We start from the raw sequence: 69,297 nt of genomic DNA, 5'->3' as shown, positions 1-69,297 counted from the left end.
CGCAGACAGCTGCAGCGAGTTACTGGCGGCCGGGCGATCGGGCCGGCTGGGGGGGGGGGGGGGGGGGGGGGGGAGACACAGATGGTTCAATTCTCATGTCACCCTGTCTGCTTGGCAGAGACGTCGGGGAGCAAGTGGAGAAGGCTTTATACACACACACAGACACACACACAGACACACACAGAGAACATACTGTATATATACATACACACACAAATAGAATCCAGTACATACACAGTCACGCATGTATGTGTGGAGAGCTTTCACACATGTTTTTTCCATTTACATTGTGGATGTTGACATGACACTCTTGTCCACAGACACTTGAGCAGAGGCGGCTTCGGTTCTAGGAGGAAAACACAAAGCCCCCCCCCCCACATGACAACAGGCACAACAACATACCGAGGGGATCATGTCGGATATCACACACACAAACAAACGCATAAACATTTTGCAGAGCGCACACGAGTGTTTCCACTAACAAATCTGCTGCTGTCAAGGTGAAGACGCCACAGAAACAACTTTTAGAGGGTTCAGGAAACGACGAGGGGGAAATATCTCATCACAGGTTTTCTGATCAATGTCGTGAAAGAGATTTAACCTCAAATCTTTTACCAATAATCACAAATCTGTGTTGGTACATGAAGGGAATCGGATGAAGATGAAGATTCTGGAAAAGCCCTGAAATCACTTTTGGAGACATGAATAGATTTGGGTCGTGTTTTGGTTTTGTTGCCGCTCTTCAGTTCCTGTGCAGCTCAGTTTCAATAATTGTTTGCTGGATGTTTTCAGGTTTCAGGACGGGCAGGCTGCACATTCCTGTGGTGCACGACTTGGTCATTGAAGCCCCCCCCCCCCCCCCCCCCCCTGCTGTTCGTGAGTGTGTGTGTGTCTGTGTGTGTGTGTCTGTGTGTGTTAACAGTGCATGCGCAGTAGGTGGGAGGTATCTGTAGCAGGACGACCCTGCTGACAGCTGCAGACAGGTGGGAAACCTTACAATAATATCACACTGCAGTTAAGTGAATGTGTGTGTGTGTGTGTGTGATTGAGTGAGTGCTTACATGCACATGCTCTACATGTATGTGTCCACGTCGGCCTGCAAGCATGAAGTCATATATCAAAAAGTGTGTTTTTCTTCCTCTGCACTACATGAACATGAACATGGTGGGAGCTGTGGAGTTTCTCTTTAATATCACGAGGCCTCAACCGTACTTTGTAAAGCTGATTTGGATCATGTAGGTAAACAAGTCAAGTTGAAAAATATTGATCTTCAAACACATAGTTACCAAATATTCAGAGCACGAACTAATCAGTTGTTCTACTGTTAGCTTGTGTGTTTAAAGCTCACACGTGTCTCTGCCAGTACAAGGACGGAGGAGGGGACCATGCAAATGAATATAAAATCTAAAAAGTAAAGGCCCATCAGAGCGAAATCACTGGTGGTTGGTTTGTCAACATCCACAGGGTTCAATGACCTCTGCATGAGAAGAGAAAAACGTCTCTGTGACCACGAGGCGACCGGAGAATGTTCTCCTGGATGAAGGCGGACGTGTTTACTCCTCAACGATAAAGAGGAGACTTCAAGAGCAGAACCTCAAAGGAATCAAACCTCCGGTAAACCTCAAAAACAGAAAGGCCAGAAAAACATGCACGGAGAAAAAACTGGTGGAGGTCTGGAGCAACGTTTTTATGGAGCGATGAAACAGAAATCCACCTCTGTCAAAATGATGTGGAGGAGATAAAAAAATAAAAAGCAAGCCACCACCTCATCGGTCACACATGGCGGCGGCTCTGCTTCCTCGGCCAGTGGAGCCGGTGCACTGTGGCTTACTGAGGATTCTTCTGCTCGCTGATTCCACAGGATGAAAGCAGAGGTTCCACAGGAGCTCAGATTCTCTTCACTGCATCAAAACTCACCGGGCGACTTCTCAACATTCAGTCCAGTTACTTTTGAATCCTGGATATTTGGGCCTGATGTGATTAAAGGGCAATTTCTCCCACAAGGATCCGTTTATATTGAAGGAAACACTGAAATTAATATGAGATTTTAATGTAGTTTTATCATTAGTATAGATTCTTGTTTTATTTTTAATGTAGTGTCTTTAAAGTCGTACTTTGATGTTCTCCAGGAGCTTTTAATACTCAATGCTGTTAATCTGAGATGTGCAAAGCTGTGTGGTACTTTTACTTGAAGGGAACAGGGGAAGTAGTAAACACACTTCTGCACATAAGTATCCGCTCCAGATACTCACAAATGACTAAGTGTAAATAAATTATCTTTGCAAATTAAGATGAGATGTTTGTGTGTCCTTCAATCTTAGTTTTAGAGTTAGCCTAGCCGGTTAGCTTCCACAATGCTGCTAGAGACTTTGATTATTGATGATGTTCTCCTGCACGTGGCATCTATTGAACTTCTGTCCGTCCTGGGAGAGGGATCCCTCACATGTGGCTCTCTCTGAGGTTTCTACGTATTTTTACCCTGTTAAAAGGGTTTTTTGTAGTTTTTCCTTACTCTTGCTGAGGGTTAAGGACAGAGGATGTCACACCCTGTTAAAGCCCTATGAGATGAATTGTAATTTGTGAATATGGGCTATACAAATAAAATTTGATTGATTGATTGATTGACTTTCTGAGTGGAATACAAAATGAAAGGTGCAGCGTGCAGGACTTAGTGGCCTCTAGTGGTGAGTCTTTTAAATAGCATCTAACTGAATCCCCCTCTCTCTCCTCTCAAGTGTGCATAAGAGAATCTACGGTGGCCTCCAGGTGACATTTAAAGAGCCGGTGTTTGGTTTTGTCCGTTTCTGGTTCAACGTAGGAAATAAAAGCCTCATTCTAACGCAACACAAACGCAATGATGCTGAGTTATTCACGAGTAACCACTAAACAATCCTTGACCCTGGACCTTTAACAGAGTGACGCATGATGAGTTGAGTTGCTCAACAATCTCCATGTGGGCTTGTTGGATACGAGGTCTTTGTCAGTGTGTGTAGGCTGCACAGTGAGATTCGCTCACGTCCGTATTTCACCTCAGACATTTACAGAACCGCACTGGAAACCTCCTGCAGAGACTCTTCAGGTTTATATGTCGTTTCCACAAGTATGTCCAGAAATAGTTTTGTTCTTCTGTGGAAAAAAATAAGTTGTAAAAAGTTATTGTAATTTGCACAATAGCTGCAGAAAGATGTTTACTGAGAGGGAGACTAATAAAAATGTGAAAAATTAGTTTTAATAAGAAGCATGTCCTTGAATAAGTTCAGTCATGACTCTCAGTCCCTTCCACTACCACCACTACTCAATTAAAACCACTGAGTGTAAGATAATGTCATTAGTCTGGATTCCAGTGAGTCTCGGTGTCTCGTGATGATCCTGAAGCTGCTGGAGCTTCTCCCACAGCGAGGTGAATTACCCCCCCGCCCAGAAACATCCACTTCCAGACATTTCTCTGCATTTGTCAAATCTGTGGATATTGAATATCGGGACGAAACATCCGTGACGACTTTCAAAGGAGCCGTTGCACCCCCCCCATCCCCCGCTGCTGAAGAATCTTCACCTGTGCACCGAGTTCAGCTTCTCGTCTTACCCCTTCGTTGACCGGGGACACGGCCACCGCAGCACTCGCCAGCCTGCACGCTGAAAAGAAAACTTCACACGCAGGAGGAGAAGCCTGTAGCTGCTGCCAACATGAGTCACAGATCGGAGCTGGAGTGAACAGGATCCCTCAGAAGTGGCTTCTTTTGTTATCTGCAGCCCTGAGTCTGCTCCACAAATGTGTGCAGGACGTCCACAACAGAGCGAACCCTCGCTGAGGTTTTTATGGCGAGATAAAAGCAAACCAGGGAGGTTATCTCCGACTCAGCTGACATTCCAAGTCGGAGCATGGTGTTGACTGCAGCGTCTAATTGAAGACACATTGGAGTCGTCTGCTGCTGCCAAGTGGGCTTTGAGTGACCCGGCAATCCTGGTGCAAGAGGGACCTCCGGTGGACGCTTCGGTCCCGGCACAAACACTCACCGTGTAAAGTACGTGTCAGATATGATGAAGAACATTCACGTCTGAGTGAGAGGGAGTTCTCTGGAAGTCAAAGTCAGACGTGCACCTACATCGGTTTCATTGATTGTTGTTAAGGGTGTAAATCAGGGAGGTCAAAGGTCACCGGCGGTTTGTTAGAGTTTCACATCTGGACGCTGAAGTGCAGCTCGAGTTCTGAATGAATTCATGGCTCCAGCACTGAGATGAAAACACTCTGTTGGAGCTGGTGTGAACATATTCCTGTTTCCATTAGAAGAATCACATCTGATCTTCTTGACATTAAATATATATGTGTATCCTTTTTCGCATTATCTTTACTGGGTTTCTTTATGGATATCCTTTAAAACTAAGCTTGTATGATGATGAAATGTGATTAAAACGTTTGTAAAATATGATGTCCAACTCAGTTATATTGACCGTTCGTCATTCAGCCTAAAACAACAACTGAAAACTGTCAGAACAAATAAGAAAATTATTCAAAAATAAGAAAAATTGCCTAAATCAAACATAAAAGGGTGAAAATAAATTGAAAAATTGACCAATTAACCGAAAGCTGTCATGTTAAAAGCCATAACTGATCAATTATAAGTGAAAAGAAAGCATTAGACCCAATAAAGAGATGATTGTTGATTAAATGTGATGGTTTATTGTTTTAAATTTCCAGTAACAGTCCACTCCCAGTAGACGTCTGCTCTCGGGTTTCACACATGTGGCTCCTGGACGATCTGCGGCTGAATCCCGGCCATGTTGCGTTTAATAAAATCAAGGTGAAGCTGGTCAACCTGTCTCGTCTCATGAGAACAAATGTGCGGCAGCTGATTCTTCGGTTTCTGAACAAATTTGTTCTTCTGGTTCACGTCACATTCGAGGTGGAGAGACTGGGAGTGAACGCACAGAGTTTTTTAATGTCTGGCTCCACTGCAGCTCTCATCGTGGGCCGAGGAGGATCCGTCCTGATTTAAAGACGACTGAAAATATTTCTTCTCCACACAACGTGAGATACACCCAACAGGAAGCAGGAAGCAGCAGCAGCAGCTCGACTGTTCGGCTCTAATGGCCAAACAGAGGAAAAGGCAAAGAAAGACATCGCTGCTTCTCCGCTGATGTCTGACGAACCCTCGACTCTCCTCCCAGAATCCTTTGCTGGCCTCTCGGTGCTTGTTTTTTAAGGTGCCAAAAGGAATCGCTGGATGTAGAAGAGCTGAAAATAAGAAAAGCCCCAGAACAATCCTGCCCTGGCACACGAGAGGCAGTTCAGGTCTGAGAGAAAATAGGTTGCAGATGTTTCTGCCAAAACCTGAAGAGGAACTGTTTACAACCAGCTGCACCTTGTATACCAGACTGGTGCCAGCAGCACGGCCTCGATTCGTCTCGGTTTCTACAGCGGAGGAGGAATTCGACGGTTTAGAAAGTGGCATTGTGCGACAAACAGTGAGTTTTCTATTAGAGACAAAGTGTGCAGGCAGGTCTGGCATCAGTTTGTCAGAGAGAAACGAGGAGAGCTCGGCTCCGTCCGTGCTGGTTTCAATCGTTTCTTCCCCCACAGGCCTGGGAACCATTCATATTTGAATTCTTTCTATTTCCCTGGAAAAATGCAGAAGTTTAAATGAGGATTGAAATGTCACATTTGTCAGGATTTCATCTGCAAGACGGTCGAGCGAAATGCAGAAAGAGTCCAAAGAACCAAATCGAATTCATTTTTATTCTATTTCTGGTTATGGGTTCGTGAATTGGGTAGAGAACTATTCCAGCCCATGTAAACTCATTTTTACTATTCTTATTTTTACAAATCTCTGCTTTAAAGCGACACCTGTGGTGAAGCTAATCAAGGCCGTGCACAAAGTAAGCCCAGCAGGCAGAAAGAGCTATAGTGCACAAGCAGCTGTGGCTCGGGAGGCAGAACGGGTCACCCTTTAACCAGAAGGTCGGCGGTTTGATCCCGGTTTCCCCCATTCCACATGCCGAAGTGTGGGCGAGACACTAAACCTGACGCCTGTGCAGCGACTGTGAGATTTTATGTGCGATCGATTGTGCTGCACATAAATGCTGTTATATTAATATATCTATGATATTAGTCTGTAAACGAATCTGTTCCTGCTGTTTCTTTCATTTACACCAAAAAAACTAAATGTAAACACATCACATAGCAGTTTCGTGGTGGAAGCTAAACCTGGTTATTAGTTAGTTAAGTTTTAAAGCCGCTGGTTGGTTGAAACAAGCCGTTCCCAGTCTGTAAATGCTGAGCTCAGTGAATCACCTGTTGGCTCCAGTGTTGTATTTAAGCACATGTCCCCAAACAGACGAGCTCTTCTTTCAAAGAGGGTTGTTCTGAGCATGGATTAGTAAATATCAAATATCTGAATATGAACCACCATGTTCCGACCTGTCGATCTCGCTCCCTCCCTTTCTCCATGTTCACGTGTGGTTGTGCTTCATCATCGTTTCACAGATGAGATCACGAAACATTTAAAAGCTGAAAATCAAATGAAGGTTTTCAGCTTCCACCTCGATCCACGTGGTCAGTGGGTCGTCCTGGAAATCTCCTCACGAGCCGCTCCTCGGCGTTCAGCGAGGGCTCTGGAGATATCCACAGTAACAATGAAATACAGCCGCCATAATACCGGTCACAGCGCCGTGCCAGTGTAAACACCCACGTGGAGTGGAAAGTATATTTCTTGGACATAAAACACATCTGTCCTCCAGATCGTTGATATGAGGCGTCACAGCACAGGGAGGCTGTTCCTCTCCGAGCCGGCCAAACGCTGGAACGACCTGGTCGCGTTGCTTCACCTGTGCACTCACTGGTCCGCACGACTTCAGCAGCCGTCTGGTCCCCCCCCCCCCCCCCCCACACACACACACACATGCAGAGTCACCCTTCAGTCACCCCTTGGGCTGTAAAACAAGCTGCCGCCATATGCCAACCAGGGGTCAGCGGCGTGTCAACATCTTGCCTCTGTCACGCAAGAGGACACACACACAGGCTCACACGTGCACACACACACACACACACACACATTTGCATGGCTGCAGTGTTGTCTGCATTCATTCCCAGACCTCAAGCCCATTTTCCCTCCTGCTCCTCACGCTGAACCACAACGTTTTACCTTAAAAACCGAACCCAGGTCCAAACCCATAAACGCCGCTCGAAGGAGGGAAGAGCGGCCAAGAGCAGCCGGCGCTCACACGTGGTCCCCCCCCCGACCGGCGAGACAAAGACACAGGCTCTCACGTGGCGTCGCTCCTGACATCCATCATGTTGTGAGTCTGCAGAGGGCCTGTTACAAAGGGAGGCGGCGAGCCAGGAAGCAAGGCATCGCTCAGCACATTCGTTACCGGCGTCTTCTGGAGAGGAGACTTAGAAAAGCTCAAGGTTGTCAAAACGTCTCTAACGTCTGAGGAGACACAGAGGCTGCAGTGTTCTGCTCTCAGCTGGGTGCCACCAGGAATATGAAGATGGACGACATGACGGCGAAACCAAAGCGTCTCGATCGCCCCCCCCTGGTGGCTGGCTGCAGCATGGGCCATTACTCCAGCCCGCTCCATGTAAGTGGATGGGACGTGGACCAGACGGAAACAATGGAAGAACATGTTAGATGGATTTATCCTCAGAGATTTAAAGTTCTTATTATGTTCAAGTATTTGTAATAAGTTTGGTTTTAATGAAGTCGTTTTCAGACTTGAACTTCGGGAAGAAACTTTCTTTGGCGTTCGCGTTCAGGTGAGGGGGGGAGCAGAATGTAGGAGGTGTGTGTGCGTGTGTGTGTCTGTGTGTGTGTAGGGGATTGTTAGGCCTTGTATCTAACGAGTGCCTCATATAATTTGTCATCTTTTTACTTATTTTCATGAAAACCAAACCCTTTGTTTTTGTTGGTGTGTGGGGCCTGAACTCGGCTACGAGATCAAACATCCAATCCCAGTAAAAATAAAGCTCACGCATCTCGAATACCGAGTTCATGCTGTGTTTGCTTTATTGCCGCCGCCAGAAAGGTTTGACGTAACGCACCAGAACTCCCCCTGCAGCCCGTCGCCAGCCTCGCACGTCCACTCGCTCCCTCGCTTTGTTTATGGCGAGGATTCCTCCCCACGTGATGTCAGTGTTTCCTCGGAGGTGAGAGCAGCGGCGTGTTTACATCGCTCGGCGTACACAGCGCGTGGGCGTTAACAAACAAGGGCCCACTCTGAAAACCCAGACACCTCACCCTCCTGTGTGTTTACTCACGCCACTGTCAAACATCCACATCCCCATCCAAACAGTGTCGGAGGGAAAAACCGCATCATCCCGGCTCTGTTTCAGATTTAGCATGCAGCCTCGTCCTCGGAGCAGGGAGCGGAGAAGAGCCCAAAACATCCAGAGTCATCAATCTGATGAGCAGCGGTATACACGGAGGCCACGGGAGTAAACATCTTTTAAACTCGGCTGGATTCCGGTCTCATCTCCACAAGGGGGGGGGGGATCAGACGTGACCGTGTGTTTCACTCACTTTATTTCTCGAGATCCGAACCACAAACAACGAAGCGCCGAACATGTCAGGGTTTGTTTTGCGAGTCCAGACAGAGGAATATTTCTCCCAAGTGGCGCCCGGCTCTCGTAAATGTTTAACAAACGCTCCCTCTGTTGAGTCCGAGTTCCCGAACCCATGCCGTGCTATTTATAATCCGTTCACGCTATATGTCCAGTTTATGCTTTTACCAGATAATCTGTGTTTGTAAAGAGCGAGTACACAGAAAAGTCACACATGGAAATACGAGTCTCCTGGTCTCCATTTTAACAAGACTCCCTGTTTTTAATGGGCATATCCTGGTGTTAAATATCTGTAATGTGCTTTGCCTGGCTGTGACCACGCTCGGACATAAACATGCTATTCTTGCTCTGCCTATAATTGTTCTATTAATAACACCCATAATGTCTGAGTCTGGTTCTGCGTGGCAGCGTGCGGCAGCATTTATTGTGTGCAAACGCGACCTGTTTCCAGCTGCCACACGTAGTTAACATCTGGTTCCACCTCTGCCGGTCACGAGTCTGTTGGCGCTCGGCGGCCGAGGGGGGGGGGGGGGGGGGGCAGACGGCTGCTGGTGCCACCGGTGTCCCTCGGTGCTGCTGCAGATCTGGCGCCCGAATCTTTACGATGAGACGACGTAGCACCGGGTCGAGCCGGGTCACCTCCAGACCATCAAGTCCAGTTTGAGACCTTTAAGTATCACACAGGCCTCAGATACAGACACACGTCTTCTGTTCCTGTGGCGTTGATGCTCAGACCATAACTCAGATATAGTGTCCGAGTTTTATAGATGCAACATTTATTAAAACTACACCTGAGAGCTGAAGCTGTATTATTGCTTCATTTGATCTTATCCCTGCAACACATCTCTCTAGGTCACTGGTTCTCAGGCGTTTGCTCTTCAAGACCCTTTAACTCACACAAATTAGACCACAACCCCGTGTTTGGAAAGATTTTCGGTTTTAAATGTTTTATTACAGGACATAAGTATGAAACTCAACTCACTTCCAGACGCATACCTCACTGCAGAAAGGGAAGGAAAAAAAAACGCTCCTTAGTTCATGTTCTAGCCCTCCACAAACTTTCATGGAAAAGGTTGAGAGGATTTTGTGGCACTTTGGAGAGCCGGTCGTCCACTAACCAGAAGGTCTGCGGCTCGATCCCTGACTCCACCAGTCACACACATATTCATACAGTGCATGAAGGCTGTGCCTACATGCACTGTATGAATATGTGTGTGACTGGGTGAAGTGGTCATCAAGACTAGAAAACTAGTGATTTTCATTTAATCTCATTTTTCTCAATGGGTTTATTGTCATTTTGAAATATAATCTAATCTAATGCATCCCTGGCTGAGGATTGAATCCCACATACCTCATGTTATTGGGTTCAGGCAACTGAAACTCAAAAAATCAACTTGACTCAACCTCTGATTTGACTTCACGACATTTAACAAAACCTACAACCTTGTCTTAACCTTGATAAAGACGTGAGACTCATTTATTACACATTTATTATGTTATTGTTGCCAAAAGTGAAGGAAAATGAAAGGGTTTTTATACCTTTCTGGAGAGAGAATCCACAAACTGATGCGAAACATACTCGTAACTATGAAATAATTTAATATTTGTTAATAATAAAAACAGAAAAACAGAACGTGCTGCCAAACTGGCTTCAACCAAGACCTGGATTATGAGTTCTGAATGTTTGCTAATATGAGATTTCAGTTTTCGGACTTAATTCATTTATAAGAGTTTCTAAAAACATGTTTTCACTTTGTCAAAAGCCACAGTTTGAATCTGTTCATCATTACATGTGCACTGCAGTGACGAAGACGAGGGAACATGGGAAAATTAACCTACGACAATAATACAAAGGTGATGAGGCAAATGGGTCTATTTATTATTTTGCATTACATAAGTAATATAGAAAAAATATCCTGGATACGAACGCTGCCATCTTGTGCCGATGACGTCATTTGGAGCCAGAGTCTGAGGGGGAGGAGCCACAGTATCAAGGTCCTGCTGATGCACGCTCTCGACCAATCACAACCAAGTCTCAGCTGTCTGTTATGATGTTTGACTCAGTTTATATATCATCAAATAACCAATTAAAACCAGAAATGAATACTTAAGTCTTACAACATACATTAGTGTATCTGCTAACATTGAGTAATAACTGCAGCCAACCACCAGAGGGCGATCAAGACACTTTGGCTTCACTTGTGATAATAATATCTTTATTTAAAACGTGTGAACATGCACAAAGACGAGTTTATAATGTGACAAAATGCTTCCTGTCCCATTAGCTGTGTCTGTAAACCCCTGTTTCCTTTGCAACACGTGTTCATCACATGTTTCACACGTGACGAAGCCTGCGCCTCGTCATCATCAGCGTTAATCACCTCGCGTTGTCTCAGCGAGGAAACGCCGGTGGATAAAAGTGAAAGGTTGTGAAGCTCAGAGCTGAGATGTAACAAACAGTGGAGCTTCATGTTGGTCAAAACAACATGTGTGCTGTTCCCTCTGTGCAGCAGCTGCCCCCCCCCCCCTCGCTGGCAAAACAACAAAACAACAACACAAAGCAACATTCTCAGGTGTTTTCACTCTCGTTAGCGCTGGTGATTACAAGGTTCTGAATAAAGCACAATTACTGGAACATGTGCCCGCACAGCGCACGTGATGTGCACGTGTCACAGCAGAGGGAAGGACGCTGGTTGGTTCACACGTAAATCAAGACGCCGAGGCTTTTCAAGACAGGTGAACAATCGTGGAAGACAAAGTGAATGTTTTTCTTTATTCTCACACAATGATGGGAAGTGTTGTACATCGCAAAACCACACACGCAAACATCCAGTGGTTATCTCCTGAGGAGTTGGGAAGAGGAAACCCAGAAGGTTCCAGGCTCGAGTCCTCACGGAGGTTTCTGGTGTCCGTTGATCGGACTTCCTTCCTGAGGACAGACACAGAAAGAGAGAGGGAAGTTGACCAAAGACGATAAATATAAAGTGAGAGAAAACAGCTGATGTTCATGCATTTTAATACACAGATGATAAGTTATAGAGTAGAATGTGTATTAGTTATATTATTCAATATCTTGGTGATACGCTTGCTCAACCAATCACGGGCCCTCGATGATGATGTTTTACCTTTCGTTAGCTCTATCAGCTGTTTAATGTTTTCATATGAAGATATTTGTTAATAGAGATGAGCCAAAAATGTGTCTAGACGTAAAACACCTGCGGACATTATCACAGATTGTGTTTTGTGTAGAGAAACGTTCTGTAAACAGTGTCCATGAACTGGAGACTCGAGTCTCGGCCCAGATATCCACCGATGGGCTCAGAGTTTGATATTTAGATAAATAAATCATTGCTATTCATGCACCAGGTCCAGTTCTTCCTCCCTAATATGTGTGAGCACGTAGCACCAGACCAACATGTAGCTGAAACAAGTTCAAGTTATAAAATCATCCAACTTTCCAACCAGATTCAACCCAGTTGTGATGGAAGCTGCACAAACGTGATTCGATCTGCGAATCACCGAATGGTTTCAGTACGATTCGGTTGTGTGTGGTTTTTATTTCTCTCGTCTCAGAACCAATCTTCTATCTACACGCTGTGAGTTTGCCGTTTGTGTAAATCCTGTCGGAGCCACTAATGTGTTTCATCACGGCTGTTTCCTTCATGTCTCCGGCAGGCCCTGCTCCTCCAGCTGAATGTCCTCCCTCTCTCAGCTCAAAAGAAAAAACAGAGAGAGAGAGAAAACTCTGCATCATCTGCACTCAATCAGAATAATTATCCCAAGAAAAATGCAGAGCAGATTCTGTGAGAGGTGAGGGGAACGAAACACAGGGGCTATTGGCAGCCACCTCCCTCCAGTCGGGGTTAGTCCTCTCTCTGCTGCCCTGGAGGAGTCGGAGGAAGGGTTGGGACGAAGCCATCAGACAGACAGACAGAGAGACAGAGACAGACAGACAGACAGACAGACAGAGGAGGGGCCTGATGGGACTCTGGTGCAGAAAGCATCAAGTCTCTGGAAGCACAACAGCTCCCCTGGGGACTGGCAGGCGCTCACTCACACACCACTGTTAGCCCTGTGTTCCGTCTGTCAGGCTTCCTCTTGAACAGAAACACTGAGCGTGTCACTCTGACGACGTGGGAGCTCTCACACCTTTCCTCCAGGAGGATGAAGCCTTTGGGATCCTGTCAGGGTCTTCGAAAGGCTTCCTAAAGGAGGTTTCTGTGGGGGGGGGGCAAACAAATATGGAGCCATAACAAATCCTATTTTGTGGCTCTGCAATGTGGCTCTGCAATCCAAAGTTCCTCAGAGCCCTCTAACTCTTTACAGCAGATGGACAGAAGAAAATATAAAACCCTGATTAGACCCCAGTGCCCGTGAAGTTTCATTTGTATAAATGTTCTGGCAGCTCTATGAGTCCACAGGGGGCTGGCAGTCCTCCTCAGATCATTCTCTCTGGGTTATGAATTTGAGTTGCACTTGTCTCTGGTCCAAAAGTTTAACAGACTGAACCGGGTTAAACCATCTCCCCTAAAAAACCAAGAGGTTGGTTTAATATAGATCTCTGCTGGGGTTCCACAGGGCACGTGTTTAGGTTTTCCAGTGTATTCGTCTTTAAAGTTCCTGTTCATTTAAGATGAGAGGTTCTTCCTCGGTGGATTAAAGCTCCCGGGCTGAACAAGACTTTTGGACCCTCCTGGATCTTCATCACACAAATTGGCAACATGACAAAGATCAGGTTAGAAAACTGAGCTCTTCGTGAACCCGGAAAATACATCATGTTTATCCATTTATCATGTTTAGTTATTTAATGTTTTAACGGATGAATAACTTGATTTTCTGATTATGTAAGGACCAGGTTGAATTAAACCAATTTTCACTTGAGTGTAAAAGTTCATATGTTTGTTTCTAATGTCCCTGTGAACCTAAAAGTTGCTTCCTGCAGCAAGAACAGAGGTTTTCTTCTGGATTTACTTTCAGTCTCTCTTCTGAACCTTTTAGTCAAAGGATGTCATCGTTTATTCACTTGGTCTGATTCCAGAAACAGTTATTTGGTGATTTTGCCACAGTTTTAAGACACTTTCACACATTCTGCTTTTTATTCAGATCTTTGGACTTTAAACAAAATAACAGACCACGGTCCAGCCAAGCCTCAAACATTTAGTCTGACCAATTGGGTGGACTGGGTTCAACTGAGCCATCGATTCAAGCAAAATCTTCACACACATCTTTTTACCACAGCTGTTCGCTAAAGTATTTTGTGTATGTGTGGATGTATGTATGAATATATTTATATATATATATATAATTCAATTGTATTTTGTTCCATCTTCCATTCAAACATCCTGATAATGGAACAAGCCACAGGTCATAGAATCACCTTGTTGCTTTCCCTTTGTCGTATATTGTCGTACGTTGAATCTATTAGTCTCAGCTCCTTGAGCTGTTGGGAGATTCTCCTCATTTCATAGACTAAACAAGAAAATAACAGGGAGATTATTAACTAATGGAAATAACCACAGTCCTACTTCACATGTGAGAGATGTGAAGAAATCAGAATTTGTTATGGCTCCATATTTGTTTGCCAAAGAGTTTTTAAGTGAGCGTACATCCACCTCAGATCCTCTTTCCTTTAAAGAGCCTGCAGCTGAAAGAAAACACCCACTTAGACACAATCATCAAAGATGCACTGACGGCTACGGAGATGAACTCTCTGATGAATCGTTAATATTTCACCCCCCGAGACTGAACTGGGGCCGAGAGGTTTTAAATAAGCTTCATGCTGCAGAGAGGAAACAGAAGTGATGAAACCACTCTTCAGACACTTGTTGAGTGGAGACATTAAAATGCTACCTGGTTGAAGAGCTCCTCGTACAACGTGTGTGACTTCTCCCCCGGGGACTCCAGGTCCGTCCCCTCGTCTGCGTCCCACGATGTGACACTGCTTCAAGAGAAAAGAGACGTTAGCGCTCGTGTGTCTGGACATGTTCCTGAGTTTGTGTTTCACATAATGAAGAAGGGACCAGGAGATTCTCCGGGTCCGACTCCTGGAAAGAGGGGGTGGAGCCTAAGGAAGCCAGTGTTTGCCAGTGTGTGACCTGCTGTTGTGTCTTACCCCTCGCAGCTCACGGTGTCCTGTAGGGGGCAGCGCAGGCTCCGTGTGGGACGGACACCGCGTGACCTCGAGGTCAGTTTCTTTATTTTCTTCTGCAGCTTGTTGACCTGCTGCAGGAGAGCGTCTCTCTCCTCCATCAGAGACTGTTTGAACCTGTAACCAACACAAACACACACACACACAGACACACACACACTTCTCTTAATGCACCTTCAAAGCTCCGACTCACCGAGCGATGACCTCAGATGTTCCTGATGCACAAAGTACAACAGCAGCGTTCAGACTGTAAACAGTGAGCGATGAAATACAGCTGATTGAACTACAAGGGAAGCGGGGAAATAAAATCTGATCACATTGAATCTGAGAAAGGTCTTTTATTAGATCGGCCTTCAAAGAAGTATTTACTGCAGCGACTGTGCAGAGGGGAATTCTGATATTTACTGGTGAGATTTAAAATAGGTCGTTTGAGCAAAAAACTTCTTCTGCTTACGTGAACATAAAACTCGTGACCCATAAAAAACACGAGTATCGAACGTGAACAGAATTAAGAATAGTAAAAAATAGCACATTATCTTTTCAGCAGAAACTCTGTTCAGTTCACTTATTGTTCTAGATTCATATGAAGGGTAAAACAACTTGAATAAACTGATAAAACTGATGGAGGTGGTGAAATTGCACATGAAGTGAAAAATGAATTATCAAGTGATTTGATTAATCCAAAGGTTTTGTGGATGATGAAATTGGAAACACAGCCCAGTAGATTATCAGACCAGATACAGTTTAAAATAAAATTGTAAGAAGTTTATAAAATCAAATGACACCATGTTATTCCATTTTTCAATTCACATGCATTTTCAACGCCTCCATTTTTCATTTAGAAGCTTTTTCATCAAACTTATCTTTTGTTCAGTCACTTTCAGCCTCAAGGCCACTTTCCTTAAAAGATAACTGTTTACTTTGTGTTGTGAAGGATGAATGATAAACTCTAAAATGTGAAAAATGGTGAAACATGGTTTTGTTTTCATCTTATCACAACAGTTTTAATTGAATATACTTTAAGTTAATCAAATTATTTGACAATTCATCACTTAATGTTTCATTTTCACATATTTGCACAATGCTGCCTGATATCAACGTTTACCAAACCACTGTCTCACAGTTCAGGCCAGTGAGAAGATAATTTACTGTACTTTTAATTCTATTTGCTTTTTATTGTGTCTTCCTCATTCTGCTGCTGTAAATGTGAATTTCCCCGGTGAGGGATGAATACAGTTTTATCTGATCTCAGTCGTGGGATGTAACAAAGTACATTTACTTCATCACTCTACTTCAGTACTTTCTTCCTGTATCAATACTTTACTTAGATTAATATTCTATTACTTTCACTCCACCACGTAAATCTGCAAATATTTGTACTTTCTAATCCACGAGATTTTTACAAACCATTGCATGTTTTATCATTTTAAGACAGATGAATAATTAGAGGAGAAATAATCCTGCAGCATCAGAGGTGAAGAACCACCTGTATATTTAAAAGCAAGTACTTACTTACTTTTGTGGTGCTTTTACTTTTTCATGAGTACATTTGTCTATTTGGACTTTTATACTTAGGTAAAATATTTGAGTCTTTCCTTCGCCCCTGCTTCCAAATACAAATCAATAAGTGATGTTCTTCATGTTGTGTTCATCATGAAGAGAAGATGCCCTGTGCTCAGGCTCTTGTTGTGATGGGGGGGGGGGGAGTACAAACCTCTTGACACAACTCATCCAGGACCGCTGCTGCTCACACAGCCACTCGAACTGCTCGGCTGTCTCCTGCAGTTTCCTCAGACTTCCCTCGTTCTCCTGCTGCAGCTCCCCGACCTGTGAATGAGCAGGTCAGCGTCACTTTATCTCCTCCACAACCAGGAGGTGACAACAGGAAGAAGCAGGAGGTGAAATGTTCTGCACACGTCAGAAATCTAAACCTCCGACGAGCAAACGCAGAGGAGTCGGACTTCATCTCCGACTCCCAGAACTTCTCACAATCATTCACACTCACGCTCCAGCACATACAAATGTTCTCATTAGGTTTCTCTCTGTGTCGCTCGGCTGGTTCTTGTTCTCTTGGACTCTCACCGAGGAGATAATTGTGGAGCTGGATCGTTCTGCTGTCTGATGGAGCGGTTGAAGCAGAGGCCGGTGAGGGAGTGAGGCCTCTGAAGCCAAGTGTGAATTAGAAGGAGAAGAAAGTCCTGACAGGTACAGAGGAATGTCTCACTGATGCCCGGAGCCAACACACACTCACTCGAACCCGGCGCCAGCACAATCTGAATTAGTGAGCTCTCTGGGGCGCTTGTAGATTTTTTAAATTTGGCTCCGGTGAGTAAATTTGAACCTTGAGGTTTTATGTTTCATGAAGGTAATTATTCAAAGTCCAGCGGTGGCTGTTATTCACTGTGCTTCACTGGCCCTCGGCCACGTTGACCAGAATGAGGCTGAGGCGGCGTGGACAGTGTTGATCCATTACTGGAGCTGAGAGGAGCAGCTGCATCATCTCAGGAGGAGCTGACGAGGAGAAAGACTCCTTTTAAAACCATTAAGACTGTGACTGGGAGGAGGAAGAGGAGGAGGAGAGTCGGATCCTGACACCTGCTGGACAAACAGCACATCACAGCTGTCTCATAGAATTTAATTTAATCTATTTATTCCTGTTTGTTGAATACGGTTGTTTTTTGTGATTTGTGAAAAGTGACAGCTGTGAAACTGCATTTAAATACATTATTTTTATTAATATATTATTATATAATTTTTTTTTTATCTATTCTAATACTTTGTAAAGTCCATCCATCCACCCCCCCTCTCTGTCATTCGTTCACTCTTTCTTTCTTTCTTTCATTCTATAGTACATATTTCAGCAAATATCTGTTCTTTCCACTTTCTTCATTTTTACAAAGCCTTGCGTTACGTCTTCACGTTTCTTTTTTTTTAATATATTAAGGTGTGATATATATATTTAAAAGCAAGTACCTTTAGAGAATAAAGGCAAATCGTTTCTATGTACTTGTACTTTTAAAGTACTTCTTCAACCACTGCAAGGTTAAATAAAAAAAACCACCTCTCTCCCACCACTGAAACTATCCACACTGCTTGTTCTTCCACAAGTTCTTCCACTGACAGACATCATGATCACTTTAAAATCTTGAAATCAATCAATATCAATATTTAGTTAAGAAAACCAACTGAAGAAGCACTCGTGCTTCCCTCACCTCCTTCTGATGAGCCCTGCTCCGATCCTCCAGCTCCTCTCTCAGAGTCGTGTTGACGTCTCGCTGCTCCTCCAGCTCCAGCGTCTTACTGTTCAGGACAGAAAGACACAGATCTCACGTGTGGACGGAGTCGGGACGAGGGAAAGAAGCTGCTTCACACAAAAGTCATTCAGGTTAATAAAGCGATACACAGCTTTTAAATATAATCTGTTATTCTGTTACACTGTCTGCAGAGGAAACTCCACTTTTTCACTATTAACACAAACAGTAATTGGTCAAATGGATAAATAATATGGAGAATTTGAAGCTGTCACTGCATCTGTTTGCTTCCTGGATCGATCTTAACCAGAAACAGCTGCTTCTTCCCCAGACGTGTCCTTTAATCTGAAGTTTTATCTCCAGACCCCACAGGAGAAGAAAGTGAGATTTATTTTGAAGGTTGCATTAAAGTATTGGATGTTTCTCGACTTTTCTCTTTCTTCTTCTGGCTGCTCGGCTGCTGTGACGCTGAATCACCATCATGTGATGACAGACTCTGACACTGAGCCAACTTCTGTTCCCTCCGCAGCCGACGCAGTTTCTTCTGACCCCAGATCAGACTCTGGGTTTTTATTCAGTTGTTGAGCTGAACGTTGTCTCAGCTTCACTTGGCTCAAGGTTACTGTCGATTGTCATCAAGCAAGGTTTTCTTATTGTTATAATAACTTGGATGCTTATATTCTCAGTCTGCGGCCTTATCTTTAATGTCACTGTTCATTTTACATTTTGTTTAATATCCGAGGGAAACATGGAGGAATGTGTTCACATTGAACAGCAGCAGTAGAGAATTATCATAAAAAGACTCTAAAATAAAATGTGTGTGGGTCAAATTATAGTCCGATCACATTTTCCATGAAAGGATAAGATCATATCATTTGATAAAACTCTTAATTGTTGTGTTTATAAGATGCAACATGTGGATTATTTAATTCTCCATCTCCAGGACCTTGTTCTATGCTGTGGTCTTACCTGTGCAGCTCCGCCTGGAGGCCCTCCGTCAGTGCAGCCCTGCGCCGGGCCTCTCCGTGCAGATCCGCCCGGAGACCCTCCGCCACCGCAGCCTTGTGCTGAGCCTCCCTGTTGAGCTCCTCCACCAGGCCCCCCAGCTTCACCTCGGAGCTCTGCAGACACAGCAGGTCAGAGCCGACCTGCCGCAGCAGCTCCACGTCCCGGCAGCTCTCCTCCACCAGGAGGACCACACGCTGCTGCAGAAAGAGCACCAGGTCCTGCACGACAGAGACACAGTGATACTACACAGATCCTGGTCTGCACACATCTCTACAAACGTTCATACTTTCTGCAGCATCTTCTTATATCTGATCTGTTTTTATGACGACTTCATGCTTGCACTTGTTTCCATGAGCCACTTTATAGCTTTGCATTCCTTCTAGTTCACCTTTCCCTGCAGAACTCTGTTATTCCAATGGAGCAATGTCCTCACTGCAGCTAGCACGCAAACATAAATGGCACAATACCAACCGTGCATCATTATCTTAAACGTGCCGATAAAAGCATTATTATCTTGCTCAGGCAAATCTTGATGTGGGTCAAAGTGTTTGTGACAAGCCCGAACCTGAAACCAAATCCAATCTCTGGGGGGAAAGTGAGCGAGTCGCTAACAAACACCACAGCAGTTTGGAGAAGAGCTGAAAATACTCGTAAAGTCCCAGAATCAAGGGCTTCCCGATCTGGAAGGACAAAACTAAACATGCAACATGTTTCAGCTGCATAAAAATAAGCAGATTTTTATTTTTCTCCTCGTTTGTCCTGTGAAATATTTGTCTAAAAAGCATTCAAATGAAACCGCCTGAGAGACCAGAACAAGTTGCTCTTTAGTCAAACTGCTCGCACCTAAACAACTTGTGTGGAGCAACCCAACAAAAAAAACTGAAAAAGTCCTGGTGACCGCTGCCAGAACCTCGGCATTTACCGAATGTTAACACTGGCATTTACTGCTCGCCCCCGGTTCCACTGTAATGACTGTAATTGTGGCATCGGTGGCCCATTGGCCGTGTGCATTTAAATTACAGGACTGTAATGAGGTTAAACACCACAAGGTTAAATGACACAAGTAAAACTAATGGCTCTGTGTTGCTCTGGGCTTCAGGTGAGTGTTTCCCAACAAGAGTCTAATCGCTGCAGCGGCGTTAGAGGAGGAATTAGAGTTTAATGTTGTTGTTGGGAAACATTTTGATATCGATTAAAGTAAAATACTCTGACTGGCGTCTGAACCCAGTTTATACAAACCAGCCTGTTTAACTCCAGTTTTAAATTGTGGAACTTCTAGTTTAATTATTTTAAGAGCCTGAACAATGAATCGGTTGGTTGATTTGAGCCTTTCACAGACACATCACGTGTTGTTGAGGCTGGAAACGTGTTCACCGAACCCCGAGCTTCACAGGAGTGATGGAATATAGGATTAAGATGTTAGAACGAGGGTTAAAACAAGATACTTAGAAGATAGAAGTTACGTATTTCTTTTAATTCTTTATAAAACGTACATTTACTGACTGATTTCTGATTTATTTTTGTTTCAACTGTCTGCATTGGCTCTGAAAAAAAACCACATTGTTTAGACTCGTATTCATATAAATGCTGCACTATGAGTGAATCGCAATATATCATTTAATTCTTGTTTTTCCATTGAGTCTGTGATGTTTTTAGCTTCATGCATTTGTACAAAGTTCAAACCTGATATAGGGATCAATCCAGACTATTGTTAATGTCTCTGGACTTAAACATTAAGAGAGTTCCTCTGACTTGTGAAGTTGCCACAGAGCTTGTGGATCTGTGAGGTTCTGTCCACAGAGCAGCTCCTCATCTCACCTGCTGCTGGTGGATTCTGCCACTGAGCTGGTCCTGTCTCATTCTCAGCTCCACGTTCAGCTGCTCCTGGTGGAAGAGTCGAGCCGTCGCAGCCTCCAGATCGCTCTGCAGCCTCCTCTCCCTCTCTCTGGACACCAGGAGCTCCCGGTCCAGGATTCCTGCAGCCGCACGGAACAACACACCCGAGTCAGGAGGGACAACAACCACAGAAGATCTGCTTTACACTTGAGTAACAGGTAGAAAATATTATGTTTTTGAGAAGCTCACCACTTTAGTTTTGTTTATTTTATGTTAAGCTTATTTTTGGGCAAATTATTTAAGCTCAAATTATTCCACAACACTACTAATCAAATACTTCTATAGGGGTTGTACAGACAGATGCTGATGAATCTTCCCGTCACGATTTCTGCAATGATTTAAGACACTTTCTGGTCTCAGCTCTTGACGCCTCTAGAACATATCGTTCAACAGTCAGAGACGGGAAGTTATTCTTTTATTAAACTGACCCCTGACATCTCGTTCCTCAGATTGTTTACCGTGGTGATGTTATAAAAGGTTATTGTCACTTTCCATGGAATCATTCTGTTTTAGATTCCTTTGAAGCCTTGTTTTATTAAAGCAGTAAGTACACACACACACACACACACAAACACACACACACACACACACACACACACAGTGTTTTACTGATTCAAGTCAAGACCTTTGAACCAAGTCAAGTTTACTGTTCAACATATTAGTACTTCTGCTTTTTAATATAAGTGGATCATGAAACTAATTTTAAAAATTAACACGTTCAAATATCTAGTTAATAGCAGTGAGGTCACTTTTAGATACGACACAAGATCACAATAAACTGTATATTACAAATCGTGGGTTTTTATAACCTTGTCTCTTTAGATAATCATCAGTCATTTTGAAAGTGTAACTGAGTTTTGTGCTTTTCTTAATTAATCATTAAACTACCTCCAGGAAAATTAAAGAAACGCAGGTTAAATAACAACAGAATTAAATCCTGCTGTTGCTCAGTCTGTTTAAAGTCGATTCTGTCAGTGGAAGTTGCACAAAAGGTGTTTCTGTTATTTACAAAGTCACTGTAACACAAATACAAACCAACAACACAACAAACTACAACCTCCATTATGAGTACTTCACTTTCATTTAGTGCAGAGTACTGTTCAGAGTGCAGTATAGTTTCAGCTGGGTGTTCCTAATAAACTGAGTGTACAAACCACAGTGGCAAGTAACACAGAGGTAAGCAGATTAAAATACTGCAGTACATGATCCTCTCTAAGAAGTGCAAAACGTAAAGAACTACATGAAAACACCAGAATAAAAACTATGAACGTGGGTCCATCTGACTGTAAAACCATAATAGTACACAGATATGAAAGTAAATGTAGATAGGACAGTACGATGGTAGATAAACAGTGTGTGACTTCCTGACGTACCTTTGTCGTGAGCCAGGCGCGTGCACTTGGCCGTCAGATACTGGATCTGACTGAAGTCCTCGTCCCGCTGAGCTCTGAAAAACCTCCTCATGCTCATGTGTCTCCGAGCCGCTGTCCTCTCTCTAAAGCCTCGTCCACCTTCCCATGATCCTCAGGGCCGGAAGGGACTGTCCCCCAGGTTCAGATAAGAGCCAGCGGGCACGTTTCCTGCAATATTTAACTCTCCCTATGAAGACTTAATCCAAGCTGGTGTTGTCATAACACAGAGGTGAGCTGCTGCTGCTGGTGTGTGTGTCTCTGTGTGTGTATGTGTGTGTGTGTTCAGGCCTGAAATGTTTTAATGCCAACTGTCCCTGCTGCTTGAACAAGAAGGAGACTCCTGCACTAATTGTCAGCTTCTTTTACATGGAGTTTCTGTATTACCCCCCCCCCCCCCCCCGAGGCGGTGAGAGCTGCAGGAAGGAGCCGGTGCAGGTCAGACATGTTGGGTCTCGCAGGCTGGTTGCTTCGCTGCAGCTGCCTCAGGTCTGTTCTGTCTCATTCTGCATGTTCTGCAGAGGATGGCATCACTGGCATGTGCCCTGAGGCTGTGTGTGTATGTGTGTGTGTGTGTGTGTTCGATACAGATCCTGAGCTAAAATACTCCAGATGAGTAAAGAATGATAAATCCTTGTTGTTGTTGGGACTGGACGGTGTTTATTAACTTGTGGTGGTGATTCTCTTGTTATTTCTGATACCTGCTATTTCATTCCCCGTCAGCAGAGGGAGACAAATTAACTGTATTACTCTGGTTTCTGTCAAATAACAGATATATCCCAGTAAACAACCAGTCAGTAAAAGTGACAAAACACAGGCTGCATTTCATTTAAACAATAATAAAAAAATACTAGTCATTACAATTCGATTATTTCAGTAAATTCTTAAACCATCTGTAACAAGATAAGATACTTTATCCAACTGTATTCATGAGTTACACCTGTACATAATATTTTAATATATTTGTGTGTTAATATATGTTCATTTCCTATTTTCTTTTTAAATTATTGCCTGATCTGTGTGAATGCATCAGCAGCATTGATATTAAATTGTGTTACTAACTCTAATTGTATCTAAAAATTGCAGTATCATGACACAAGAAAACGACTTTAATAGAAGCCTGTTTACACTCAACACACTGAGATGTTTTGCCCGTGAACAAACCACGCTGTGATATCAGTTCATCTTATTTCCTGTGAGGAGCATCAGAGCGAATGAAGTCAGTCAAAGGACAGGATGTTCAGTAATGGCGTTTATTTAAAAAAGAAGAGAAAAGAAAAAAAGGAAAAAGCAACCCGTTGACTTCTGCTTCATTAACACAAAAGTTGTAAATAGAAAATGGCAAATCATCCGTTCAAATAAATAAATACAGCATCCTCCCGAATGTGTGAGAAAAACAAATCTGTGCTCAGAACAGAAACACAGAGAGGAACTCACATCAGGGAGAGAATTCAGAAACGAAACAGGAAGTCAGAGAACGAAGCTTTAAATTCATACGGTCGTTCATGCCTCAGGAAACAACATGGAGTCCCCCTTCTCACAGACGGGCTCACCGACCACCAGGGGGTCAACCTACTGTTAAGAGCTTTTTCTTTTAGATTCAAAGTGGTGTCACATAAATAATAATAAACATGCACAAATCATGTCAGTAGTTTTCAACATTTAAATAATGGTTGTTTTTCGACATAAATCATAAAACCCGCCATTTTAATACAATCAATGCCTTCACTGAGGTTGTGATCTCTGGAAGAATCAGGTGCCACACAGGAAGTGTTTCCACACGGCGTGGACGGTGAGCGCCGGGTCATCGTGCTGAGAAGCAGCCGTCAGGTCACAGTGTGAGTCCTGGGTTCCAAATCATTCTTTCCTCAGAAAGAGTTTAATTTACCAACTGAAACGTTAAAGTTTAAAAACGTTTTAACAAATTTGGTTTTTGTTCCTCTTGATAAAATAGGACAGAGGCAGAATGTCAAATCTTTTTAATGCTGAGTGACATGAAACTTACTTTGTTAGTAAGTTATGTTGTAGTAAAAGTTAAATACACTTTATAACCACAATATATAAAACAGATTTTTATTGTTGTGGCTCGTTGGTAATTGTACTCAAACAACTTCTAGATAAATAAATGGTTTACTCTAAAACCACACTTTCAGTTTTAAAATTTAAATTCCTGTGTGAATTTAACAGACAAGTTAACACATGTGAACTTAAGGGATTTAAGTTTGAGAGTTTTTAGTTTTTAATCTCCTCCCGGCTCCCACGAGCACTGACGTCTCCTCCTCAGCCTCAAAGTGATAAACATCCTGTATTTACCCTGATTTTCAACGACACCTTTAAAGCAAGTTTTGTCAAAATGAATGAGTGCTTGTAAAATCATAGAAAGGGGTTTTAAACATTTGAGACGTAACAGTAACTGTGGGAAAGAATCAGTGAAAACTATGAGCGTCTTCAACACAATACAAAACTTCCATTGGAAATCTGCTGTGTGGAAACCCAGCTACAAAAATATAATTTAGAGCTGCAACGATTAATATCACTTTATGGAGCAACTGTCTTGGTGATCGATTCATCATTTGACATTTATCAAGCAACCAAATTGATTTCTCCAATTTCTGAACTGTAAGAATTTACTGATTTTCTTTGTCTAGAATGAATTAAAGATTTGACATCACCTTGTGTTCTGTGGTGTGAAAGTAGATGTTTTATGGACCAATTTATAAATCAACTGATTGAAAAAAATATATCTACAAATTAATTAATTAATTGCCGCCCAAGGTGACAAAACTTCTTGAAATGGACAAAATATGAAAAAAATAAGAAATGCTAACTCTTAATCTTCCAGAGAACACGTTTCCAAACAACAGTAAATAAAAGTCTAACATGTTCGACGCTCGGTGCTCAGACGAGGCAGCAGATGCTTAAATCCGTGTTTAGCCGGCGCTAATTAAATTAAACATAACGACACCGACCTGATCCCAGAACAGATTTAACAAACCGACGTACACATTTCCTTCACACAGGACGAGGAAATAAAATAAAAAACTTAAAAAAGAAATAATTGAAACGTAACTTGTGTTCTAATCCAGGGGGGAAATGCTGGTGTGAGGAAAAAAAATCAATGGAATTAACTCAGAATCTGGACCGAATGTTTTAAATCAATCATGAACATAGCGTCTGGATTCTTTTATTTTGAAGGAGTCCAGTCAGGGGAGTCACATTTAAAAGCTTAGGGGCTGTTAGCGGCTGACCGGGCCGTCTCTATAAGTAACCCAGGTCTTACCGCTGCCTGGCTGCTGCCCTCCAGCTTATCCTACGCTAGCTGGAAGCTACTACTGGCTTGTTCGTGCTCTCTTGACCTGACCCTGTGAGGCTAACTCAGGCGTTTGGGGAAGTGAGCGCTATCAGATGCAAAACAACTCGGATGAATAAGCAGCCTGCATCTGGTCGGCACCGGGGAAATCACAGAGTCAGTTGAATTTGATCTCTGCAGTGGCCTGTTTGAATATAATCCTCTTCTCTTCTCTGAGAGGAAACAAACCACCGCCTCCTTGTTTCATGTCAGGAGACACAGAGATAACGATCACATTTTAAATTTACATTTTAAAAAGGTCCGAAGGTTGTGAGTGAAAATAAAAGACAGATTTTCATTCTTATAGATTCAGGTCAAATAATAAAACAGCCATGATGAGTTGGCTCTAGAACTCCGGAGTATTGAGGACAGCAGGATCACCTGCAGCAGAGTTCAGGTGTGGTTGTGTGGACGCACTCTCAACGCAGTGGAAACTCATGCTTCTCTATATGGAACAAAAAAAAAGCTTATTCACAGCATTTTCAGCGAATCAACTAATCGGGACAAAGTAGAAGTCAGAAAATGACCCTGTCCTTTTGGTGAAATCATATTTTAGTGTCCTAGACGTTCTATTTGTTCTTAGTCTCACAGATAACGTAATTTTGTTCAACGTTGCTCAAAAACGAAAAAAGCTGAAGCACAGATGGAGAAAAACTCACAAACGCAGAAGTCAGAGAGCAAAATGTGGAAGGATTCAAAATCGGAGTCAGTTTTCCATCCCACTATAATGTCAGTTCAACATGATGCAGGCAGTAAAGACAAGAAAAGAAAAACAGCGTATTGCACTGGTTTGGTCTATTGATGGGTGGTGGTCATCATATAAATAACACCAACGATAACCAAACAGTAATACCATAATAATAATAATAATAACGCTAATAAAAACAGTTCAGACTAAGGTCCCTCCCACGCCCCCCCGTTCCCCTCCCTCTGCTGCTGCTTTACCACTGCTGCCAGCTGAAGTCGTCGTTGGATCCGAAGACGAGGAAGAAGCCCAGGATGGTGCCGAAGATGACCATGTTACCCGTTAGCACAAGCGCACACGCCCCCCAGGCGATCTGTGAACCAACGCCAGAGGAAGAAGGTCATTAGCGACATCCAGGTCAAAACCAACTGCACCAGTTAAGAGAAGAAATGCAACGCCAGCAGCAGCCACCAGTGACAAATGGTTTAAAGTTTGTTAGATGTTTTAAAATTAGATAAACTTATATTCTGGTAAAAGAAAATGAAAAGGAAGGAGGGGCCACAAAGCTCAGACCACCGCGACTTACAACTTCAGCTCTAGCGAAGACGACGGGCAGGCCGAAGGCTGAGATGACGATGCCCGTCGTGAGGAAGATGGCCAGCTCTTTGCAGGCGTTACTGGCCGAGTCTGTGTCGTCAATCACCCGCCGCGAGATGCAGTACGGGATCGGAGAGAGGATGTAGAAGAAGAGAAGGAACAGAGGCCAGTATTTACTGCAGACAGGGAAAAAAGAGGAGGAAATGAATTCCCACAAGGTGTAAACTGACACAATGCAGGAGATATGGTGCTTTTTGAAGTCAATATGTCAATATTTATACAAACATTATGCGATGTAGCAACAGAAATTAGATTATTTTAAATATGTATTCGACTAAGATGCAAAAGTGTGTAAAAACTGAATTAGAATAAGCTGTCGATAATAAATAATTAAAAAGCAAGTTCTCCATATGGACCAGCATGTATTATTAACATGTTGAAATTGGCAGATAATATCAGTGAGGCTCTACTGATGATAAACACGTATTGCTTCCTCTCCTCCAGGCTGCTGGTCTGAGACCTGGTCCCTTCATCATGACTGAGAGGAAAATGAGATTAGATAAGCACCAGAGTCAGATCTGTCACCCGAGCTCGTCACCTCGTGTCAGGGACTGAAAGAACTTTGTCTGGGCTTCACTGAAAAGACAAATCAGCTCCATCCATGTTTGGTGTGTGTTTGTGTGTATGTGTGTGATTCTTAATAACTGATCTGAGACCTGGAACATTCTGTGTCGGCTGCACGGCCAAAAAGATATAATCTGGCAAAAGCAAATATCCATCATCTGTCCATCAACAATGAAAAACCTCTCTGCCACTCGCGGCAGCTTATTTCCACTCCAGGGTTTATTCTGCTGCATCAACCAGAGGAACAAAGAACCAGCTTCTGTGTGTCACAGGTTTTATAACAGGTGAGTTGTAGGAACATCCCAGAATATCTCATTAACTCCTGAGTTTCATTTTACATGAAAACCAAATAAGTTCAGGTTTCACTTTCACTCTTCTCTTTCTGTCAACACACACGTTCCCTCTTGCCTGATGTTGCTATTTATCATGAATAAACCTTAATTCAATGTCTGTGTGTTGTGTTGTGTTGTGTGTGCGACTGTGCGTGTGGCTGGTACTTACTCGTATACAGGGAGGGCACATCCAAGCATGAGGAACATGAGACCAATGGCCCCTCCGAAGGACAGACTGATGAGAGCTGCAGGACAGACAGAAGGAAGTCATCATCAACATCATCATCAGGGACAAAGCAACACACACCATCTGTCTGATTCACGTGTGGCCCCTAGGAGCACCCCCCCCCCCCCCCCCCCCCCCCCAGCAGCAGCAGCAGGGCCCTGAGATGCATCATGTGAGGCATCAGCTGATTTCACGTGTCCACATCATCACTAGCTGAGGAAACCAAGCTGCTGCTGCTGATGATGCTCACAGCAATTTAAACCACTTGCATCAAGCACAGCGTCTCAATCAGGTTAAAGGTGCACCCCCCCCACACACACACACAGACAAACATACACACACTGCTGCGGTGCTACACTCCTGTGACGCTCTCCTGTTAAACACGGGTTCTTAAACACAAAACATTGAATGGAGGAGCAGCTCGTGTGAATGTGTGTAATTGTTGATAACGCTGCTAATTGATGAGCTAGTGCGGCTACATGCTAACGCTATGATGCTGGCCCCGGCAGCTAGCTAGCTTAAGAATAAAAAAACCGTTAGCTCGCGAAACGTGCAGAACGCGCCGGTCCGCCTGCGTGTTGTTTTTTTTAACGCAGCTGCGCGAACACCAGGCCCGAGTTCGGAGGCTCTTTTCTCGGGTGAATGAAACGGAATCGAACCTTTAATCCCGGCCATGGCTGCTGGAGACGAGCTGGAGACACAGTGACAACTCTTCCCCCTCCAGTCCGCCGCGCTGCCTTCACCGGCCGCCTCGCGCCGCGGAAATATCAACACTTCACACACAGACACAGGAATACACAAGCTATAGAGATAAAATAAAAATCATAATAACAGCTTTATTTGTGTAGCATTAATCTAAACTACTGTACAAAGTCCTGCACAAAATCCATGGCATAAAGAAGAAGGGATTATAATAAAAGGTATTCAGTTCAGTTCAATTTATAAATTCCGGATCATAACATAACAAGGTCAAGGCTATATAATTTATAGAAAGCACAACAGTTCCCACAATGATATGGGCTATATTAGCCATATGTGTGTACACAATACACAGGCTGACATGCAATTAACATCAGACTACTAGAAACTGGCAACATAAACATAACTACTATGTGCAAATAGAGTTAAACTGAACAAGACAGAAGTGCAACAGGAAACAACAAGTACAAGTGTGGATTAAAAACATTTAATACAATGTAGACATGGAGGAAATGTGAGAGGGGGAAATAGTACAAAGATGCTGGAACAAATAACTGTCTGGTTACTTATATACATGAGGTACGTGAATCATATGGTGGTAGTTTGCAAATATGATCTAACAATGTACAGGATGCATATGTACACACAAGGTAGACACATATTTAATACAGTAGAGCTTTTGTATAATGTACAGTATTTAGAGCCGGCTTTGATTTATATTGTCGAAATATGTACGTATGTGTACATTTTACACAAATTAATGGGAATTGTTTTAAAATGCTAACACACATGGATATTATCTGCCAGTTACTCTGGACTCCAAAACACATTCTGACTTTTTGCACTTTCAATGTTCTTTTTATTATTGAAATGTTATTGTATATTTACGGTTTTTCATTGTGTTATTGAACGCACCGTAAATCTGCGACAAAGGAAAATAAAAACCTTGTACATAAAAAATGTATACTTCATTAATAACTTTTAAGAAAACCTCTTAAACTATCTTCAAACTTCTACTTGCGTGTTTGAATTTATTTACAATAAAAGATATATCTCGTTGAACCGGAACTGAACCCCGTGTACTTCCGCTCCTCCCAGAACCTCACACGGGCCAAGATGGCGAGCGGAGGAGTGTCCGTGGCTTCGCTGTGGACCGAAGTGAACCGCTGCGGGCAGAATGGAGACTACAGCCGGGCCCTGAAGGCTCTGACTAAAAGTAAGGCGCCTTTGGTGTTCATGTGGCCGTCGAGCAGCGCCGGAGCTGCGGCCAGTCGGCGGCCGGACGGGGCTTTTCTCCGGGCAAGCGGGCTGCACTGGGCCAGCTGTTAGCATGTGGCTAGGCTAACCGCAGCTTTCCTGCTAGACCTCTCAAACGTCGACTTGTTGGTCAAACTTCTCCCCCGAGCTGCACACGTCAGGGTCCCAAAGACCTTTTAAACTGGTTCCTGTGGGTTTAGGGTTTTTAGAAGGTTTACTACTCTGCCTCGTATCTCCTCCTCCGTCCTCCTCTGACCACTGACGTGTCCCTAGCCGGGATGCTAACTTCTTATGGCTGGCACTGATCCGCTTCCAGTCAGCAGCTCTAGTCTGGAGGAACCTTTAGACTTCTCTCTATCATCCTGTTTTAATGCAGTTGAACTAGTATTAAGTCAAGTAGGTGACAAACGAAAACCGAATAAAGCCTCAACTCCATTTTAAACCAATTTCTTTCCTTCTTTGCATCTGAGAAAACATGGGAAAGGATTCTTAATCGTTGTCACTGTGCAAGCTCAACGAAACAAAGGGTGTCATCCTCTAATCAAGTCGACAAAGTAAAGTAAGCAATAGAAGTTGAGATAAGGTTCTTCAGTGCGAAGAGCAGTAAAGTGATTGATATAGATGAGTATGATAAATGACAGTATAGACCAGTATATCCACGTAAACCCAGGAAGGTTAAACACGGTCCAAAACTACGTGTCAGATTTCTGACATATTTCATTTATATCTTTAACCCCATCTAGACCAGATCCCGTTTGCAATTAAATCACCTTTTTCTGTTTTCATAAATTAAATGGTCTAAAAAATCTGAATCACTGAAGTTTTGCAAACATTGGAGAAGAACTAAAGTTTTTTTTCTTGAGGACATTGAATCCTTGTTGTTCTTCCTTAATATGCATCACTGAGTGTTTTTTAATCTGTGTTTTCTCTTTTGTCCCAGTTTTGCAGGATAACAGGGAAGATGTGACGGCCCTTCAGTGTAAAATCGTTTGCCTTACTCAGAACGGCAGCTTCAAAGAGGCTCTGAATGTCATGAACACTCACACAAAGATGCTCGGCAGGTAAACAACAACAACCACTTATTTCACTTGACATTAACTTCTCCCTCTCGTGTTTGGTTAACATTAATCCCTGCTCTAATTAGAGCTACCGCAGAAAGCTGATCTGACCTCATTTCATCACTGAGATGTTTATGTTCTCTTGTCCATCAGTGAGGTGGTGTTTGAGAAGGCGTACTGCGAGTACCGGCTGAACCGAGTGGAAAACGCCCTGAAGACCATTGAAAATGCTCCGGAGCAAACTGACAAGCTGAAGGAGCTTTACGGTCAAGTGGTGAGGATTTCTGACCAGTTGGAAAGATATAATATTACTGGATGCTGGATATAAGATATTGTGTGGAAACATATACTCAGGTTTTTACTCACCAACTTGGAAACTTTGGCTGACTGGATTTGTCTCTTCCTCTTCATTTCCTAGTTGTACAGACTGGAGCGCTACAACGATTGCAAGTCCGTCTACACAGATCTGATCAGGAACTCCCAGGATGAGTACGAGGAGGAGAGGAAAACCAACCTGGCTGCTGTTCTGGCTGCTATGAGTCAGTGGGAGAAGGCTCCTCTGGTAAACACCACACTGATAATACTTTTTGTGTTGTTGATCACATCTGGGCTGAGGTGTTAGTTTATATAATGATGATCTTACAGCGAAAAACTGTTTTTGATTGCCTCATTTTATATATTTTACTTAACTGTGCATTAATTTAAAATGTGTTTCCTCCACTGCAGGAAGATCTCGGTCTCCCAGAGTCGACCTATGAGCTGTGTTACAACACTGCCTGCGCTCTGATTGGTCAAGGACAGCTGGTGGAGGCTTTTAATAAGTTACAACAGGCAGAAGGTAGGTCACACCCATCGTACCTTTATCATCATGTCCTTTTCTGTCCTGTTAAGATTTAATATTAAATTATTGTTGTTTTTTTCTTCAGAGCTTTGCAGAGTCTCGCTGGCAGATGATTCTGTAAGTGGCATGAACTTTGTTTTATTGAAATATGTTTGTATCATTTATTAAATTGTTCTTGTATTCTGGTCTTGATAAGGTTTGCAATGTCAGACATTTCTAAAAGGGATTAATTTTCAATAACACATTTTGTCATGAGAGTGAGTCCCACTTGAACTGTTCCGAGCTCCGGATGTTTGAGTTCTCCCCAGATTAATCACTTGTCATTCCTCGTTTGTTCCCTTGCAGGATGTAACTGAAGAGGACATTGAGTCGGAGTTGGCCGTCATTCATTCTCAGATGGCTTACATCATTCAGTTACAAGGTCGGACAGATGAGGCGCTGCAGCTCTACAACCAGGTCATCAAGCTCAAGTAAGGATTTGTGAGGAATATAGAGGAGAAGAAAGAAACTAGGGATTATATTATGTTGTCATAGTGAATTTGTATTTGTGTTGTGATGGTACACGTGTTGATTTCTGCACGATCTAAAGGAAATGGTCTCAGAAGCCATTCAAAAGGCTGTAGAAGAGATTATTATTGTAATATGTGATTGTTTGATTTCTTTCCAGACCGTCAGACGTGGGGCTGCTCGCTGTGACTGCCAACAACATCATCACGATAAACAAGGTGGGTGGACTGTGAGCCGGCCATCGTCTGTGTTCAATGAGCTTTAATCAGCATCGAGACATAACAGCAAACCTCATTGCTTCATTCTTAACCAGGCTCATCAAGCCTGATTCCAGCTGGAACAAAATATGTTTTCATTAACGCTCTGTCTGTTCCCTCAGGACCAAAACGTGTTCGACTCAAAGAAGAAGGTGAAACTCACCAACACTGAGGGTGTTGAGTACAAGTTGGCGAAGAAGCAACTGCAGGCTATCGACTTCAACAAAGCTCTGCTGGCCATGTACACAAATCAGGTACGGTGATGGAAACAGAAAACCCCCAGATGTGACTCAGAGGAAACGTTACGGTGATAACTGATTTGGCTGTTTGTCGTTAACAGGCCGACCAGTGCAGGAAGCTGTCCTCCAATCTTCAGTCTCAGAACCCAGGTCACCCTCGACCGGTCCTCATCCAGGTCGCTCAGCTGTGCAGAGAGAAGCAGCACAGCAGAGCCATCGAGCTGCTCCAGGTACCAAAGAGTTTCTGTTTCATTCCCACAATTAAAACCCTGTCAATGACTTAAACTCTTTTTTACCAATACAGCTAATTAAGCTGTTGTGCCCAATATCTGAGCCTCTATAAATGTTGAGATCTATTAAATGTAAAACATGATCAGTAACCAGCTGTTTGTTTTCCCGCTATTTATGGTTCCATTCATTCGAAACTGCTACAATCAAATGTGTGGTGTTGTTAACGTCGTCACTATTATGTGTGTATTCAGCGATTTTTGTATTTTCACACATCTTAAACTGTCTCTTCCTGTTTTTCAGCAATTCTCTGATCAGCATCCAGAGAGTGCATCTGGCATCAAACTGACAATGGCACAACTTTATTTAATACAAGGTACTGTTGTTGTTAATGGTTTATGATTTAATGCGTTCGGACAAATTCTACTGTCTTTGCATAGGAAGTAATTCTATATATATTAAAGCTTATATGATGAAGGCTTAGATGAACGGAGCAGAATTTGTGTCGTTACACTTTGTTTAAATGATTTGTTTTGGTCCTCAGGTCATGTGACTAAAGCCTGCGATGTCCTGAGGTCCATTGAAGAGTTCAAGCACAAATCAGGGATGGTAAGTCTTCAAAAGAAAACAACATTGTGCATTTAAGTCATCAGGTAGTCTAGATTTCATACTTTAAACTTTGTAAAGTAACTTCTCATATCATTGACTAACTGGGCTTCTCACTCCTTAGATTTCAGCTCTAGTAACGATGTACTCCCATGAAGAAGACATCGACAGCGCTATTGACGTCTTCAAACAAGCTATCGAGCATTTCCAGTCTGAACAGGTATTGTAGACAGATAGATTTTTAAACTAACAACCACTTATAGTCTTAACTGTGTGTTAATAGACAATCCGACACACGTTAGTTCCTGAACATGTTTCCACTGGTTAATGTTCCTGTTCTTTGTATTGTTTCCTCCGCAGCCTGGATCTGCTTCACACTTGGCTCTCGTACGAGAAGCTGCCAACTTCAAACTGAAGTACGGACGGAAGAAAGAAGCCATTAGTGATCTGGAGCAGCTGTGGAAGTGAGTCCAAGCATGTTGGGGCGGGGGGGAGGGGGTAGCAGAGTTACACATGACTTGCATCTCAGAGAATCTCTCTCAGCTGCTGATTTATCAAACTTGATAATACTTCATGCTAACAAATACTTTTATATTTTTATTTAAACAGGCAGAACACCAAGGACATCCACACGTTGGCACAACTCATCTCAGCGTATTCCCTGGTGGACACGGACAAAGCCAAATCGTATCCTTTTCACCTGCCGAACATTTGATTATTATTCTAGTAGTTGATCAACAGACAATAATGAACAAGTATCTTTTGTCTTGATTAATAGTTTAAGACATTTTTAAACAGAAGATAAGTGTGAAGATGCTGTTATGGGCTCTGGAAAAACTAGCTAAATTCTCTACCATTTTTTATAATTTTACAGGAAAAACAATCAGTTGTTTTATCAGGTAAATATCTAGCAGATGAATGAATGATGAGAGAAAAAGTTCTTTAAAGCCTCAGAAGACCAAACGACAGATGGTTGATCCAGAATCTGAAATGGAGTGCAGGTGAAGTGTCAGAACACCAATGTTTCCTTAGCGTTCCTCTTCAGCCTTAGCAAACACCTTCCCTCCGCCGAGGCCATGTCTCTCAACGTGGACGTGGACGAGCTGGAAAACTCGCACGGGGCCACATATGTCAGGAAAAAAGCCGCCAAAGTCCCAGGAGAAAATCTTCCTAAAGAACAAGGGTGAGGCCTCCACGTCGGATTCATGATTTTCACATTTATTCTATTCTTTTTATAGAAGATGTTGTTTTAACCTTTATGTCTGCATTTCCTTTACAGCCAAGCTGAGATCAAGAAGAAGAGGAAGAAGAAGAAAGGTAAGTTGTCACTTGGTAGCTACCTCATATTTCATAAAGTCCTTGTATTGAGATAATCTTTACAACATGGAGGAACGTTTACACAGCTACAGCGCCCCTTGCTGCCACACATGGTGATTTATTCTGTCTGAGCAATGAAGCATAATGAAGTATACTCTCATTTCAGGCAAACTACCCAAGAACTGCGACCCTAAAGCAACCCCCGACCTTGAGAGGTGGCTACCCATGAAGGAGCGCTCCTACTACAGAGGCAAGAAGAAGGGAAAGAAGAAGGAGCAGATCGGAAAAGGCACACAGGGAGCGACGGCAGGAGCTTCAGCCGAGCTGTGAGTATGAGCATGTGCACGTCACCTGAGAGAAAGAGCTGTCTGGGGGTCATTTCCTGAAATTTGAACCGTGTGATAAACTCTTCTAATGGAGGAAAAGCAGCAGAAATTGTCCTTTTTATTTCTCTGCCAACGAATCCTCAGTGGAGACCTCCAGCTGCTGTGCAGGAGAAACTGCACATGTGGTCTCTTGGCCAAAATAAAGTCGGCCTAATGAAAAGTCCATCTGTTAAAATGAATTTCTAACTGCTTAAACACGAGATGTTATAATATCAGCTTTCAATTCGTCTCTTTATGAGATTTAATCTCACACAGGAATTGTAGAATTGGGTTTTTGTAAGAATCCATAAATCATACATTTCCATATGGATGTAGAAGAGGTTTGTTGAAACAGTTGATGAATCAGTCAGATACTCGACTTTGAGAACGATCTGTGACACCATTGGTTTTCTCTCTCCGTTCCAGCGACGCCAGTAAGACGGCCACCAGCCCCCCCACCTCCCCCAGACCAGGGTCTGCGTCCGGCTCCACCTCAGCCGCCCCCGCCAGCAACGTGGTCCCACCGCGGCAGCAGAAACCTGCCGCCCCGGGGGCCACTCGCAAGAAGGCCCCACAGAAGAAGAAGAAGAGCGGGAAAGGAGGCTGGTAGACGGGAGGAAGAGAGAGCCACGGGATACATCGACCTGTGTGGCCGACAAATCACCAAGAGATCATAAACTCTCTTCTTTTTTTTTTTTTATGTTTCAACTTTCATTTCAGTTTTGTTGTTGTCGTTCATTTAAATGTCTCAAACCAAAACTTCCCCTTTTATTCTGAACGTTTAAAGGACAGCTTCTCTAAAATGAACTTTTAGTTGCTCTTCAAAAGCGGAGGTTTCCTTTAGTGAGAGTTTTGATTTCTCTCAAGTTCATGAACTTTGAGGTGAGACGAGAATGATTCAATGAAAACTTCCTCAGTCACTGAAACTTCTTTTTAAATGTCCACTGACAGGAAAGAGGCTTTGTGTGCTTTTACTAAGTGTGAGGAGACCGAGTGCAAGTTTTGGTTTTGGTAGATGGATCTGAATCCTACATTACCCATGAGCCTCTGCATCACTCGATACAGAAGCCATTCAGATGTGCAAATAAAAACTTCAAGAACTCCAACGTTTCTAACTTAATCCATCTCGCCCCTGAATCTAAAGGAAAATCTATTTCATGAAGAATTAATGAACGCATCAATATTCCTGATGCATCAAGAAACATAAACTTGTCGTTCCTCCAGCTGTGCACTCGTCTCAATGAGAACCATCCTGTGAATCCTGAGGTGGCTTCTGTTCAGTCACATCTGTAACAGTAGAGAGAAGCTGGTTCTCTTCTGCAGATCTGAGCTCCAGCGTTCAGCTCAGACTGGACAGCTCCCCTCTCAGCTCCTCTCGCCAGTTTCCTCAAGTTTTCCTCCTTCTCTGGAAAAGTCTGAAATGAAGCCGGCTCCTCCAACCAAGCTTGGATATTTTTTATAGCAAATCATGAATCTTTCTCCCCTTTAACATGTTTCACAGACTTATCTTCCACATCTGAGGATGCTGTTTGTAATCACCTTCACAATGTTGAACGTGTACATTTTCATCCAGTAATTAAAACAAGAAACTGTGGAATACATGGATGAGTTTAAGGACCTTTTTGGAAACCAGGTGCTTCTACGATGTAACTTGAAGCTCTGATTTGGGAGAATTGTCTTTTAATATGTTGTGGTCGAACGTCGCACTCTGCCTCATCTCTCAAATTGTCCCTTTACTTTCAGTCCACCATCGACCTCTGAGCATTGGATGGAATGTTAAAGAGTATTTATTTTTTGAATTCCTGTGTTGGTCTTAATTCAAGTGAGAGAGAATTTTATCTCTTGAGTTTAATTCTGTCGGATGCATTTTTTAGGAAATGAGGAAAGAGACTATTTTGGCCAAACAGGTTTCCAGTTTTGTTAAATCTTAATAAAACTTGACAACAGCAACACAATACTTTTGATGGTGTGTGTGGCTCAAATTGTGTTGTTGATTTTAATGATCGGGTTTGTAATTTTATTTCTTTTTTTAGCTTATAATTATTGCTTATTTTAGCTTTTGGTCAAGCCTTCAGAATAAATTCAAAGGGATATAAATACTGAAATTCATTATTACTGCTCTAAATTGAATTACTCTAAATCCCAAATTTATAGTAATTTCTATAATGAACGATACATATAATCTCCTTAAGACTAAAACAGGATAATATTTAATTTATGATATAGGCTCTTATTGGCGGATAAGCTGTGTGCATGATTTTTCTTATTAGCAGTATACGTGTGCTTTAATTGTCTCAGTGTTTGCAGAACAGTTCTTTGACTGAGGGCTCATTAACGTTTTCCTATAATCGTGTGCTCTGATTTCTTAACCCCCCCCGAACATCTGCCCAAAAAATAATATCATATATAAACAGATAAATAAATGTAGAAATACATTAATAAAATTGTGGAGAAATATATCTGAAAGAATAGATGTAGAAAAACATAATAAAATGTAGAAATGTATGTATACGTTAATGTATACATTTTGAAAAATACATGAATTCATTTCTAATTAGATAGATTAAGAAATAAATGGACATCAAAATTCATGAATTTTTTTCCTTTATCTATTCATTTAAATGTATATTTATATAAATATATATTGTTATATTTATGTATGGTCTTTTTTAGCCTTAAAAGTGGACACCATCAGTGACTTGTGGACAAACAATGTTCACAGCAGTTCTCTTGACTGGATAATTAACCTGATTGTCCCCGCCCACTCGTAGACCCAGCTCTCAGGTGATTGGCTGAAATCGAGCCTCACCTGTCTGGACTCTCCTCCCCTCATGTGGTTCTTAGCCGAGCTCCTCAGATGATGATCTGCAGCTGTTGAGTTGTGAGGTGTTGTGGACACGATGCCTCGTCTTCCGCCCATCTACACAGAGTTCTTCTTCCACCCTCTGACGGAGGACGTGGAGGAGCTGCTCGCTCGCTTCCAGCAGGCCGACTCGGTGAGGTACGAGGTGTTCTCAGCCATCTGGAGGACCATGGGCCTCTCTGATGTCTTCCTGGGCTGCGCAGGTGTGGGTGAGAAGAAGAGGTTCAGCAGAGTGACACTAGCCACAGCCGTGAAGTACTTCCTTTCCCCGTACAGCTACCAAATCAGAGTGGGAGGCCTGTACCTGATGTACGGTTTCTACCACACGCAGCCCGCCGTCCCCCCTGGGAAGATCCGACTGGCCCTGCAGGACTGGGACCAGGTTCAGAAGTTCCTGAAGGCTACTGTGGAAGCTGGACATCACGATGTGCTTTACATCTACAAGAAGCTGGTGTCCATCAAAGCCATACACTACACCGCCATGCCTCATCTCCTCTCCTTCATAAAGCAGAGGAAGCCAAAGAAGGAGAAGGTGTGTGCAGAGTTCCTGGGGAGGGCCACGGCCGTGCAAGAGCTTGTCTCCTCAGACTTCCTGGAGGAGATGATCAACGTCCAGGCCCAGTATGAGAAGCTGAAGGAGGCCACGGTGGAGGTCAGCAGCCAGGTCACCATGACGCAGCAAGACTTCGCCTCCCGCCTGAAGGACACCATGTCAGAGTTCATCACATGGCAGCAGAAGATGTTCTCGCAAAACGGCGAAGACAAGAACTCTGGAGACGACGAGGAGGAGAAGGAGAAACCAGATGAGGAGTCCAGCAACAGGGCCAGACTCCTGTGCTCCATCAAGAACAAGAGCTACAGCGGCGTCCAAGAGGTGACCAAGGGCCGGAGGCACCGCCAGACCCAGGTGGTGGACTCCTCCAGGTCCGGGGCGGAGCACAGTCAGGAGACTGGGGCCGGCCACAAAAAGAGACCCCCATCCCTGAGGGCCCGGACCAGGCAGAACCTCAGGGTGGAGCCCGAGAAGAACAAGCTCAACGCCTGGCTCCTCACGGCTCCGGAGAGGCCGACGGGCGACCGGTGAGGAGGAGACGACCCGGCAGCACCGCTCAGACCGTGATGTGAGGGAAGGACGGGTCTCATATTCTGTTCTCACAGTTTCACCCAGCTCATTTAAAATTAAGAGTTTTCTATAGCGTTGGATTTGAGTTGATTTGTTGTTTGTTCAGTTATTGTAAAAAAAAATATATATATTGGGATCGTTTTCATTTCTAAATAAAAGTACTGATCTGCTGATGTTTGTCATGTCTCTATTTAGTTTAAATGTGGAATTATATGACTTTGATGTGAGTTTTATTTCATAAACAAAGAATGAACAAGAGATAAAAAACCTTTTCTGTATTGAAAATATTATAAATGGAATATCTGAAGATTTTAGGTTTTATTTCATTTATTTTTAATTCAATATCTATTTATTCTATCTCTAAGAAAGCTCATATCACTGTGTAGTGGAAAATCCATCTCTGAAGATAGTAGAAAATTAAATATTGATTAATATGAATATTGATTTTGAGTTCAGTTGTTATGGTGGTGAAGGGAAGCTCGCGCCCCCTGGTGGTCAGCCGGTGGCAGCGCATCAACAAAGAGCGGGTAAACAGGCCGGAAATGAGTTCCCGTCAGCTTCCTGTTCGTTAATCCACTTGTTGAGGAGCTGATCCGCAGCAGGAGGCGAATTTAAAACTTCACCCAGAACAATGTCCGCCTGACTCCGAGCAGCGAAGCCGCCTGTCGAGCACCATGGTCGGCTGGAGAGAAGCCGGAGCCCTCGGTGCCTCCGCGGCTGTGGCGGGGGGCGTCGCGTACCTGATCTGGAACTACGCGTCCTTCTCCGGGCAGAAGACGCCCGAAGCCCGGGCCGGAGGAGCAGGAGGAGGTGGTGGAGGAGGAGGAGGAGGAGAAGGAAAGGAGGGAGATGACAAGAAGGAGGTGGATGGATCAAAGAGGAGGAGGAGGAAGGAGGAAGAGGAGGAGATGAAGATAACCGAGCAGAGTGTCTCTGCTGCAGCTGCTCCTCCGCCTGTTGCTGCGGCCAAACACCCAGAGCCACCCGAGGTAAGAGGCGTGTTCCCCGGACTCGAGCTGCTGGGAACCTCGGCTGGGGCCTGGAGGATGATGGAGAGTTAACATTTCTTTGAAAATATTAAAAATTAAATAAGAATTAGATAATAATCTAACATGTAACAGGGGCGGATTGTGACTCAATGGGGCCCTGGGCACTGGCATATAAACCCCCCCACCCATCCAACCCATGTCACTGTAGACATGTTGTGTCTCTTTCTATTTGGATTGTGTCTTTGTATTCATTTTGTTTTTGGTTTTGAGTCATGTTGTGTGTCCTTGTTGTGATTCTGCAGATCTCTGTATTTGTTCTGTGTGTCTTTAAACCCGTTGTGTGTCACCTCTGAGTCATTCGCTCTCTTTTACTTCGTTTACTTCTCATTGTAGTAAAATAATCCACTTTTACTTATATTTTTAACAGATTTGTGTCTCAGTGACTCATCCATGTCACCAAAATGTGTGTGTTTTTGTGTGTCTGTCCACAGTCCAGGCCGAGGGGGACCCAGGTTCTGGTTCTGGGTCTGGACGGAGCCGGTAAAACCAGTTTGCTGCACTGCCTGAGCACCGGCAGCCTGGAGCAGGACATGCAGCCGACTCAGGGCTTCAACGCCGTGTCCATCAACAGAGAGGACCTGCACATCGAGTTCTTAGAGAGTGAGTCAGACGACACGTTAGAGTCACAGGAGATTCAAAAAGACTCGATGGTGATTGTGATGATCTGTTGTGTGTCTGTCAGTCGGCGGTAAAGAGGACCTGCGGCCGTACTGGCAGAAATACATGTCCAAGGCTCTGCTGCTGGTGTTCGTGGTCGACTCCTCCCACCCACAGCTCTTCCCAGTTGCTAAGGAACATTTACACGCGCTGCTGACCTCTGACCCCTGCCTGCCGTTGATGGTGCTGGCCAACAAACAGGTGAGTGTGACAGAAGCCTCTCGAGAGGCTTTTCAATAAAAAGCCTGTGAGCATCTGTGTTCGGTTTGAAATCTGTTAACACAGCTTCACTTTGTATTCAGATGATGTGTACTCAGATGAGCTGTGATTAATATTCTATTAAACTGCTGATGATATAACAATTAACTTTAAATGTTTGGCAATAGATGGTGAATCACAGCTCCCCAGGGTCTGTGGTGTCTTCTGTGGATTTCTATTTAGCTTTTTCTTCAAAACCTAAATTATTTTTATGAAACCTTTAATTTCCAGAACATAATCTGGGCTTTTTTTTTATATTAGAAATTATTTCTACAATCTCCTGCTGTGTTCTTCATAGGTAAAAGGTTAATATGGAAAATGTCCGTACCTAATAATCTGCTCATGTGTCAGAACACGCCTCTAGAAAGTGGTTTCCTCCGTCTTCACCAGAATCGAAGAGTCAGATGAAGAATCCTCTTATTAGAAAATGTCTTAATGTGTCTCCACCACGCGTCTCCTCATGTCTTCTACCTGCCCCCCCCCCCCCTCTCATTCCCAGGATCTCCCGGGCGCCTGCAGCATCACCGACCTCCACGACGCTCTGTCGCTGTCCGAGATCGGCGAGCGGAAGCTGTTCCTCATCGGGACGCACGCGAGGAGGGGCGAGGCGCAGCTGAGCTCGGGGGTGCAGGACGCCCGGGACCTGATCGTCCAGATGGTCAGCGAGAGCAGATAAGACACACGTCGGTTACAGCTCGCCTGTGGTCCTCACTTCATCTTGTGTTTTCTTTGCACTTCTTCACTTTATTGTTTCCACGACTCCAGCCTGGCTGAAAGTCTTTTTTATTTATTTGTGAGAAAAATTAAAACGTCTTATTTTGGTACGTTAGAGTAGGGATTAAAGAAAACATGCTTTTTATTTCACAGTCACCGAATCACCAGATCTGAAGACTGTCATCGTTTAAAACTCATCTGTTAAATTCAGTTTGTTCACGATGAGACAAAAGCATCATCTGCTGCCTGCAGTGATTTCCTCTAACACTAGAGTCTAAAGCTTCATCACCAGCGACGAGCGAACAGTTAGTTCACATCACAGTTTGTATTTTACTTTGAGTGAATGCAAACAAACACATTAACACCACAGCTGTAAGAAACGGTTATTTTTCTAATCTCATAATCTACAGAATATTCAATACCTCAACATTGACTCCTTCAGACCTGGTGTTAACTTCTGTCCTGAGTGGCCTAATCACAAGTGGTCAGCACCAGGTCCAGGTCTCCTGTCACTCAAGGTCACAGGAGACACATTAAGGACAGATCTTCACACCAGGTCTGAACGGAATAAACATATCAGGCTCCGACACCGACTGAATATTACATTAATCTGCTCTTTGGGCAAAATTGAATCTGTGCTGTCGCCAACATTTCAAAAGACAAATCTGAAGATAAACTGCAGTTGGCGGGGGGGGTGGAGACATGATGTCTGGAGCTGCAGACACAATAAATATGAAAATGTAGTAATATTAATATTTCAAAGCATAATTTCATCAGGAAACCACAGTTTGTTTAATGTCTTAATGAAACAGATGATAATAGGAGCAGGTAGAAGTTTTATTGTGTTTTTATGAACACTGGAGCGTCCGTGTTGGTTTACATCTGTAAAATCACTGACTTCTAAGATACGACCTCATTTCCATGTTTGAACTTTGTCTTAATTTTAAACAAAAAAAGGGAACTGACTTTTTTGAAAAGAGGAATTAAACCACAGGTGTTTTGCTTCAATTTTTTTTTGGGGGGGGGTTAAGCTTTATGTGTTGTTGATGTTCAGAGAGAAGTTACCACTCACATTTTTACTCATTATCTTTGTCTTATTACTAATTTCATTTGATGAAAATCAAAGTTGGATTCTCTTTGGGATAAAGCCTTCATGTGAAACACTGTTTGAGGAATGTAAAACTTTTTTAACAGCATATCCAAAGTTTTTCTTAAAACCAAACCATGTCCAGTTGAAAGTAAAAAAGTTCAAAGTATTGTGTGTGGAACGGTTCCTCCCAGTTTAATGTAGTTTTTCTCAGAAGAGTTTTGGAAAGTTGCACATTTTTCTGTTCTGCAGGTTTCCGAGCTCGTTCAGTTTTATGCTTCATATAAATCTCAGCTTTAATTTGACTTCACTGTTTAATGCTTCCTGCACAGTTCTGTTCTCATATACTTAAACATATATACGAAAATATATATTCCAATAATAAAAGTTCAGATATTTTGTTATCACTAAATGACCGAAGCTGAATAATCAATTCGCTTCGTCTTTACACTTATAATCGTTGCTCTGTGTTTTACGTACTTTTGAAACCCTAAACATTTGCCACCATGTGTTAAACTCCTTATTTCTTCATTAATGTAAACCTTTTCAAATTAAAACAGAGACTTGCTGCTTTAATATCATGTCCAATATATATCTCTCTATATATTTCAAACTGAACGTGGAGAAGCTCAGAACCTTGAAGAAAAAAAATTGTGCAATGCTCCAGACCCTTTCTCATGTTTGTACTGCTTTTCACATTTAAATAAAATATTTCAAGTAATTGTCTGTGGAGTTTTTAGGTATTGAGCAGATCACACAAACACACACACACACACACACACACACACACACACACACACACAGGGACAGTCTCTATTTTCCCATCAGCCCACACATGCAGTGAAATACTTATGTGGTTAAAACTAAAAAACAGCTCATCTGAGAATGCAGAAACAATTAAAAACATCTGGAATCTGATCAGAACACACAGATGCTGCCGACATGTCCACCGACCTCCCGGTATCAATGTCCTCTTCGTGAGGAGGAGGAGGAGGAGGAGGAGGAGGAGGAGTTTAGACTCCAGTTTCCAGGAGGCCTCAGATGTGGCGCTGGTTACAAAAGAGTCCAGTTGCGATAGCGGCAGCAGGAGATCAGCGTGACACAGTCGACTGAGGCAGTGAGTTGAGATGGTGTCTGAACAACAAGGTGAACCCAACAACAACTCAGTCTGCAGACGTGTGTTGTCTCTTGTTTTCAGTCTCATGTGTTGTTGTTGTTGTTGTTGTTGTTGTTGTTTGCAGGAGGCCGGTCCAGATTCGGTCCGTCCACCAGGTGACGTAACTTCACTCTTTATCAAGTTAACTCTTTCTGATGCAGCTGGAAGATGAAGGCTGAAGTTTCTAGATCTGACTTGTTTGCTCACAGTTTATTTATTTATATTTATTATGTATCATCAGTATTATCATCTATGTATATTCATGTTTCTCTATATGCAGAGATTAGTGAGTGAAGTGACATTTAGACACAAGGAAAAGATGCTCCTGCATTAGTATTTAGAATAATATAATAATGATCATATTATTTTTTAAAGCAATTTTTTCAAAACAGCTTTTACAAAGAAGAACAAATCGAAAACCAAGAAAAGTAAATATCAGCAAACCAATTAAAACAATCGATCCATTTCAAATAAAAAAACAACAAATCAAATATTACAACCTAATTTAAAATCAAGCCCCCCGTGGCTGCTACCTTGCCGTGGTGGGGAGGCTTGCGTGCCTCCGTGACTCTAAAGGCTATACCGGCGGGTATTCATACCCCCCGTAGGTGCAACCATGCCGGGCAGGTCTTAGAGTAGAGGCCGGACGAAAAGCAGCACCTGGTCCTCCAGGTTGGGGGTTGGGCGTGGGGCCAACAACCCCACCCTGTAAAACACTTGCAGTTACAGAAACGTCGACAAGAAAACTACGAGAGGACACGGCCCTGGGAGAGAGTAGCTCTTCAGCTAGAAGACAAATGACGTTGTGTGGTGAAAGCCAGGAGCCCCTGGAAGCCACAGGACTGACCATCCTTCTCTCAACCAGGAAAAACATTACCATTGGAACATGGAATGTAAGAACAATGTACCAAACAGGGAAAACCTTTCAAATAGCACAAGAGATGAAAAACTATAATCTTGTACTAATGGGCATCAGTGAGGCAAGATGGACACAATCAGGCCAGAAAAGATTAATGAGTGGAGAGCTGCTGATTTACTCGGGCCATGAAGATGACCATGCCCCACACACAGAAGGGGTAGCCCTCATGCTATCAAGAGCCGCACAGAGAGCACTGATAGAATGGGAGGCCCATGGACCAAGGATCATCACAGCATCGTTCAGAACAACAAAGGAGAAGATAAAGATGAATGTCATCCAATGCTACGCACCAACGAACCCCAGTGAAGAAGAAGAAAAAGAGGAGTTCTACGACAGGCTTCAGAACATCCTGGACAAATATCCAGAGAAAGATACCACCGTCCTCATGGGTGACTTTAATGCAAAGGTAGGAAAAGTAAACATCGGATATGAGGAGGTGATGGGAACACATGGACTTGGAGAAGCAAGCGAAAACGGAGAGAAGTTCATGGATATCTGCGCACTGAACAAGCTTGTTATCGGAGGCAGCATCTTCCCACATAAGAGGATACACAAAGCAACATGGGTATCACCAGACCACACAACAGAGAACCAAATAGATCACATCTGCATAAGTAAGAAGTTCAGAAGATCACTACAGGATGTGAGAGTTAAAAGGGGGGCAGATGTAGCATCTGACCATCATTTGTTAACTGCTAGACTGAAACTCAAGCTCAAGAAGAACAAGACGGAGACAACAGCTAACAGACAGAAATACAACGTGAGCCTATTGAGGGACGCAGAAAAACAAGGGGAATTCAGACTGAAACTATCAAACAAATTTGACGTTCTCCAGGACCTACTTGAAGACGAAAACAGCATCGACAGTCAGTGGCAACATATTAAAGACGCACTAATATCCACATGCCAAGAAGTGGTTGGCTACAGGAAATTCCAGCAAAAGGAGTGGATATCTACAGAAACCCAAAAAAGAATCCAAACAAGAAAAGAGAAGAAAGCACTAGTGACAAACAGTCGTACAAGAGCATCCAAGGCAAAGGCACAAGAAGAGTATACTAATATCAATAGAATGGTTAAGAGGAGCATTAAGGCGGACAAGCGGAAATACATCGACAACCTAGCCGAAGAAGCAGAGGAAGCAGCAAGAAATGGAAACATGAAACAGTTGTATGACACCACCAGAAAGCTGTCGGGCAAATACAGCAGGCCACAAAGACCGGTCAGGGATAAAGAGGGAAACAGCATTAAAACAAAGGACGGACAACTACACAGATGGGCAGAACACTTTGAGGAACTGCTAAATAGACCCCCACCAGTAAACCCACCAGATATCCCACCAGCACAGACCGACCTCCCCATCAGCTGTGACATACCCAGCAGAGAGGAGATCAGAAAAGCGATACAGCAGCTGAAGAGTGGGAAAGCAACTGGGCCAGATAACATCCCGGCAGAAGCCCTAAAGGCAGACGTTGGTATCACGGTGAGCCTGCTGCATCCACTCTTCAAAAGGATCTGGGAAGAAGAAGAGATACCATCTGACTGGAAAGAGGGCCTTATTAACAAGCTCCCAAAGAAAGGAGACCTGGGAAACTGCAACAACTATAGAGGGATCACCCTACTCTCTGTGCCAGGCAAAGTGCTAAATAGAGTCATCCTGGACAGAATGAAGGATGCAGTTGACCACCAACTGAGAGACGAGCAAGCAGGATTTAGAAAGAATAGGTCCTGTGTCGACCAGATTGCCACTCTTCGCATTATCATAGAGCAGTCACTAGAGTGGAACTCCCCACTCTATGTCAACTTTGTCGACTACGAGAAGGCATTCGACAGTGTACATAGAGAGACCGCATGGAAGTTATTGAGACACCATGGAGTGCCCACTAAGCTAGTGAACATCATTGAAAACAGCTATTCTGGAATGACCTGTAGAGTGATACATGATGGACAGCTCACGGAACAGTTCCAGATCAAGACTGGGGTCAGACAGGGTTGTCTTCTATCCCCATTCCTGTTTTTACTAGCCATTGACTGGATCATGAGAACAACAACAGAACAAAGGAAGAACGGAATCCGATGGACATTATGGACCCAACTGGATGACTTAGATTTCGCAGATGACCTGGCACTACTGTCACATAGCTACCACCAGATGCAAGACAAGATCAATACACTCGTAGAGACTTCCTCACAAGTAGGACTTAACATCCATGAGGGAAAAACTAAAAACATAAGGATAAATACAACTAGTACGGAACCGATCACCCTTGGTGACACCATGTTAGAAGAGGTAGAGTCCTTTACCTACTTGGGGAGTATCATCAGCAGTCAGGGTGGTACAGATGCAGATGTAAAAGCTAGGATAGGTAAGGCAAGGACATCATTTCTACTTCTCAAGAACATCTGGAACTCTAGAGAGATACGGGAAACGACTAAAATCAGAATCTTTAACTCCAACGTAAAATCCGTCCTGCTCTATGGGGCAGAGACATGGAGAATCAATAAGATCACAATAAATAAAGTGCAAACCTTCATAAACAAATGTCTCAGAAGAATCCTGAAAATCTACTGGCCAAACAAGGTCAGCAACAACGATCTGTGGACAAGAACAAAACAACCCCCAGCAGCAGACGAAATTGGACGAAGAAGATGGAGATGGATCGGGCACACATTACGCAAACCAGAGTCAAACACCACCAGACAGGCTCTGACCTGGAACCCTCAAGGAAAGAGAAGCAGAGGACGTCCTAAAAACACCTGGCGCCGGGACCTTCAGGCAGACACAAAGAGACTGGGAGGCACCTGGTCGCAGATAGAAAAGAACGCCAGCGACCGTGAACTCTGGAGGTCCCTTGTCGACGGCCTATACCCCAGCAGGGGTGCTACAGGCACTAACTAACTAACTAATTTAAAATCAAGACGAGTTTAATAGCACTTTTAAAAGTACTGGTAGTAACACAAAAGTAATGGATTACAGTACTTTTTGAGAGATTTACAAACTGACTTTTCTAGTCTGAGTTCAACCGGGGAACTTAAAGACTTTACCTGGAGGAAACTGGATTAAAACTTTGCTGGTGTAAATAGGATCAGAGAAGAAAATGATACAGAAATAAAACACATCAAACCATTAATACAATAGTGATAAAATAATAAATCAAGCAAAACCTGTTGGTAATAAAATGGGGCACTAGGATTGATGAAAGGATTAAAAACATATGAGGGGGACTTGTGTTTCCATCCCTTCCAAATGAAAAGCTGCTGCAGTGAGAGCTAGTGGTCACTGTGAGGTTGAACGTTGAAGAGGAGCAGGATCAAGTTCTTTGGAGTTTGCAGCTCTGCCAGAAAGTCGGAAAAACCCTGGACAGAAACAAGGAAACCCGCAGAGTGATTGCACGTTTCCCCCTCTGAGCCCGAGTGCCTGAACATTCACTTGTGTGCGACGCTGATTTGTGTCCTCTGTGAATACTTTTCTCTTCTGCAGGATCTTGGAGCTGGCGCGGCACAAAACCTCAAAAACAATCTGGGCTACGACTCCTCGGTGAGGAGCTTGAGTCGGGCAAACGTCTGGAACTCCTTCCTGCTCGTGTGAGAACAAACACGGCAGGAAGGAGCACAATGGCCTCTGTTCCGCTCACGCTTGTTCTTTGCCTCTGAGATCACATGAGATCGACAGTCATTGATCTGGTGTGAAACCTCAGTCTTTATGTTTCTCAGTGAAGTTTCCCCCAAAAACCACGTGATGAAGCTCAGATGTTTGTTTGAGTGATGAACAGAGGTCACTTTTTTGATTGACAGCATCATTGTCTCATTTGTCCACTTGGAGAAAGTTTTATTTTCTTAGTCACAGCTTCTCATCGTTGTCTCTATCGATCAGTGAGAAGCTGAGGGGGGGCGACCAGGAGCCGGTGTGGCCCGGCGGCGCTCGGAGCCTTTCCAAGTGCAAGAATCCAACACCTGTCCGAGCACAAGAGACGCCTCCCAGCAAGGGAGGGGAGGTAACTGGAGCCGGGCTTATTGATGACTCTATCAAAAGCACATGAGCGGGGGGGGGGGTTGTTGTTTGTGTACACAAGCTTTTATACTGATGTGCTGCGTTGGCGTATCAGTGGAAATGTTTGCAGAGCCAAAGGGACTAATAACCCTGCAGTCGATGCAGGAAACTGTAAAGTTATGTTCAGGAGCGATGCCAGTTTCATCAGTGGGGGGGGCTGCTGCTGCTGCTGGAGGTAGTTACAGCCCCGGAGGCTTTTATTTTGATACCACCTAAGTGTTTCCTGTCTCAGCTGTCAGATTAAAAGTCCGGCAGCAGTGTAACTCAATCAGGAGCCCACACAGGAAGTGCAGCTCCCGGGGAAATGATAATGAATCTTATGATGATTGAGTTTTATTGACGATGACAGTGATCACCTGCTGGTTCCATCACCAGAGATTCACCCTGTGAAATATAAACAGCACAAACGAACCCGACCTCCTGACCTGGTGAAATATGTATTTACAGGTTTGTTCTGTTTGTTAATTACATCAGATAATTATGTTCATGTCTAATCACATTATTTTGCGGATGAACTTCCTGCTACACTATTTATTTCAATTTAAATAGTCACAATATTGTTGGTTTAATTTGCTCAAGATCAGTCATGTGATCATAAGTGAGCACAAGTTTATTCTGTAGGGCTTCAAAGAAATATTACTTTAATTATCAGTTATTGATCTGTGTTGTTATTTGATTAAGGAAATACTAGTAATAGAGTTGTAACAGTTACAAAAGCAAAGATTCAAAATTTTGTAATGATCTATCTACATATTTGTCTGAGTCCATAGGTTCTGCTGATGATTTACTTTATATTATATAGTTTAATATCTAATAAGTGTCTCTAATTTCCTCAAAAACCCAGATGCTTTAGTTTTTATTAAGTTTTGATCTAGTTAAAGAGACAAATAACACAAAAAACGTGTTGGTATGTTCAATAAATTGTTGTTTTTAAGTATTTTTGGGGTTAATTCCACAATAAGATAATATTAATAAATCAGTAAACTGATTCTTTACATTTGGAATTGGTCCGTAAGGATTTTGCACTTTCCGTCTTTGAAACGTAAAGGGATGAATGTCCATGTTTGTGTGTGTGTAGATCATTTTTCCAGTCGTGCGTCAGTGAAGCTCAGACATTAATCCATTGTTCTGCCCCCCCCCCCCCCCCCCCTTCCTTCTGCTGGGAGACTTTGTTTTGTCCCAGTCTCTCAACACAACCCACGATAATGGACGTGGTAACAGCTTCCGTTTTCCTGCAGGAAGGACGAGGAGGCGAAGACCCAGCGTCCTTCCTCCAAGACGTCCCAGTACCAGAGCTTTGTCCGCCTGTCGACACCCAGAGGCCGCAGCCACAGTTCCCAGGAGGCGCGGTAACAGACCAGTAGAGTAACAGACCTCATTAGATAAACCACATCCAGTGAAGTTAGATCCCAGTAAAGTTAAACCCAGTTGAATTGTCGTGTTATGAGTTATTTATATAAGAGCTGCAGAGACCAGGGAGTTATTGATTTGGGTGATTTTCAAATTAAGAGACATTTGGTCAATAGTTCTTAGATATTTCAGTGTAAAGCAAAACTAAAATTTACCTAAATTAACAGTCACATGGCATTTAAACACAAACTTTCACATTTAAACCAAATGTTTTCATTTTTTAACCTTGAGCAGTGAACAAAACGAAGCTTTGAACATCTGCATTGCAGCGTCTTGCAGTCAAATTGTATATATATGTTGGTCCCATAATCTGTATACAACAAATATATATATATATATATAAAAAAAAAAAAAAAATACATTAATACATATAATCGTCTTACTTTCATTTATTATATCAATGTATGTGTCACCAGTAACAAGGCGTCTCTGTACAGCTGGAAACACAGTTTACATTATTTGTCCACTAGAGAGCACTGACTGGTGTGTTTGGACAGTTTGTCAGTTTATTAGGAACACTTTGCTAAAAGCAGTGTTTTATTTAATACGACAAAAACTATGTAATATGTTCAGTTTGTGTTGATTGACAGTGAAGTGATTGTCAGAATAACAAACAACTTTTACCTCTACACTTTATTTATAAGTTTATGTTTTCAAAATCAATGTAAATGATATTTGCTGATCTTATTTGTTTTAAATAACTTCCTTGCTATCTGTCTTATGGTTTTTTTCGAATTCATGTTTTATTGTTTTTGTTAACAACATAAAATAAGGAAGGACCTTTAGCTTTAACTAGTGTTTGAATAATTAGTCAAGTAATCAATTTGTCATTAGTGAGAACATTATTTATAATAATCATAGAAGAAGTTATTTTTAAAAGGCCGTATATGTGAGACTTTTCTGTGTTTCAGTTTTATATGATCCTAAATGGAACATCTTTGTTTTCAGTCCACACACACAGACCCTGGGTTGGATTTAGGATTTTGAACCAAATCACTGCTTCATAAAGAAATATGAACCGTTTGTTCTGCAGCCTCATGTCCTGTATCTGTTTTAAAGATAATGTCCTCATCCAACTCTCCACCAAACCTCCACATCTCCAGCCTGTAGCCGCCGGCGTCCAAAACCCAACTGCAGAGTAACAAACGTATCATAAAGTAAAATATGAGCAGAGGCTGATGTCCAACACTAACGTCTCCCCTCGGGCTGAGGAAGCCAGGTTTGGGACTTTGTGTTATTTCAGTGTCAGCCTGTGGGAGAGCGAGGAGCGGAGACAATAGAGCTCATTGTCCCGGGCTCAGGACCCCTGGGACGCCTCAGACAGCCGCGGAAGTCTTTTTATAAAATCTGAACACGCTGCAGCAGCCGCAGAACATCGTGCTGCCGAGCATGTGCAGACTGAGACTCGTCCAGGGTTTAGATCCTGAGCTCAACTCACACACACATCAATATCTGCTGCTGCTGCTGGGATATGAATATGATGCTGACAACACAACACAAAAAAGTGAAATAAAGAAATGAATCAGAAAGAAACAACATGAGAGAGAACAAACCACAAATATCAGATACTTCTGAAACAGATTAGAGGAACCCTATCAAATCAGAGGTCCACACATTCTTCACTCAACTAGAATCCAGATGTGTTAGAAATGACTTAAGTAGAAGAAATAAGAAGAATGATCTAGATCTGCCTGTGTAGATACAGATGGGAAACTGTAAGGCAGATTGTTTATAATAATAATGATAATAATTATAAATAATATATATATATATATATATATATATCACCCTTTAAAACACAGCGACGAGGTGCTTTATGAGCTAAAAACCAGAAACAGTTAAAAAGAACAAATTGAAAGTAATTTGATTACACACAAAATAAAAAATATGTTACAGAGGAAATGAGAGGAAACGTATGAAGCACAGATCCAGAATCAAACCAGAGACGCCTTATTCAGGATATCTGTAGAATGGTAGTTTGGTTGAACGCTCCATGAAGAGCAGAGTAAGATGTAGATGATTGATCAAAGATGTGTTCTTCATCATAAATGCTCTAGAAACAGAGATTGACATCAATTATGCATGTTTCTGATGTCGCTCTGTTGATTTGCTCTCTGTCCTCAGATGAGACCTTGAGTTCAGACGTGTCTCCTGCATGTGGATCACTGAGTGTGATGGTTGACTTGTGTCTCTCTCTGGTCGTCTGTCCCTCAGCTCTCCTCACACTCCTCAGTGTGAGATCAACTGTCCGATCTGGCACGTTGACCCCAGAGTGAAAACTGCAGCGATCGCTCCTCGACTGCTGCGGCTCGCCGACGCCAAACAGAACCCCCCGGACTTCCAGAGCAACAGAGAGGCGAGGACCTTTACTCTGAAATGAACACTCAGGAAACCTTGTGTTGTTACCGTACTGTACCAATGCTGCTGTAGTTTCAGATTTGCAGAGTTTTACTTTAATGCAATAAAACACCTTTATTGTTTGAACCGACGCTCTTAAAAATGTTATCTTTAGATACTTAACTAAACACTCCTACTTGTTGCATTGTGCTTATATATTACACAACATTACCTCTTTTAATCTTTAAGTATTTAATTTCTTGTCTCATTTGACTTTAAATGCAGCATAAATGATTTTAAGTCTGGTGTCCGTCCAGACTTAAAATCTGGACGGACACCAGCAGGAGACACTTCTGAACTCAAGGTCTCATCTGAGCACAGAGAACACATTTGTGATCAATCATCTTACTCTGCTCTTCAGTGAGCGTTCAACCAAAAGACCATATCCTGAATAAGACGTCTCTGGTTTGATTCTGGATCTTTGCTTGATATGTTTCCTCTCATCTCCTCTGTAACATATTTTTATTTTGTGTGTAATGAAATGACTTTCAATTTGTTGTTTTTAACTGTTTCTGGTTTGAAGAATGTGTGGACCTCTGATTTGATAGGGTTCCTCTAATCTGTTTCAGAAGTATCTGATGTTTGTGGTTTGTTCTCTCTCATGTTGTTTCTGTCGGATTCATTTCTTTATTTAACTTTTTTGTGTTGTGTTGTCAGCATCATATTCATATCCCAGCAGCAGCAGCAGATACTGACGTGTCCTCGGCGTCCAGAGGAGCTCGCGTCTCTCAGCGACTCGTCCAGCTGTCGCTGCCCAGACTGAGGAAGAGCAACGTCTGCAGCGAGCTGGGACGTCCGGAGGAGTCGGTCTGGACGGTGAGATCCACTCTCTGACATCTGCAGAAGCAGTGATCCTGTGTCTCTGTTTGATGGGTTTTCTATAGATGGTAAAGACGCCAGTTAAATATCATCAGTAGGATGCAAATTCAGGATCATCAGGCTCTAGAAATTTCTCAACAGAACAAGCACAACAAGAAACAGTTTAAATCGTCCTGTATGTTCAACATCATGAAACAAAGGAAGATATTTTCCAGTAATTTAACCATGAATGAGTTCAACACCACAAATAATGACTGTTTGATGCTTCCTCTGCCTTCCGCCAAGTTTCCAGAAGTTAAAACTTGACTTTTGGTTCATTACCTTCTAACTTTTCTGTCCAAACTTCCTTCGAACTTTGCTGAAGTTAGTGTCGATACATCTTGAACCTCACAGTGAAACCTCTGATTCATGATCTCAGGTGTCGAGGGCAGCGAGAAGAGCGACGCCAAGTTCTCGAGTTGAAACGCTGGCGACAGCGCAGCAGCTCTCCAAGGACTACGTCGCTCCACGAGAGGCGGAGTGGAGAAGAAACTACGTCCTGTTCCCCTGAGCCTCCGTCAGCATCACTACCAACTCTCTGCTGGTCTCATCCCTGCTACCGTGGGATTGATGGGAAGAAGATGTTAGGATGAAGAAAGAGGCTTTGAAATGAATCCGCAAACACACATAGATCTCGATTAAAAGTCTTTAACTTGTCTGAAGATTCTGCAGATTCAATGTTCAAATTCTTTAGAGCTTTAGCTTCTAACTTCTTTTCCACTAATGCAATAAAATCTTTTCGAGAGGAATTTCAGTATTTTTTAGCCTCAGTCGTATGTTTATAAATTTCCAATGTTTCCAGAATCTGAGTGAACTCCCAGAGAAACAATTTCAGCCTTTTATCGGTGAAAAAACACTTGAAGTGACATTTTGTGGATTGTTGCTTTTGCTCATTAAGATTAAATTGTAGCCGCAGCCATCGAAATACCAGAATTCCTCTTTAAACCACAAAACCGAGAGAAAGAGGAAAAAAACATTTAAATTCTCGAAGGATTTGAAAATGTGTTGAAATTCCCAGTTTAATGGATCTGGACGGGAATTGGTCTGAGATCGATTCCCAACTGTTGCGTGTGTGTCTCCGCTCGTGTGTTGATGTCATCACCGCGAGCTGGAGCCATTAAAACCAGTTATTTCTGGATTGCGACATCAGGATTTATGAACGATTGCTGCTTTAAATCTCTGATGTTTTGGCAGAATCTGTGAAAGATGTTCGGAGTTAAAAAGCTGAGTGTGATGTTGTGATCCAGGAGGTTTTCCCTTTGCACTGGAGCTGGATTTCATGTTTCTATCCCAACCATGTGAGTGTGGATGCTTGTCCCTGCACAGATTTTTAATCCACTGTGTATTTTAAACCATAATCGAACCACTAAATAAAACCTCTGTGAATTTCAACACCTGCTTTTGATTTGGGACAGATGTGCATGGACAGAGGTTCCAGTGCCACATCAGGCCGCTGTGCACGTGCACATTGATGATGACATCAACCGAACCGGTTCAGAAGCTCCCCTCCCTCCTCTGAAAGGTCGTGACCCGTGGAAAGTACCACAATCTGGCCTCAGTCCAGCTGACAAAGGGGTTGTGGGGCCTCGGTCTGGGAATCTGCTGTAAGACACAGTTTTTCCATAAGAAGCGGTCACGGCTGATGTGAGCAGAGGTGGAGGCGCGGGGCAGTAATCAGGGTTGGAGCCCTGCGGGCGGACTGGGGGGGGGGGGGGGGGGGGGGTTCAGCACAGGTCTGGGGTGGGCTGGAGGCCGAGGAGCAGACAAACATCAGATGAGGCTGAACCCATGTCGTGCTGGGAGGATGATCTGGGATTAACCTGCTGTGATCGGGACCTGGGAGGAGGAGGAGGAGGAGGAAGAGGAGGGGGATGAGGAGGAGGAGGAGGAAGAGGAGGGGGATGAGGAGGAGGAGGAGAGTTCAATATAAAGTTCTTTGAGTCCTGACAAATGTGGATGTGTCTCCTTTTAGGTTTGTCTCTTTAGAAATGTGAGTTTCTGTCATTAATCATCAACATTTTGATAATGATAAAAGTTAGTTATTAACTCCAAAACAAATCATATTCTCATTAAATGTTAATATTTGCTTCTTCTCTGTGATTGACTGACTTTTGATTGAACATTGGCTTCACAAAATAGACAACTTGAAAATGGGCTCTATAGCAACTTGTGATTAATGGAAACAAAAAGTCATATCTGAATATTATTGAATCCAGATGTTGATTTGTTACGTCCACACCCATGTGTATGAAGGATTAGCAGTAACCATGACTGTTTGCTCATCTTCACACAGGATGTTTCCTTTATGACACACCTTCTGCTCACACAGGAAACAGTTTGTGATATGTGTGGTTCAATATGAGGGATGAAAGCTTGCTCTTGTTTTGTATTCCTTCCTGCTCTTAGTGTTATAGAAACAGTTCAGTGTTCAAGAGTTAAAGCAAAACACCACACAACTCTTCAACCTTCACAAACAGCCTCTCTATCCTCATCTGTTGAGGCTGTTGAGCCACAACATTTTAAAACTCTCTTTACTTGATCCCTGGTTTCATTTTTCATTTGCATGGAGCAAACAAACCGTGTGAGGGCGGAGTGACAGGAGCTGGTGGGTCCATGTTCCCCGAGCTGTGAGAAAACGATGCTGCAGTGGGTTTGGACTCGAGTCAGTTGTAAATAAATAAAGTGTGCAGAGCGAAGTCCTTTATTTATTTAACCACCGTTTGTGCAGCATACGGTAAAACCACAGCTTTAATTTGCCGTTGCTTCGGTTTATTTGTGCGTGTAAATGTTTTTGAAACAGGAGAAACAGAAGAGGGAGAAGTTTGGAGGCTCCAGCGTTTCAGCTAGAAAGTATAACCCAGTTTGTCAAAGAGGTTTTTTCAATGGTTTTATTTTCCAGTTAGTTTTTGTCTCTCTCACATGAAACTGGATCTGAGTTCATAAAAACTTATCAAAGGTAGAAATCTGATGTGATTCATACCCAGGCTGTGACTTATGATCATTTCAACTATTAATTGCATCGCTATTCATCATCTTCATCATTTATTTATGTATTTTGATGCACCATCCCAAGTCTGAAATTACTTTTCAGTTATTTATTCTCAGTTTTTTTTCCAACTTTCCTCCTTTTTCTCATGTTTTTCTTGATTTTTAGCATCTTGCACAATCTTGAAATAACAAATCTTTAAACTTAAATTGATCTGCATTTATATTTGATCATATTTGAAAATAGATTCATTCTTGTCTGTAAGGCTAAAACGCCTCTTGGCATAATTCAACTATCAAAATTACTGGCCAATTATTTTTATAGTCAATCAACAGTTTGTTTCTGCTCTAATTTGCACAGACAGCAGCAGAAACTTTATGAACAGTGTTGAATAACTTAGAAGAATCGATGACAAACACAAATAGTTCCAGGTGAACAGACTCCGTTGGTTAACCGGTGATGAGATGATCGGAGTCCCGGCAGAAAGTCAAGCAGCAGAAAGTCTGGCGGCTCCCGAGCGACAGATTCCTCACAGCGCTGCAGAGTTTTCTTAGCAACACACAAAACAAGCCTCCAATTCAAATTCTGCACACACGCTCAGCGGCTCCTGTGGCTCAGCATCAAACACCCGGGATGTCCTTTCAATGTAGGGACGTCCTCTCACTGGAGGGACTCCGGGCCGGACGGCTGAGACACAGCATCTCCGTCAAGCTTCATCAGTGAGGAAGAGGAGGCCTCTGTGACCTCTGACCCTTTACACTTATAATTACCTGTATTGTTAATTATTAAGAATCTTTAGGTTAAGGTCTTACAAAGTATTAATACTTTATATAAACTGTAATAAAATAATCTTTCTGCTCTTTTCACAAACTAAACCATAAAGGTAAATGTTTGTTTCCATTAATTTAGTAGTTTTACTATTTATTAGGAACATGTGAACTTTATGAGGGTGGAAGGGGTTAACTTAAATTTATTTTGAAACGTTATAGATTATAACAAAAATTTAACAGGAGCTCAAACTGGACAAACTAAACCCTTTGTGTTTATGTGACAACTGAAGGTTTGTACAGGTTCCCTCTCATGTTTGGGGGGGGGGGGGGGAGTAAGCTGCAGGTTGACCCTTCACCACTAGATGTCACTACATTCTACACACTGATCCTTTAATCCACAACCAGCTGAAGTATCATGCTGGAATAACAGTGTGTGTAAGGATTGTGTGTTTTGTTATTTCTACTGTTTGAATGTTGGAATCACGCAAATGTCAGTGAACATGCGTGTCACAGTGTGTGTGTGTGTGTGTGAGTTTGTGTGTGCGTGTGTGTGTGCGCAGCGGATGCCTGTTTAATGGCAGTGTGTGTAACAAGCAGATGATCTACCTGTTGGATCAGTGTTGGTTTCTGTTGAGCTGGTTGTGAGGGCGTTCCCACCACCACAGAGTGTCTCTCTCTCTCTCCCTCTCTCTCTCTCTCTCTCCCTCTCTCTCTCTCTCCCACCTTCCTCTGTGTCTTAGTGGAAAGTATGACATGAGTAATGCAGAAGGAGATCAAGTAGAATGGCTTCAATTATCAGACTAACTTCACTCAGTTGTTGAATCAGTCAAATCACAGAATCAGGAATGCAGAGGATTCTAGAGATCCTGAAGTTCGGAGGTCAGGAGGTCACCTTCCTCTGACCTCTGTCTGGAGGCCAGAGTGTCAAACCGCTGCTCTACATCCCAGTTTGTGCACCAACAAACATTTTGACATCCCTGTTCAGGACGTTGACCTTGACATTGACCTCTGAGAGCTGAGACATTGACTCATTGTCCATCAGTGTGGACGCTTGTTCCTCAGCCCCCAGGTGGTCAGTGAGAGGAAGTGCAGCACTCGTCTGTGTCTGTCTGTGATCACATCCTCACGTGTCGGAGCAACAGACGCTTCCCTCTGGACCTGGGGTCATGTCTGTATTCGTTCCCAGTCGTTGTCAGAGCTCAGAGACGTTTAGCAGATGAAATATTCTCCAGTTCTCTGGAACCACGAGTATCTTTGTCTCCTCCTGGCCTCGGCTCTGATGTCTGGACTCGGCTCAGGACTCTGGTTTCCTGCTGGAACCTTTTCTGGAGCTCGGCCTGCAGCCGCCTGTCTGACTCCTTCACTCCAACTCCAGTGAATTCCAGCTTAATTCATCTCATTCTCTTATATCTTAAATTACTTTGTTTGACCACTACTGCTACGTTTGACTAATTTCAGAAAAGAAAAACCTTTTTAATCAAGAAGTGATGTCACCTCAGTACTTTGATCTGCTCCCATTTGTTTCAGTAACAATAATAAACTTGAGTTACACTTTTCTTAATCTGACGAAATACTTTACAATGACCAATGAGAATCAAAAGGACGGAACACAAGCAGAGGAAACAGAACAATTAAATAAATAGATTTATATAAACAAATAAAGAGGATGAGTCCGTGTAGATAAGAGTCATCATGACAAGCAAACAAATTTAATTGAGGCTTGACACTTTACAGTTTAACCATGAACTTCATCATAAATATGTATAATTGTAAATATTATAAACTATTATGTTGTCTCTCATGTTAACGCTAAAAGAAAAAAACAAGTACAGCCAAATATATTGATATGTTAATATAAATAAAGAACTCATAAACTCTGGAAAGTCTCTTCTCAGCCTCAGTTTCTAATAACTCGACCGGGTTCTTCTAGATAAATGCAAAAAATATGAAGAACTTCTTGTTTTGATGTTTGTGTAACAGCCTGTGGACTGATTTATATTTAAGAGATGATCACAACTGTTCTGCAGAGCTCGGTCACGGGGACAAAGGGACAATGTAATGACATCACCCCCCCTGTCCTCTCTCTCCTGAAAACCTTCCAGATTCGTCTCTGGAAGTTTCCTGGATCGCTGCAGCAGATTCCAGCTGCATCTATTGTAGCTGCAGCGCTTCCTCACTTCCTGTATGAGCCGGTGACGCTGCTGAGGGACATGCGTGTAAACAAAGCCTGAAAACAAAAGCTCAACCCCCCCACCCAACCCCCCCCCCCCCCCCCCCCCCACCACCACCACCACCACCACCCTTTCTAAAACCTCATCCCGCCATTGTATAACTCGGCTCCCTCCCACTATTCAGACCTCGGATGTTCAGTTTCCCTCAAAGCACACTTCAGTCGGTTTAACTTATAATAACAATAATGTTTATTTCTGTAAACATGGCGGTTAGATAGTTGGCAACAACACACAAACACCTTCACATTCTGTAAGTTGAAAGAGCTTCATGGGTACAAAACAGAGAGACGGACGCGAGGAAGAGGGGAGCGAGGAAGAGGAGGGGAGGTCTTCTCGTCCGAGGTCAGCGGGGTCAGCTCAGGGTCCTAGAGGTCGGGACCTCTCAGTCCAGCACCGAGCCGTGTTCGGCGGGGAGACCCTCCGCCCGCCGCCACTTCGCGTTCCGCTGCTTGAACCAGACCTGGAGGAACCAGAGAGAAGGAGGAAGGTTAGAAATCAGGCGACAGGTCAGGTGACAGGTCAGATGACAGGTCAGGTGACACGGCTGCAGAGACAGAAACAGGAGAGCGGTGAGGTCACTGGTCCCGGCGACTAAACACAGTCATGACATGAATATTCCTGAGAAGGTGGAGTTCTGCTATTGTCACGAAGGATTTGAACCAAACACGATTCTGTTGTTCTGCTTTTTCTCCTCCTCGGGCCTCAAGGCTCCACTGACACAATAACTTGACACATTAAGTTGACGGTTGGCCCGAGCTCTTTGTATGAGTCATCAACGGGCAACCGAGTCTCCTGTTTACATACATGTGCTGTGGTTACGCTCAAGCAAGACGCAACATGGGCTGAACTAAAGTACATTCTACACAGTTAAGTGTCATCACTGCACCAAACAGGTTAGTTTAGTCTCTCATCATATTCATAACATTCATAATATAGAAGGGAAAAGCTTCAGACTCGGAAAGTCGGAGGAACTTCACAACCCACAACTTTTAAATCCAAGATGGCCGCTCCCTGCGAAGCTTTACTGTTTATTAGCACTTCTGTCGTTAAATTTGTTGTACACACAATACTGTCCAATTACTGTCTGAATTTAATGTTAGCATATGGGAAATACTGTGTAATGCGTTATTATGAACTGGTTTTACTAAAGTTTACCTGCTGGTTAATGTAAATATTGTTCCTGTGCAACTGGCACTCTCTCAACTCCAGTTACTGGACTGTGATGTCATTCCGAACTCGTTGTAGCAGAACGCAGCATTAGATTTTTCACCAGGACTAAATAATGACGAGGTCTCAGGCTGGTTTGTGTTGAACGTGACAAACTCTCTTGTTTATTTCGAGACGTGAAATCCACGAACGAGAAGCGAGAGCAGCGTTCTGCTTTCCTTCACGAGACTCATTATCTTCATAACGACATTAGAGTGGGATTTCTCGGTGTGCGGAGGCCGACTGTGGTCAGTGACTCATGCCGACGCAGCGCTGACCTGGAGGCGCTCGTATCGGAGGAAACCACAGAAAACAAAAGGCTCTGTGTAATTGCAACACAGGATTCTGGCAGCGGCCGCTCCTCTGGATCCAGTTCTCCCACCGCTCGGCTAATGACTGCTCCTCTGGATCCAGTTCTCCCACCGCTCGGCTAATGACTGCTGCTCTGGATCCAGTTCTCCCACCGCTCGGCTAATGACTGCTGCTCTGGACCCAGTTCTCCCACCGCTCAGCTAATGACTGCTCCTCTGGATCCAGTTCTCCCACCGCTCGGCTAATGACTGCTGCTCTGGACCCAGTTCTCCCACCGCTCAGCTAATGACTGCTCCTCTGGATCCAGTTCTCCCACCGCTCGGCTAATGACTGCTGCTCTGGATCCAGTTCTCCCACCGCTCGGCTAATGACTGCTGCTCTGGATCCAGTTCTCCCACTGCTCGGCTAATGACTGCTGCTCTGGACCCAGTTCTCCCACCGCTCAGCTAATTACTGCTGCTCTGGATCCAGTTCTCCCACCGCTCGGCTAATGACTGCTGCTCTGGACCCAGTTCTCCCACCGCTCAGCTAATGACTGCTGCTCTGGATCCAGTTCTCCCACCGCTCAGCTAATGACTGCTCCACTGGATCCAGTTCTCCCACCGCTCGGCTAATGACTGCTGCTCTGGACCCAGTTCTCCCACCGCTCAGCTAATGACTGCTGCTCTGGATCCAGTTCTCCCACCACTCAGCTAATGACGGCTGCTCTGAAAGCTGCCGGCCAGATGATGACTGCGCCGGGCGCCGCGACACACGCCCGTGACCTGACGCCCCCGCTATGTTGCAGCTGGTGTTGTCATGGGATTCACAACAACGCTGACATCATCTCAATAACGCCGGGGGGGGGGGGGGGGGATCCAGTTCTTCAGGACAGAGGCCCGAACTGGAGGCGTGAGACGAGAGCCTGGCAGGACCAACACGTCCTCACCACATCCTCACTGGAGACACATGAGATTCACGTTCAGAGTTTTCTGGGTTTGCACTTGGATGTAAGAAGTAGTTTTGTGTAGTTCCCTGTGTTTCAGAACATCGGTGTGAGGAGAAAAACTCATTTTAAAGTTCTTCTCTTCGAAGGTCCAGTTCTTAAAGGTTCATCGGGTGAAAGAGCGTTTCTCTCTCTTCTCAAACGTTTTGCTCTTTCTTTTGTCTCTGGTCGTTCGGCCGAAGCACCAAAGCTCTGTGAAGTCTCGTAAAGCCATCACACACATGCTATTTCTGAACAATCATGTCAGGATTTATAATCCCGCTGACGCACACAATGGCGCTTGTGTCATTTCCCGCCTATTGACTACGAGTGGATTACATAACGAGGTCTTTCAGCCCCCCCCCCCCCCCCCCCCCTCCACCTTTAAAGCATTGAAAGCAAGTGAAACGTGTGAAAGGAGCAGAAACATGCTGCACAGCTGCACATTGGAGGAGCTGTTAATGTGGAACAGGGAGTGGAACCCGGGGCGTGTTCCTCCAGCTAAAGCTTCTCCAATGAGAGCTTTGTTAACTGATCCAGAAACACTCAAACTGAGGCAGGGCCGCAGAGAGAAAAGGAAGGGCGCTGTTTACCCCCCCACACCTCACCTCACCCTGCCTGGACAGGGCTTCACCTGACAGCTCCAACCGTCACTGACACTGGGATGAGTCAGGAAAGATTCTAATACAGGTTTAGGCAGAAAATCTGGATTTAATCCTCGCCGAGTTAAATAAACTATTTCACTGAGTGACGCATCCTGAAACCCTGAAACCCAGGTCTGTGCACACCCAAAGGGATGGTGATGACTTCTGAAGCCTCAACAGCTAGTTGTTCACTGACAAACTGAATCAACTATAATTTAAATAAACTCATTTATATCTATATTTTGTATCTATAAATCGTTTTTAAGTTTTTCACATTAAAAAAGACTAGAAATCAAAGTAGGCACAGCACAAATCAGCTAAATCTCCTTATTTCAGAAGCTGGAACTTTCCGTTTGAAAAGTGAGGTAAACCAATGTTTGATTATTAAAACAGCTGCCGAACATTAACTTTCCTTCAGTTGATTAATCAATTTAAACACTAAACAACAGAGTTTGAGTGAAACCGGGCAGAACTGCTCCTATAAAATAAAATACCTCCTGTGACTTTTCTTTCTAAACGAGGAGAAACTGCCCGATGCACCTGTTTGCACCTGAGGGTGAAACCTGTGTCAGATCTGTTGTAACTGCAGCTCTGAGTGAAATCTGGAGGAACCTGCTGGAGGAGTCCGAGTGGAACAATCGAGCGTCGGTCTGACGTATACAAGTTATTGATTGGTGAAGTGTTTGCACTGGGAGAGTTTTTTATGAAGAGGACACATGTCCCAGGCCACGTGAGAGCTCGGCCTCTTCTCAACCTCAAAGCAGGAGCAGGAGCGAGGATTTGCCTCAAATAACAGAATTTACATGACAAGCCTGGAAGCAAATAATCAGGTTGCTCTGCTGCCAGATCCCCAAACAGGAAAAACAACTCTGACTTCATATTCCGGAATGAAACGTCCAATCGTTGCAACTCTTGCATTGACTCACTTCTCTGGAGCGTTTGAACTGGTTGCCAGTGACTCTATCTGGTGGAGGAATGCTACTGGAGGTGCCTGCATAACTTCAGCTGCTGTTATCGCTGCACTGAGGCTTCACATCTGGATCCTGATGTGGACGCTGCTCCGACACTGCAGTGGAGGACATTCCTCAGATAGAGGCCGGGTGGGAGTGCTCACACGTGGGAGACGCTCTGGAGGTCTGGGTCATGATGGGATGTCTCATTTCATTAAATTACAGTTTTCTATTTCTTTTATCACGGCTTATAACAACATCCTTTAATCTTACTGCACTTCACAAGTGGTTCAAAGGTTTTCTGCTCAAATCTGTGGGATCATGTGCTGATTTATAAACTCATTGATAAAGAGAAATCGAATTAAGCTGGTAGATATTGTTGTCTAATAGAATATGGAGATCATTAAAATGCTTTTTGTTGTTTACATACATCCTGAACTTTGTCTTTTATCCTGATATGATGTGATTTCTGTCTTAGAAGCTTCACAGTCAACATCAGCTCGTTAAACTCCTGTTGTCAAAGTCAACGAGGAACTTTTACACTTTCAGAGTTCGACTGTTGTGAAGGATTTTAAAATCTGTTTTCATATCATTTAGTAAGAAAAAGCAGAGCTGCAACTTCATTATTCATAAGCCTGTCGTTTACCTTCCCATTTAAATCACTTGTTTTGTCTATTAAACAGAGATAAATACTAAGATTGTGTATTTTCATCATATTTGTATCATGTTGTTTGTGAATTGTTGGTTAAATTTTTGTGGAATTGTGTTTAGAACTAGTTTAAACTGATACTTCTTGTCCTATTAGAAATAAAGAAAACGTAGGTGCTAGTTTCATCCGAACAAAAAGCTAAACTCAACAAGTGAACATTTGTCAATTCGCACTTGAAAAATCTGTCAACAAATCAACTAATCGTTCCAGCTACACATTTAAATATGTGGCTCACAGCAGCCAAACAAATACACTTGGTCTTTCTCCTCCTTATGAAAGAAGTTGAAGTAACTGAAGAAGTTTTTTCCCACATGAACACATGACCTCTGTGAGCTCGGCCCGAACAGATGAACGAGTGTTCGTGAGGAGGAGCTGAGTCGCTCTCAGAGCTGAAGGCAGCAGGAACCTGGAGCCTGAGTCTCTGAGTCCGAGAGGGAGAAACAAGCCGGAGCCGCCCGGCTGGCGACCAGCGGGGGGGCCCCGCCTTTGTCATCTGTGTTTGTTTGCACACAAACGAGGATTTATTCATCCCAGTCCACAAACCGGATCTATTCAGCGTCAGCACAGCGGCTCCAGGTTTGACTCGGCACATGTCGAGTCTCACTTTGTTTTCAGAAAAGACAAACACACATGTCCCCTCGGCTTTTGTCTCCACAGCAGCGAGGGGTCATTTCCCCTCTGAGGTCACTGGACTGTGACACTGGAAACAATCCTGACTCATAGAGTATTTACACAAAGTTGTTAACTTTTCCTGAGATTGAAGAAAAATCTCTGAAACTACACAAAAGTAAAGTAAATAAACCCTGATAATGTAGTTAAGTAGTTTTTAGTTACCATACTCAGGTATTTTCTTCTTTACACGTCGCATTAACATCATAAAGACATATTTTGTACCATGTATAGTACTTGTATTCATAGTACTCTTATGATCAGCCAGATACTGAAATCACAAGCTGGCAAAATTACACATCTGCAGTCCAAACCATGTTTTTAACGTGTATTCAACCTTTATCCTTCATTGTTAAGTGTATTTGTATTCAATTACTTACACAATGTAGTTGTAATGAAGTAGAAGTTTGAATACTGGACTCTAATTTGTACAGGTACTTATATATCTTGGCTCTAAAAACATCTTCTAGTCCAATAAGTACACTTTCTATTACAAGTGTTAGTGAGACTCAGTGGCTCCTATAGTGATGCTCCTAAGTGATGTTATAGCTTATAAATATCATAAATAATAAATCTCAACTGGGACTATTACAGAAACACCTCAGATAGTCTAGAAAAGAGGAACATCAACTAAAGACTAATCTATAAAGTGCAAAGTTCATTACTTCAAGAAATTAGTATCTGATCAGGATGAAAACCTCTAAACCAGGAGTCAAGAACATCTGGGAAAGTTAATACCAGATGTTTTCAGCACTTTATCACACACACACACACACACACACACACATACACACACACACACAGAGAGAGAGAAGTGAAGCAGTGACTCACTAGTGTGTCCTCCTCTGACAGTCCGCACTCTGCCGCCACCAGCATGAGCGTCGTCCCGTCCGGGTACCGACAGCCCTTGAAACATTCCTCCAGCACTTTGACCTGCTCCTCGGACAGCTGCATCAGCTCGATCGCCTGGGAGGCCATGGTCCTGGTCCTGGTCCTGGTCCTGGTACTAGTCCTGGTATTAGTCCTGGTCCCTGTCTTACACGGGGCTCCGGGGAGGAGAGCGGTGCGCGAGGCTGGGGCGCGCCGAGCAGGAGGCACCGCGCTGCGCACAGGACGCGCGGGATGGAGCAGCGTGGAGCGGAGGACTGACAGCTCGCTGGGAGTGTGTGTGTGGGTCTGTGTGTGTCTGTGGGCGTGTGAGTGAATGCGTGTGTGTGCGGAGGCTTTACTACTGTCAACAGAGGCGCGTCATGAGGCCAGTCCCCCCCCCTCCTCCCAGCAGGACCCTCCCACAAACACAAACTGAAGGAGGAGGAGGAAGAGGAGGAGGAAGAGGAGGAGGAGGAGGGCCACATTCACCAAACAGGCCAATCAGAAAAAAGCTCCTTAATGTAGATCATAGACAGAAGTTGTTATTATGACTCAATAATTCAGTTTTATATTCATATATTCAATAACAAACTACAGATTCATTAATATCTGCAGGAAGATTTAGTTACAGAGCTGTAGAATAACAATTTGTACAAAAATGAATGAATTAATCAATTAATTAATTTGCTTAATTTCATTTAAGGTCCAGTATCTAAACAGTGTCGTCTTTTACAGGCTTCCACCACCAGGGGGCGTAAAAACAATCTGTTGTTAGACGTGGACTCCGGACTTTCTGTGGAGTTTCACAGAAGATTCTCATCAATATGAAATCTCCGGAGCGCTGATTGACATATTCTTCCTTTTCTTCCTGAACAATGAAAACAGTGTGAATCTTTCCCGAGATGCAAAGCGTGTCAGTGATAAGCCAACGAGCCGACATGAGCAGCAGCTCGAGGAGGAAGTGACCATGAAGGCGAGATAAGCTACTGACACAAATATGAAAGATGTGATGGTTGATAAAGACGATAACCGATGTTTTCTAGTCAACGTGTTCCACCTCGTTTACTCTCCACTCAGACTTCAAACTGGAAACAAGAAGCTTCCAGAACCAACATCTGTATGTTCACCTGCAGGATCTGTTTCTAGACATGAGCTCATTCCAGATGTAAGAAACTACACAGAAACAATCCAAGCTGCTGTTATTACACACAACAGACGTGTTGATGTCTCAAACTGGAATGTGACACGATCTCTGAGGTGTTGCTAAAATAAGAAACAAGGATAAAGGAATAACATCTTTACTTTCATCTCAATCCGACTCTTGTTTCTATTCTGACGTCTTCACACAGAACACGTCGAGTCACCTGTTCAAGCAGATTCACCTGTTCAAGCAAATTCTCCTTTTAGACCATAAATCCCTTCCACACACACACACACTCTCACACACACTCACACACACACACACACACGCAGATCAGATAAATCCCGGCTCTTGTGGTGATTCTGCAGTGAAGGAAACCTCCTGACGCAGTTTGTTGAAGTTCTCATGGCCGGAGCAGTAAATACAGGCCTGATAAAGTTCCCTCACAGCACACACGGCTCCCTCTGATGATATCTTTAGATTTCCCATTAGACCTGTAATTATGTGGCTCTCTCACCGAGAGCTCGACTTGAGCGAGTGGAAGGCTGATTTCCTCCCGTCTGCCAAACAAACACCACGCCTGCACAGATCCATGCAGAAGCTTCACCTGGGCCACAGGGACAGAAACACTCTCTGCTCTCTAGTCAGGATCTACTCTGGGGCTTTTCAGGTTCTCAGAAGCTTCCACAAGCTGGAGGAGCTTTGTCTTCTGCTCCTGTTTGCACGAGGATCCTTTTCAAAACGGTTCCGACACCGAACAACCACTTCGACAACGCCTGGAGATGTAAAACTGCTCTCAGCAGGATGGAGGAGATGTTTATTGTGAAAACGTAATCGGACACAACGACAGGAAATTACCTGAAGAAGTCAGGTTTTATGGTGGTAATGGGGGGGGGGGGGGGGTGATATGTGATAGGCGGCAGCTCCTCAGACTCTAAACAGTCTGGAGTCGTTTCATCGGCCTGGAGGTCGACTCACTTTGTTTACTTTGCTGAGCTGAATGAACTTTTTACAGCGACTCACTGTTGCTGCTGTTTTCAGAGCTGTGAGGAGCTGCTGGTGCTGATGCAAAATAACATAGGTATTATTATGGGATGGATGGATTACGAGAGAAAAGGCACAGACAAGATCGAGTCGTTATTTTAAATCACAACTAATGTTTGTGCAGAGTGTTTTGTATCTGTTGTCGTGATTCTGAGCTTCGTTCTGCATCTGTTCTGATCTTTAATAACTTCTTCTGGTTCATTTAGTTTCTCTTCAAGATCAATTTGCAGCTTTTCTGATCACAATTTGTCTCTTTCAGGTCATTCTGTGTGTTTCAAGTCATTTTCCAGCTCTTTGTTTTAACTCTAAATCTGAATTAAGGTCTGTTTGTGTCTTATCCCTGTTTCACGGCAGGAGGTGACTTGCTGCTGATAACAAGTTTACCACAGATCAACACAACGTTCAGTTCTGGAGAGCAGGTTCCGCTTCTGATTGGCTGCTGCAGAGGATCCGGGGTCATAATTAAAGATAAGAAAGTTAATCATATCTGAATGTTCCAAAGTTCACTGTGGGAACCTGATGGTTCTGCAGATGTTTCTGTAAAGAACAGTCTCAAGTCACTGAACATGTTGTCTGTTCTCTGGATCGGATCCTAGAGCCAGTGACGCGTGTTATCAGTTTCAGATTCTTTAAAATGAATATATAGAAAAGGTTTAGGATGAGGTTATGTATATATATATATATCCTCATCCTAACATTTTTTAATAAGAGAAAACCATGATATTCTAACTATTCAAAACAAAACAAGAAAACTAGTCAAAAACAAGACAAATAAAAACCTTAGATAAACATCTGGGTGTCATGAC

At 43.3% G+C, this 69,297-nt stretch overlaps 7 protein-coding genes across 9 annotated transcripts; 4 read left to right on the top strand and 3 right to left on the bottom strand.

Moving 5' to 3' along the window:
- Positions 1-10,415: 10,415 nt before the first annotated feature.
- LOC133959412 (GRIP and coiled-coil domain-containing protein 2) lies at positions 10,416-22,569 on the bottom strand. 2 transcript variants are annotated; one of them, XM_062394592.1, is made up of 8 exons: positions 22,234-22,569; positions 20,783-20,940; positions 18,926-19,182; positions 17,918-18,005; positions 16,420-16,532; positions 14,670-14,822; positions 14,408-14,498; positions 10,416-11,486 (listed from the first exon to the last, which is right to left on the bottom strand). In XM_062394592.1, the coding sequence occupies exons 1-8, from the start codon at positions 22,328-22,330 to the stop codon at positions 11,448-11,450; spliced, it is 996 nt and encodes a 331-aa protein (XP_062250576.1). In that variant the 5' UTR covers positions 22,331-22,569; the 3' UTR covers positions 10,416-11,447. The 2 variants fall into 2 exon arrangements, with proteins under 2 accessions (XP_062250576.1, XP_062250577.1); XM_062394593.1 differs by having other exon boundaries at positions 14,408-14,495.
- A 939-nt stretch (positions 22,570-23,508) lies between these two features.
- Positions 23,509-28,824, bottom strand: leprotl1 (leptin receptor overlapping transcript like 1). 2 transcript variants are annotated; one of them, XM_062394419.1, is made up of 5 exons: positions 28,742-28,824; positions 28,026-28,101; positions 26,890-27,076; positions 26,564-26,676; positions 23,509-26,063 (listed from the first exon to the last, which is right to left on the bottom strand). In XM_062394419.1, coding segments are annotated over exons 1-5 (393 nt in total). In that variant the 5' UTR covers positions 28,758-28,824; the 3' UTR covers positions 23,509-26,062. The 2 variants fall into 2 exon arrangements, with proteins under 2 accessions (XP_062250403.1, XP_062250402.1); XM_062394418.1 differs by having other exon boundaries at positions 23,509-26,676.
- Positions 28,825-29,870: 1,046 nt separating this feature from the next.
- On the top strand, positions 29,871-37,413 carry srp72 (signal recognition particle 72). The gene is made up of 19 exons (XM_062394415.1): positions 29,871-29,997; positions 30,979-31,099; positions 31,250-31,370; positions 31,515-31,658; positions 31,823-31,934; positions 32,023-32,054; positions 32,283-32,407; positions 32,605-32,662; positions 32,824-32,955; positions 33,042-33,170; positions 33,472-33,544; positions 33,713-33,777; positions 33,899-33,994; positions 34,135-34,238; positions 34,384-34,461; positions 34,820-34,957; positions 35,054-35,091; positions 35,258-35,417; positions 35,883-37,413. The coding sequence occupies exons 1-19, from the start codon at positions 29,898-29,900 to the stop codon at positions 36,064-36,066; spliced, it is 2,010 nt and encodes a 669-aa protein (XP_062250399.1). The 5' UTR covers positions 29,871-29,897; the 3' UTR covers positions 36,067-37,413.
- An 886-nt stretch (positions 37,414-38,299) lies between these two features.
- On the top strand, positions 38,300-39,608 carry LOC133959296 (snRNA-activating protein complex subunit 1-like). Its single transcript, XM_062394416.1, has one exon. The coding sequence runs from the start codon at positions 38,357-38,359 to the stop codon at positions 39,401-39,403; it is 1,047 nt and encodes a 348-aa protein (XP_062250400.1). The 5' UTR covers positions 38,300-38,356; the 3' UTR covers positions 39,404-39,608.
- A 394-nt stretch (positions 39,609-40,002) lies between these two features.
- On the top strand, positions 40,003-43,929 carry arl9 (ADP-ribosylation factor-like 9). Its single transcript, XM_062394417.1, has 4 exons — positions 40,003-40,431; positions 40,923-41,091; positions 41,174-41,349; positions 41,906-43,929. Exons 1-4 carry the CDS (start codon positions 40,117-40,119, stop codon positions 42,080-42,082), a joined length of 837 nt encoding a protein of 278 aa, XP_062250401.1. The 5' UTR covers positions 40,003-40,116; the 3' UTR covers positions 42,083-43,929.
- A 4,529-nt stretch (positions 43,930-48,458) lies between these two features.
- Positions 48,459-55,287, top strand: LOC133959139 (uncharacterized). The gene is made up of 6 exons (XM_062394237.1): positions 48,459-48,463; positions 48,761-48,817; positions 49,179-49,274; positions 50,569-50,679; positions 52,955-53,953; positions 54,375-55,287. The coding sequence occupies exons 1-5, from the start codon at positions 48,459-48,461 to the stop codon at positions 53,118-53,120; spliced, it is 435 nt and encodes a 144-aa protein (XP_062250221.1). The 3' UTR covers positions 53,121-53,953; positions 54,375-55,287.
- A 4,860-nt stretch (positions 55,288-60,147) lies between these two features.
- Positions 60,148-66,658, bottom strand: hopx (HOP homeobox). Its single transcript, XM_062394039.1, has 2 exons — positions 66,268-66,658; positions 60,148-60,442 (listed from the first exon to the last, which is right to left on the bottom strand). The coding sequence occupies exons 1-2, from the start codon at positions 66,412-66,414 to the stop codon at positions 60,365-60,367; spliced, it is 225 nt and encodes a 74-aa protein (XP_062250023.1). The 5' UTR covers positions 66,415-66,658; the 3' UTR covers positions 60,148-60,364.
- Positions 66,659-69,297: the final 2,639 nt, after the last annotated feature.

The sequence above is a fragment of the Platichthys flesus genome, chromosome 8, assembly GCF_949316205.1.
Source record: "Platichthys flesus chromosome 8, fPlaFle2.1, whole genome shotgun sequence".
Taxonomy (NCBI): Eukaryota; Metazoa; Chordata; class Actinopteri; order Pleuronectiformes; family Pleuronectidae; genus Platichthys; species Platichthys flesus.
This window is presented reverse-complemented; position numbering and strand designations above follow the sequence as displayed.

What these genes read in the sequence shown, in the direction of transcription:
- LOC133959412 (XM_062394592.1), bottom strand. Translation starts at nt 22,330, where the DNA reads ATGAGCATGAGGAGGTTTTTCAGAGCTCAGCGGGACGAGGACTTCAGT. An exon ending in CTCCAGGCGGAGCTGCACAG is followed by an intron (nt 18,006 to 18,925) that starts GTAAGACCACAG and finishes TGTCCTGAACAG; the next exon opens with TAAGACGCTGGAGCTGGAGG. An exon ending in TGGATGAGTTGTGTCAAGAG is followed by an intron (nt 14,823 to 16,419) that starts GTTTGTACTCCC and finishes TGTTGGTTACAG; the next exon opens with GTTCAAACAGTCTCTGATGG.
- leprotl1 (XM_062394418.1), bottom strand. An exon ending in TGTGCCCTCCCTGTATACGA is followed by an intron (nt 27,077 to 28,025) that starts GTAAGTACCAGC and finishes CCCTGTCTGCAG; the next exon opens with TAAATACTGGCCTCTGTTCC. An exon ending in TCTTCGCTAGAGCTGAAGTT is followed by an intron (nt 26,677 to 26,889) that starts GTAAGTCGCGGT and finishes GTTGGTTCACAG; the next exon opens with ATCGCCTGGGGGGCGTGTGC.
- srp72 (XM_062394415.1), top strand. Translation starts at nt 29,898, where the DNA reads ATGGCGAGCGGAGGAGTGTCCGTGGCTTCGCTGTGGACCGAAGTGAAC. An exon ending in AGGAGCTTTACGGTCAAGTG is followed by an intron (nt 31,371 to 31,514) that starts GTGAGGATTTCT and finishes TTCATTTCCTAG; the next exon opens with TTGTACAGACTGGAGCGCTA. An exon ending in AACCAGGTCATCAAGCTCAA is followed by an intron (nt 32,408 to 32,604) that starts GTAAGGATTTGT and finishes ATTTCTTTCCAG; the next exon opens with ACCGTCAGACGTGGGGCTGC.
- LOC133959296 (XM_062394416.1), top strand. Translation starts at nt 38,357, where the DNA reads ATGCCTCGTCTTCCGCCCATCTACACAGAGTTCTTCTTCCACCCTCTG.
- arl9 (XM_062394417.1), top strand. Translation starts at nt 40,117, where the DNA reads ATGGTCGGCTGGAGAGAAGCCGGAGCCCTCGGTGCCTCCGCGGCTGTG. An exon ending in GCACATCGAGTTCTTAGAGA is followed by an intron (nt 41,092 to 41,173) that starts GTGAGTCAGACG and finishes TGTGTCTGTCAG; the next exon opens with TCGGCGGTAAAGAGGACCTG. An exon ending in TGGTGCTGGCCAACAAACAG is followed by an intron (nt 41,350 to 41,905) that starts GTGAGTGTGACA and finishes TCTCATTCCCAG; the next exon opens with GATCTCCCGGGCGCCTGCAG.
- LOC133959139 (XM_062394237.1), top strand. An exon ending in ATCTGGGCTACGACTCCTCG is followed by an intron (nt 48,818 to 49,178) that starts GTGAGGAGCTTG and finishes GGGGGCGACCAG; the next exon opens with GAGCCGGTGTGGCCCGGCGG. An exon ending in CACAGTTCCCAGGAGGCGCG is followed by an intron (nt 50,680 to 52,954) that starts GTAACAGACCAG and finishes TCTGTCCCTCAG; the next exon opens with CTCTCCTCACACTCCTCAGT.
- hopx (XM_062394039.1), bottom strand. Translation starts at nt 66,414, where the DNA reads ATGGCCTCCCAGGCGATCGAGCTGATGCAGCTGTCCGAGGAGCAGGTC. An exon ending in TGTCAGAGGAGGACACACTA is followed by an intron (nt 60,443 to 66,267) that starts GTGAGTCACTGC and finishes TGGTTCCTCCAG; the next exon opens with GTCTGGTTCAAGCAGCGGAA.